At 39.5% G+C, this 72,089-nt stretch overlaps 5 protein-coding genes across 7 annotated transcripts; 1 reads left to right on the forward strand and 4 right to left on the reverse strand.

The window, feature by feature from the left end:
- Positions 1 to 14,769: 14,769 nt before the first annotated feature.
- On the reverse strand, positions 14,770 to 15,728 carry LOC121991148 (vegetative cell wall protein gp1-like). Its single transcript, XM_042545168.1, has 2 exons — positions 15,285 to 15,728; positions 14,770 to 14,907 (listed from the first exon to the last, which is right to left on the reverse strand). The coding sequence occupies exons 1-2, from the start codon at positions 15,726 to 15,728 to the stop codon at positions 14,770 to 14,772; spliced, it is 582 nt and encodes a 193-aa protein (XP_042401102.1).
- Positions 15,729 to 20,839: 5,111 nt separating this feature from the next.
- On the reverse strand, positions 20,840 to 21,256 carry LOC121990329 (late embryogenesis abundant protein 18-like). Its single transcript, XM_042544484.1, has one exon. The coding sequence runs from the start codon at positions 21,218 to 21,220 to the stop codon at positions 20,903 to 20,905; it is 318 nt and encodes a 105-aa protein (XP_042400418.1). The 5' UTR covers positions 21,221 to 21,256; the 3' UTR covers positions 20,840 to 20,902.
- Positions 21,257 to 32,520: 11,264 nt separating this feature from the next.
- On the reverse strand, positions 32,521 to 33,744 carry LOC121991149 (E3 ubiquitin-protein ligase PUB23-like). The gene has a single exon (XM_042545169.1). The coding sequence runs from the start codon at positions 33,742 to 33,744 to the stop codon at positions 32,521 to 32,523; it is 1,224 nt and encodes a 407-aa protein (XP_042401103.1).
- Positions 33,745 to 35,490: 1,746 nt separating this feature from the next.
- On the reverse strand, positions 35,491 to 43,275 carry LOC121992783 (K(+) efflux antiporter 5-like). Of its 3 annotated transcripts, XM_042547347.1 has the most exons (20): positions 42,808 to 43,271; positions 42,204 to 42,247; positions 41,970 to 42,037; positions 41,797 to 41,881; positions 41,642 to 41,703; positions 41,455 to 41,530; positions 41,283 to 41,357; positions 40,549 to 40,620; positions 40,385 to 40,468; positions 40,151 to 40,219; positions 39,976 to 40,053; positions 39,546 to 39,634; positions 39,317 to 39,413; positions 38,191 to 38,244; positions 37,989 to 38,084; positions 36,915 to 37,103; positions 36,748 to 36,825; positions 36,534 to 36,578; positions 36,348 to 36,443; positions 35,491 to 35,908 (listed from the first exon to the last, which is right to left on the reverse strand). In XM_042547347.1, exons 1-20 carry the CDS (start codon positions 43,040 to 43,042, stop codon positions 35,867 to 35,869), a joined length of 1,734 nt encoding a protein of 577 aa, XP_042403281.1. In that variant the 5' UTR covers positions 43,043 to 43,271; the 3' UTR covers positions 35,491 to 35,866. The 3 variants fall into 3 exon arrangements, with proteins under 3 accessions (XP_042403281.1, XP_042403280.1, XP_042403282.1); XM_042547346.1 differs by having other exon boundaries at positions 36,348 to 36,578; positions 42,808 to 43,275; XM_042547348.1 differs by having other exon boundaries at positions 36,348 to 36,578; positions 42,200 to 42,247; positions 42,808 to 42,902.
- Positions 43,276 to 60,897: 17,622 nt separating this feature from the next.
- On the forward strand, positions 60,898 to 62,804 carry LOC121992785. The gene has a single exon (XM_042547349.1). It carries the CDS (start codon positions 61,023 to 61,025, stop codon positions 62,673 to 62,675), a length of 1,653 nt encoding a protein of 550 aa, XP_042403283.1. The 5' UTR covers positions 60,898 to 61,022; the 3' UTR covers positions 62,676 to 62,804.
- The last annotated feature ends 9,285 nt before the right edge of the window (positions 62,805 to 72,089 follow it).

Raw genomic sequence — 72,089 nt, forward strand, 5'->3', positions numbered from 1 at the left:
TTAAAAATTAAATTAAAAATTTGAAATTAAATTAAAAATTAAAAATTCATTGAAAATTCAAAATTAAATTAAACATTCGAAATTCAATTAAAAAATTCGAAATTCAATTCGAAATTAATTCAAATTCAACTTAAATCAAATAAAAAATAGAAGGAGGATCCAGAATAGCTGGCACCCTCAACTAAACTACCTGACTGGGTAACCGAACTTAATATACCCGAAATGGGTAAACAAGAGTAGACTACCCGGCAGGGTAATTAAGGTTAGATTAAAAGGAGTTAGGTTTAACTTGACCCACGGTACTGGTGAAGTATTGGATGATAGTACGTTGGGGAAACTTAGTCATCGCATGTTTAGGAAGATATGGCTTCGACCTGGTGCATTTGGCTGAGTGGAACTGACCGAAGCTACCCTTTATGGATCCTAACTAGTTAGACCAAGGTTTTGTATTAAGTTCAATGGGTAGGACTATTTGGAAAACCTTGAAGGCATGGTTACTTTAATGATGTCCTTGTGACTCACCATAGCCCAAAAGTTTATCCAAAGAACATTTACTTGTTGAACCCAAAGATAAACCTGAATCTAACACAAAGTTAAACCAAACGCCTAAAATTGAACCACAAATCATCTCACAAAAATTGTAGGATTACATGATTGAAAATTTAGATCGGGTGAGATGACTAAGGAATTGAAAAGAGAATCAAATTTGAAATCGAAATTAAATTCGTAATTTCTTCAAATTAACTCAAAATTATTTGAAAAATCTTTTAAAAAATCATTTTAAAACTTAATTTCAAAATTATTTGTAAAATATTTTAAAAATTATTTAAAAATCTTTTAAAACTTTTTCAAAATTATTTAAAAATTATTTTCAAAATTATTTAAAAATCATTTCAAAATTTTTTAAAAATTATCTTAAAAATAATTTTAAAAATCTTTTAAAACTTAATTTCAAAATTATTTTCAAAATCAATTTCAAAATTATTTAAAAATCATTTCAAAATTTTTTAAAAATTATCTTAAAAATCATTTTTAAAATCTTTTAAAACTTAATTTCAAAATTATTTTCAAAATCAATTTCAAAATTATTTAAAAAATTATTTTCAAAATCAATTTCAAAATTATTTGAAAAATCTTTTAAAAATCATTTAAAAATCATTTTAAAAAATCTTTTAAAATTTAATTTCAAAATTATTTGAAAAATCTTTTAAAAATTATTTAAAAATCTTTTAAAACTTTTTCAAAATTATTTAAAAATTATTTTCAAAATCAATTTCAAAATTATTTAAAATCTTTTCAAAATTTTTTAAAAATTATCTTAAAAATCATTTTAAAAATCTTTTAAAACTTAATTTCAAAATTATTTTCAAAATCAATTTCAAAATTATTTAAAAAATTATTTTCAAAATTAATTTCAAAATTATTTAAAAAATTATTTTCAAAATCAATTTCAAAATTATTTAAAAATTATATTCAAAATTAATTTCAAAATTATTTGAAAAATATTTTTAAAATCATTTAAAAAAATCTTTTAAAACTTAATTTCAAAATTATTTGAAAAATCTTTTCAAAATTTATTTCAAAATTATTTTCAAAATCAATTTCAAAATTATTCAAAAATCTTTTCAAAATTTATTTCAAAATTTATTTCAAAATTATTTTCAAAATCAATTTCAAAATTATTCAAAAATTATTTTCAAAATCAATTTCAAAATTATTTTAAAATCCTTAAAACATGAATTTCAAAATTATTTAAAAATTATTTTCAAAATCAATTTCAAAATTATTTTAAAAATCTTTTCAAAATTAATTTTAAAAATCTTTTAAAACTTAATTTCAAAATTATTTGAAAAATATTTTAAATCATTTAAAACTTAATCTGAAAAAGTCTTTTGAAAATTATTTTTCAAATTACTTAACTTAAAATTATTAACTTTAAAATAAATTAACCTAAAGTTTGATCTTTGTTTCAACAAATACAAAGTCAAACTTAATCACTTCACTTTCTTTTCATCAAATAGAGTCCAATTCAAACAATTTATGTGTAGGAACATAAAGAATTGGATCAGTGGATGTTAGATAGTGGATGCTCCAGACACATGACTGAAGATAAACTAAAGTTCACAAAGCTCAAACTAAAGAATTTAGGGTATGTTGCATTCGGCAACAACGACAAACTTAAGGTAATCGGAAGAGGTAACATCAAACTTAGTTCCAATTTTATTATTCGAAAAGTTCTATTAGTTGAAAACTTCAATTTTAATCTTCTAAGTATAAGCCAATTATGTGATAGTGGATATTTAGTTACCTTTGACAGATCTAGTTGTTTAGTTAAAAATATTGAAAACTCTGAAATCACACTTAAAGGGCTTAGGAAAAATAATATGTACTCATTTGATCTACCCACTTCCTCATTAAAGTGTTTTCTAACACAAGAAGAGGAAACTGAGTTGTGGCATAGAAGATTGGGTCACACTCACTAGACTCATTTCAAAAATGAGTCAAAATGGTCTAGTTAAAGGTTTGTCCAAATTAAAATTTATTGAAAACTCAATCTGTAATGTTTGTCAACAAGGAAAACAAACCAAGTCAAACCACAAATTAACTAATCTAGAAAGAACTAACTCGTTACTTGAGCTCCTTCACCTTGACCTATTTGATTCACATGGAGCCAAGTCACTAAGCAAGAACCAATATTGCTTAGTAATAATTGATGACTACTCTAGGTTCACCTGGGTAAAATTTCTAAAAACAAAAGATGAAACTTTTGAAGAATTTAGTAATTTTTGTAAGTTAACAGAAAATGAAAAAGATACTAAAATTAAAAGAATAAGAAGTGATCATGGGGGGGGGGGGGAATTTGAAAATCATAGGTTTACCCAATTCTGTAAAATCAATGGATACCAACATGAATTTTCATGTCCTAGAACCCCCCAACAAAACGGTCTAGTGGAACATAAAAATAGAACCCTACAAGAAGTCGTTAGAACCTTGCTAAATGAACATAACCTAAGTCATCGATTTTGGGCCGAAGCCATAAATACAACAAATTATATTCAAAATAGAATTCTAATTAACAAATATCACAATAAAACTCCTTATGAAATGTATTATAATAAAATTCCCAACCTAAACTACTTAAAAGTGTTTGGATGTAAAGTTCATATTTTAAATACTAAAGATTACTTAGGAAAATTTACACCCAAATCAAACCAAGGAATCTTTTTAGGGTACTCCACAACCAGTAGGGCCTACAGAGTCTATAACCAAAATACCCTAAAAGTTGAATAAACAACTAATATAATATTTGATGAAGAAAATAATCTACCTAACTTAAATGAAAATGTTGACACTAATCCAAGAATTACTGAAGACGATGAAATTCATCCCAACACCAAGAAACCAATTTCTGACCCAAACATAAGACCAACTAGAACATGTACCTCTCACCCACCTGACCAAATCTTGGGTGATCCAAACCCTGGAGTTAGGACTAGATCCTCTTATAGAAACATTAGTCAGATTGCCCTTATTTCTAAAATTGAACCTAAGACTATAGAAGAGGCCCTACCTGATCCAGACTGGATCATTGCTATGCAAGAAGAATTAGCTCAGTTTGATAAAAACCAAGTCTGGCAACTTGTACCTAAACCCTTAGATAAGTCAATAATAGATACCAAATGGGTATTTATAAACAAGTTGGACGATCAGAGTGAAATAATTAGAAATAAGGCTAGACTAGTGGCCAAAGGATTTAGTCAAGTTGAGGGTTTAGACTATGACGAAACCTATGCACCAGTAGCTAGGCTCGAATCCATTAGGATGTTGTTAGCCTACGCAGCCCATAAAGGGTTTAAGTTATACCAAATGGATGTAAAGTCCGCGTTCCTAAATGGGTTCATTAAGGAAGAGGTCTATGTAAATCAACCCCCAGGATTTGAGGACCTTGACTACCCTAATCATGTATTTAAACTGAAAAAGGCCTTATATGGACTTAAACAAGCTCCTAGAGCATGGTATGAACGGTTAACCAATTACTTAACATCCAAAGGCTTTAACGAAGGTCACATAGATCCGACCCTATTTGTAAAAACTATAGAAAAAGACATCTTCATAGCACAAATCTATGTTGATGATATAATTTTTGGCTCAACTAACTCTAAATTTCTAAAAGAATTCGTTAAATTAATGGAAAATGAATTTGAAATGAGTATGGTTGGGGAACTAAATTTTTTCTTAGATTTACAAATTAAACAAACGAAAGATGGAATCTATATTTACCAAACTAAATATGCTAAAGAACTAATTAAAAAATTTGGCATGGAAAACTCAAAAATCATAAATACCCTAATGACCACTAATATCAACATTGATTCTGACCCAGAAGGAAAAACAGTAGCCCCAAAATACTATAGAAGTATAATAGGAAGCCTACTCTACCTAACTGCAAGTCGACCAGATATAATATTTGCAGTTGGTATGTGCGCAAGATACCAATCTTGTGCAAAAGAATCACATCTAACATATGTTAAATGAATACTTGGGTATATTAAGGGCACCCTAAATATAGGACTTTGATACCCTAGAACTAGCACCTTTGACTTTTTTGGCTATTCTAACTCAGACTATGCTGGGTGCAAGTTAGATAGAAAAAGTACAAGTGGTAGCTGCCAAATCCTAGGTCAGTGCCTAGTAAGTTGGTCAAGCAGAAAGTAACATTGTGTTGCTCTGTCCACCACTGAAGCTGAATACATAGCCCTAGTAAGTTGGTCAAGTAGAAAGCAACATTGTGTTGCTCTGTCCATCACTGAAGCTGAATACATAGCCCTAGGAGAGTGTGCATCTCAACTTTTGTGGATGATGCATACCTTAAAAGACTATCAATTAGAATACAAAAATCTTAATTGATAATATAAGTTCAATTAATCTAACTAAAAATCTAATTCACCACTCTAGGACTAAACACATAGAGGTAAAATACCACTTTTTAAGAGATCATGTAGCTAAAGGTGAACTTGCACTCAACTATGTTGAGTCCAAATCAAATCTAGCTGACATTTTCATAAAATCCTTACCTGAACTTGAGTTCAGTACACTTAGAAGACAAATAGGAATGTGTTGGGTAGAATAGATGTTGATTTTCAAACTTATTCCTTTTAAATTGTTTTAAAAATTCTAGGAAAAATAATAATTTTAAAATCCCATTTTCTGATATTTTCAAAATATGGAATTAGCTTAGGCTTTCCCCTAGAAATTCTGTTCCCCTAGATTTAAGCCAGAGCATCTCACAAACACCTAGGTATACCTTGCTTGTGTTTGAAAAACATAGAATGGTGAGAGATGCATAGGGTACAGCCTGGACTCCAGTATGCTTATATCTGTGCATCATTATGAGTCTGGGCGTTAAATACTTTATTAACAGAAATCAGTTTAAGTCATCCAGCCTTAGTCAAAGCTAACTGCACCAAAAGACTTAACTTGACTAACTAAGTGAAAGTTGCTGCCCTCTAGGCAATCATCAAGTAGCTAAAGGTTAGACAATTGGTGAAGGAAATGGAAATATTAAGATTAAGCATGCTTGTACTTTAGGGCTCTGATACCTTATCAAAACAAATTGGATAACTTGAAATCTAATTTAACTTGACTCATGCTTGGACTTAAGGACCAACTAAATTTGAATAAAAAAACCTAAATTAAATATTTAGTTACTCCCTCTTCGTCCTAAAATTTAACAAGTTCTTACTCCTATTTTTTCAAAATTAAATTTTTCTTAAGCTAAGTACCTGTTTTAAACTGAAACTACATTTTCAAAATTCAATGTTTACAAAAGGCTTAGCTAAGTGATTCATATAGCTACTTTCAAACTTCCTCAAACTTAGCCACCTTTATAAATTTTTGCTAAGTGTTACACAAGTTTTTTTTCGAAGCCTAAATCTTTTTTCTAAAAACTTATAAATTGCTTTCAAATGACTTATTTTTGATAAATGGCAAAGGGGGAGAGTAGGGAAGGGAAATTCAAAAGTAAAAAATCTACTTCAAAAAGCAAAGCCCTATATTAAGGGGGAGCTTCACAAAGTTTAGCTTAAGTTATGCTTGTATTTGAACTTATGTACTTAAGCTTGCTCACTTACACTTTTTAAGTATCTTATGCATTTGTTTTACTTAACTTTGAATTTCGATTGCAATAATCAAAAAGAGGGAGATTGTTGGTGCGGGAAGCATCCGACGATCGAACCAAAGTTTTGATAATGGAAAAAGATTCAAAGTTAAGGTGGTTGGTGATCTAAGGGTCTGAATGAGATTGCAGGAAAGTCCTAACTGCTGTTAGGCAGGTGAAAACCCTAGGAAGTGGTAACCCTAGGTGGAGAAAAGTCCTAGCTGCGGTTAGGCAAAGGGAAAACCCTAGGAGGTAGTAACCTTAGGTCATAGGGGGTGGTAACCCTATACGGAAAGTCTTGGTGGGTCGAGTGCTTCAGGAAAAAGCCCTAGGGGGGGTAACCCTAGGTGGAAAGTCCTGGTGTCGTGAACCAGGTGAAAGACTGGACCAGCCGGGAAGCGGAAGTCCAGCAGAAAGTCCGGAAGCATCGAGCACCGAGCACTGAGCAAAAGTCCAGTTGATCTGAAGGATCACACTGGCAACAGGTAAATCTCCTGAGTGGAGTAGGTGAGGATGCGTTCCCCGTAGAGGGAACAGTAGGCGTCGGGTCGACCTAGGGTTTCCGGTTGGAAATCCGAAGTCAGACCCGGACAGTTTGATGACTGTCAAACTTCATATTTATGATATTATATGTGCTAACTTTTGTTTTGCAGGATATGTTTGTGTTTTGGATCTAACATGTCTTGCAGGTACAAAAGAACAAGGTTAAGCCTCAGATAAACAGTGTCCGAGGCGCCTCCATGGAGTTTGGAGGCGCCTCGGGTGCAAAAGATGAGCTGGCTGCGAAGTAGGCTTGGAGGCGCCTCGGGTGCAAAAGATGAGCTGGCTGCGAAGCAGGCTTGGAGGCGCCTTGAAGGAAGCTCAAGGCGCCTTGGGCTGGTGGATGAAGGCGCCTTGGAGAGCAAAGAAGGCGCCTTGAACCTGATAAGGTTTGACCAGTTCAGCCCTTATCTCAGAGTGTGACTCGGCCAGCATGGAGGCGCCTTGGATGGCTTTCAAGGCGCCTTGAACACCCTTTATAAGAGGGTATCAACCAGCAGCTCTTAACAACTCATTCCAAGCAATCCTTCTGCGACTAGCTACTAACGACACAATCCTGAAGTGCTGCGACAACCCCCCGACGACCCGGAACTCCGAATCTTCAGTTATTCATATTGTCGTCGGTATAATTTAATCATTTCTTATTGATTATTGTACTTCACTTGTAATTCTATTTGAGCTATTAGTTGTTGCCCACGGTAAGCGATCAAGGATCGCGGGCCTTCGAGTAGGAGTCGAGTGCGGCTCCGAACGAAGTAAATACCCTCGTGTTTGTGTTGTTTTTCTCTTTTATTCCGCTGCATTACTCAAGTGTTTAATCGAACGATTTACGATTCCGAACCGAGTGAAAGCCACGAGCGCTATTCACCCCCCTCTAGCGCTTCTCGATCCAACATCCTCATCTTGATCGACGACTGAGCAACCATGGTAACCAACATACCCTGTTCTATCCATCCCTGTTCCTGAAGGCCCAACTCGAAAAAAACCCTAAATCAAGTCCGTGACTGAAGCTCGGTGGCAAGCCAAAGTCCCTCTGGACTTCCTGCCGAGTGCATCGACAACCACATTAACTCTCCCCAGGTGGTAGCTAATGGTACAATCGCAATCCTTCAGGAACTCTATCCATCTCCTCTGTCGGAGATTGAGTTCCTTTTGAGTGAATAGATATTTGAGACTCTTATGGTCAATGAGAATCTCAAAGGTAATATCATACAGGTGATGCCACCAAATCTTCAAAGCAAATATAATGGCAGCCAACTCCAGATCATGAACTAGGTAGTTCTTCTCATGCTCCTTCAACTGCCGAGAAGCATAGGAGACTACCCTACCGTGTTGCATCAGAACAGCGCCCAAACCCTGTAGGGATGCGTCGGTGTAGAGTACGAATCCATCATCTCCAGAAGGCAAAACCAGGGATGGCAATGGGTCCGGGTCGGGGCGGGTTTGGCCAATCCCAGAACCCGCCCCGCCTCCCTTTGGACCCGCCCCGCCCCGCCCCATGAACCCGGCGGGGCGGGTCCGGGTTAGACCCGCTAGACCCGCTAGACCCGCCATATTTAAAATATATTTATTTCAATATTTAAATATTATAAAATAAAATTTTAATTAAAATATTAATTATTAAATATAAGAAAAAATACAATTATATTAATCAACTATATATATATATATAGGTCTGGGGCGAGTTTGGCGCGGGTCCGGTTAAACCCAGGACCCGCCCCAGACCCGCCTTAGACCCGTTTAGGCGGGTTTATTATGGGATCGGGTTTGAACCCGCCCCATTGTCATCCCTAGGCAAAACTAAAACTGGTGCCACACTAATCTCCGCTTCAGCTCCTGAAAGCTGATCTTGCAATCTTATATCTAAGTGAACTTCATGCCTTTCTTAGTCAGACGTGTTAGCGGCATAGCAATCCGGGAGAAACCCTCGACAAACCGTCTGTAATATCTAGCCAGTCCCAGAAAGTTACGGATCTCTTGAACTTATTTCAGCTGTCACCAGCTCCCAGCTGGTGATAGCCTCGATCTTCTGAGGGTCTACGGAAATACCTCAGCTAGAAACCACGTGACCGAGAAAACTGACCCCTGTGAAACAGTGTCATTTGGATAGTCGAATAAAAGCTGTTGTTGTATGCGGACTCTACCAATGGCAAATGGTCCTCCCAACTGCCTCCGAAATCTAATACACAAGATCTCAACAAGTCCTCTAGAGTCTGAATTGTCAGCTCTGACTATCTATCAGTCTGCGGATAGAAAACTGTACTGAAACGGAGCTGAGTGCCCAAGGCCTGCTGCAGACTCTGCTAGAATCGGGATGTGAACCGTGGATCTCTATCCAAAATAATACTCAAAGGAACACCATGTAATCTGATGATATCCCAGCAATACAAATCTGCCAATCGATCCAGGGAATCAGTCCTTCAGATCGCTAAGAAGTGCGCGAATTTGGTTAATCGATCAACGACTACCCAAATCGCGTCATGGCCTCGTCGTTTCCTAGGCAATCCCACCACAAAATCCATAGTGATGTAATCTCATTTCCACTCTAGAATCAGAATCCTCTGAAGTAATCCGGTAGGTCTCCGGTGCTCAGCCTTCTGTTAGAATGTATACTAAAAGTCTAGCTTTTTTATAAACATTTATTTTAAAATAAGAATCACATTGGTCAAATGTTTACATTTATATGCTAAATGTAGTTGTTTATTTAATTTATATTGAAGATAACATGGTGTGTGGTGTCACACAGAAGATCATGTTATCAGTTCCTTATAAATTATAAATAGTTGCTCACAACCAAGATGGAACGGGACAAACCATTGGAATGGTTGTAGTATAATTTGGTATTAGTTTATCTTGACTATAAAATTATACTAGTACACTCTGAATGTATTGAGCATGTCCATTTGAGGTTGTTCTTTTTATACTAACTGTAAAAAAGAACAGGACCTCTGTTATTATGGATGTGCGTACTCTTAATCATGATATAATATCAAGCACGTGTACTTAATATTTATTTCTTTAATTTATCAAAGGGTGAGATTTAGTTCGTTAAATCAATAGGCCCGATAAGTTGGGAAATGATATTATTTATATGGTGTGTTATTGATTATAGAATGAAAATGTGTCCTAGTGATCTAGGTTGATGATGTCCCCTTGAGGAGCTCATAAGGATTTTCATGTAAACCCTACAGGTAAACTTAGTCCGACAAGACAATAAGGTTGAGTGGTACTACTCTTGGAGCTAAATATTAATTAAGTGAGTTGTCAGTAACTCATTTAATTAGTGAACATTCGATATCTTAAACACAGGGAGACTAACACACTCATGATAAGAAGGAGCACATATTGTAATATGGGATTGGTGCGGTAGTGCAATAATAACTCTTTAATGGTATGAGTTATTATTGATGAACTTGAGTTGGGTGTTCGGGGCGAACACGAGAAGCTCAAGCTCATCGGCAGACCAAAACCAATTCCTCCTCTCGGTCTCTGTTGTAGCCTCTTATTTATAAAGCCTTATATCTACCCAAAGCCCAGCTTCTTAACCAAGCTTAAGGGCCGACCACATCCTTGCTTGGAGCCCAAACAAGAGGCTGACCAAGCCAAGCTTGGAGCTCAAGCTAGGGTCGGCCAAGTCTTGCTTGGTGCCCAAGCAAGGGGCCGCCCATATAAGAAGAGAAAAGGAAATAAAAGGGAGTTTTTATTTTGTTAAAAACTTTCCTTTTATTATGCTTTCCACATGGTTTTAAAAGAGAGTTTTAAATTTTAAAATCTTTCCTTTTATAGCTTTCTACAAAGGATTAAAAGAGAGATTTGAAATCGTTCCTTATTTGTAGTTATCTATAATGTTTAAAAGAAAGATTTTAATTTTAAACTTTCCTTTTTGTAATCATGATATAAAAGGAGTTTTATTTTAAATCTTTTCTTTTATAGACATCCACAAAAGGATTTAAAAGAGAAGATTTTAATTTTATAAAACATGTCTTTTATAGCTAACCACAAAAGAGATTTTAAAAGAGAGATTTTAATTTTTGTTTAAAATCTTTCCTTGTTTGGACATGATGTGGCTGACCATGTAAAGGAATAAAAGGAAGTTTTAATTTTTTGTTTTAAAACTTTCCTTTTTTGAATTCACCAAGGATTATAAAAGAGAGGGAGAGGGTGCCTCATGAAAAACAACCTAAGCCTTGCATCCTCTCTATTGTGGCCGAAACTCCACTCCTCTATTCCCTTGGTGGCCGACCCTCTTCCTTCTTTCTTCTCCTTTTGTTTTCTTTATTGGAGGCCGACGGCATCAAGCTTGGTTTTCTCTTGGTGGCCGGTTGCTTGAAGGAGAAGAAAAAGAGAAGGAAGCTCTCTTGTCTAGCATCCCTTGGAGGTTAGTTGGTGGCCGAAACTTGGAAGCAAAGAAAGAGGCTTGGGTGGATTTCATCTAGGTAGATCGTCGGCCACACGACGTCCAAGAGGAGGAGAGGAATACAACAGAAGATCAAAAGGTCTATAAGCTACTAAGAAAGGTATAACTAGTTATTTGTTTTCGCATCATAACTAGTTCATCTTCTCTATATAGATCTTATAAAACCAAACACAAGAGGCTATCGATTTTAGGCTATCATTTTTGTTATCAATTTTGTGTTTCGATTTCATGTTTTGATATTGTGCTTTTATTGAGGTCTCTGTAGTTAAACCTAGTTTACTGCAAGAAGTTAAATATTCATTTTCTTTGAAAGGCTTTGTCTAGGAAGTGGTGGATGATCCCATACCCAAGAAGGCCTAGTGCCTCATCATGTTTAACTTGGAAGTCGATCTTTGAAATAGATATTTAATTAACTTCTATAATATGGTTTAATTTATAAAGAACACATCGGTTAAACTTGAAGTAAAAATGTTAAGTATCGTTTCCAATCCAAGTTTAACTTCTGAAGGACAATTTGGATTAATAATGTTAAGCATCGTTTATAATCCAAATTTAGCTTTAGTAGAGCACATGGGTAGCTAGGATAGTTCTATGCTTGTGTAAATTTTTATACAAGGGAACTAGAACGATATTCCGAGTAGCAACCAACACCTTCACTTGCTGACAGACTAGACATCTAGCTACAAATTCCGCGATGTCTTTCTTCATGTCATTCCACCAATAAGAACACCTCAAATCTTGATACATGCGGGTCCCGCTTGGGTGGATAGCAAATCGAGAGCGATGAACCTTCTGAAGTAGCTCCTGCAAGACCGGATGAGACTGAGGTATGCATAATCTGCCTCGAAAATATATAATACCTTCCTTATCTCGTGTGAACTCGGTCTGCTACTCAAAAGATATCTGGCTGTCAATGGACTATAAGTGCTGATCACCGGCTTGGACCTCTCGGATCCTCGTCCTGATCGACGACTGAGCAACCATGGTAACCAACATACCCTGCTCTGTCTGCCCCTACTCCTGAAGGCCCAACTCGGAAAAACCTTAAATCAAGTCCGTGACTGAAGCTCGATGGCAAGCCAAAGTCCCTCTGGACTTTCTACTGAGTGTATCGGCAACCACATTAGCTCTCCCCGGATGGTAGCTAATGGTACAATCATAATTCTTCAAGAAATCCATCCATCTCCTCTGTCAGAGATTGAGTTCCTTCTGAGTGAACAGATATTTGAGACTCTTATGGTCGGTGAGAATCTCAAAGGTAATACCGTACAAGTGATGCCACCAAATCTTCAAACCAAATATAATGGCGGCCAACTCCAGATCATGAACTGGGTAGTTCTTCTCATGCTCCTTCAACTGACAAGAAGCATAGGAGATTACTCTACCGTGCTGCATCAAAACAGCGCCCAAACCCTGTAGAGATGCGTCGGTGTAAAGTACGAAGTCGTCCTCTCTGGAGGGTAAAACCAGAGCTGGAGCCGACACTAATATCCGCTTTAGCTCCTAGAAGCTGGTCTCGCAGGCCTTGGACCACGTGAACTTCACGCCTTTCCTGGTCAGGCATGTTAGTGGCATAGCAATACGCAAGAAACCCTCGACGAACCGTCTGTAATATCCTGCCAATCCCAAGAAACTGTGGATCTCCTGTACTGATTTCGGTTGCTCCCAGCTGGTGACAACCTCAATCTTCTGAGGGTCTATTGAAATATCTCGACTAGAGACCACGTGACCCAGAAAACTGATTGAAGATAGCCAGAAGGCACACTTGCTGAACTTCGCATATAGCTGATGTTGTCGAAGAGTCGCCAAGACTGTGTGAAGGTGCTGCGCATGTTCCTCCTCGGAACGCGAATAGACCAATATGTCATCGATGAAAATGATAACAAACTGATCAAGATACTCCAGAAAGACGTTGTTCATCAAATCCATAAATACCGCTAAACCCAAATGGCATTACCAAAAACTCATAATGGTCGTATCTGGTATAGAATGTTGTCTTCTAAATATCAGATTCTTTGACTCTCAGCTGATGATATCCGGACTGTAGATCAATCTTAGAATACACTGATGTACCTCTGAGCTGATCAAATAAATCCTTGATCCGAGGTAAGGGGTACTTATTTCTGACAATCTCTACATTCAGCTGTCTATAATCTATACACAAGCTCAGAGTACCATCTTTTTTTCTTGACAAATAATATCGGAGAACCCCACGGTGAAGCACTAGGGCATATAAATTCCCTGTCTAAAAGCTCTTGGAGTTGAACCTTCAATTCGTTCAACTCTTTTGGTGTCATATGGTAAGGAGCTTTCGATGTCGGCGCGGTTCCCAGAATCATCTCAATAGCAAACTCCACTTGCCTTCTGGGAGGCAAACCTGGTCATCTAGAAATACATCTGGATACTCTCAGACTACTGGAACGTAAGAGAGTTGAGAACTACTACCGTCTTCAGTATTAATCAAAGATAATAGAAAACTCTGACAGCCATGTGACAGTAGCTTCTAAGCCTGAATCGCTGAAATGATCGATATGTCATCGCCCCTGATGCCAGTGAAATCCCACGAGGGTTGGTTCGGAGGTCGGAATGTGACCACCCTCGTCTGGCAATCAACCGTGACATTATATGCATACAGCCAATCCATGCCAAGGATAATATCGAACTCGACTATTTCCAGCACTAATAAATCAACCATGAGCATCATGCTGCCAAAATCTAACGACCAACCTCTGACCTCATGAGTGACGTCTAATGTCTCACCGGACGGTAGGGAGACGGTCAGTCGCTGCGGTCTGAGAGTAGGTAGTCTACCTATGCCCCTCATGAAAGCACGAGAAATAAAAGAATGCAAGCTACCAGTATCTATCAGCATATCAGTGGATAATGCGTAAAGTAAAACCATACCGCGGAAAACGGATCTGTCGGGCCGCTGTACATCCTCTCTGGTAACCGCGTGTATACATCCAGTCTCTGGTGGTGGTGGAGGTGGTAGTGCTGCTAAAGGCTGCTGCACCTGAGTCTGAGCCTGCCACTGTGATGGTGCCGGGTACTGAGCCAGAGACAAATATATGGGCTACGACTAATACTGGACCGGCGGCTGGGGCTGTGACTGGTACTGGACGAGTGGCTGTTGCGGCTGATACTGGACTAGGGACTGAGGCAGCAACTGATACTGAAGTCCCACAACAGAACTCTGTGGTACCATAAAGGCACTGGAGTGCTCCTATCCATGCATGCTATATGCAGCTGCTACCGGGGGAGCTGTCCTCTGTTGGCTATGTGAAGATTGGGCACTCCGCCCTCCTCGATAAGTCCCTGTCTGATTGGGCTATCCTCCATTACCAGACACTCCGGAAGCCATATGCTGAGCCTTCAGCGAACAATCTCGGCTCAGGTGCCCGGACAGTTTGCAATAATAACAAACCGACTGTCCCAGGGAGCAGGCTGTGGTGAGGTGGTCTCTGGACCCACATCTGGTGCAATGAGTGTCATTGGCGAGCTATTTCCGGTTCTGATGAGAAGATCGAGAACGTCCTGATGAAGATCGCCCTGACTTCTGAGGCTACCCCGAAGCCCCAGAAGTACTCTGACCTGGCCGACTGCGACCACTCTGCTGCTGTCCGGTAGCTTGTGGCTGCTGAATCTGTCCTGATGTCTAACCCATCTGCTTCTTTTTCCTGTCTAGAAACGCTCTTTGCTGAGCTGAGTCAATCATGAGGGCTTTGTCCAACGTCTTTAAATAGGATGAACTCCCAAAATCGGCAAGCTTTACTTGCAGATGTCCATCCAGTCCCTAGATAAATTGAAGCATGCGGGATTTGTCCTCAGCAACTAATCCTGGACAAAACCTGGCCAACTGATTAAACTCAGCATTGTACTCTGTCACCGTGCGGTTGTTCTGCCGCAGACTCAAAAAATCCTACCGATGAGTCATCTGATATGCTCGTGGGCAATACCGGCTCTCAAAAGCTCTCTGAAACTCGCCCAAGTAATATTCTGCTCGCCTATAATGGAACGTTGTGTATCCCACCAGATATCAGCCTCGTCTTGTAGATGGAAAACATCCAGCTCTGCTTTCTCCCATTCGGAGCAAGCCATGTAGAAGAAGGTCCACTCCAAAGTCTCTATCCAGGACTGGGCCACACTCGGATCGGTCTCTCCGCGAAACACTGTGAATCGACTTTTCATCAACTCTGCCAAAGCTGGGAGCCGAGCTCGTGCCGCAACTATATCAGTGAGGTGAGTAGGGATGGCTGCAGGAACTGGCGGAACCACTGGAGTTGGTACTACAGGTGATACCCCTGGATAGGCCGGGGGAGGCATCCCCAGTGCTGCTGCATAGGCTGGGGCAGGTGCCACTAGTGGCACTGCAGGGTCAACATAGGTGGGCGCGGCTGGAGGTACGGTGGGTGGTGGTACCGGAGGTGGAGCAACTGCTGCTGCTGGTGCGGGTGTCGGGTGTGCAGTAGGCATCGGTGGCGGTGGTGTCGGGTACGCCGTGGGCTCGACCGGAGTAGGTGTCGGGTATGCCGATGGTACCGCTAGTGGTACCGTAAATACTGTAGGGGTGGGTATAACGGGTGCAACCGAGGTAGGTACCTTTAAAGGAGTCATCGGGGTCGGGGAGCCCGATGCGATCGTATCACCGTAAAGAGTCTATCCCTGACCGACAGACTCAACTCCCGTAAATGTCTATGGTGACTCTACTGCCAAGGACTCCAACATCCTCTTACGTGGTCGTCCTGCACCACGTCTCAGCACGGGAGCAGATGCACCTCGCCTCATATCTGTTAAATTATGACGCAGATATTACTTCCAGTATCACACTATAAAATTAAACATCATACCTATATGTCGTCTGGAGATGTTCCGTCGCTGTCCAGTCCCCCTTTTTGACCTGGGAAATTCCGAAACGAGAAAAATCGACGAAAATCCATATAAATCTGAAACATGAACATAATGGAAATCCGTACAAATCCGGAAGTACCAGTTTGACTCGCAAACTTGGCTTTGATACCAAATATATTTGTCATGCCCCAAGTTATCTCTGCCAGAAGAAATTTCGGCAGCATCTCCTCTGTATGGGTGACAATATAAAACTTCCTACAATGCCCTCAGGGCCACATATATCTCGGCCAACACGGATGGAACAATAACAATATATATTAAGCAAGCACCCACGCAATTTAATAGTAAAAACCCAAACATAAGCAACGATAAGGAAAACATCTCAAATATCCTACTCAACTACACCAATAAAACTCAAATTTGATATCCTACTCAACTACACCCATAAAACTTAAATTACCAGTATACATCCAAACGAAAACCCCTCGATAATAAAGGATCATACAAGATCTGAGTGCCAAAAGGTACAAGTCTGAAAACGTAGACGATAACATAATAAAAAAAAACTAAAGAGAAGATCCAAAACAGAAATCCTTGCAACCTGAAGGGGGAAAGTAGTGACTGGAACTCCTCCGGACAGCCTCAACCTGAAATGGTAATAACGAGGGATGAGTCCAACACTCAGCGGATACTTAGTTGACATGCATAGTAAATAATAACCAGCATTAATAAATATGCGTATAGTCTCCAGAAGTAATGAAATAATGCAAAACTGAAGATAAGGGAGAAGCTGTACTCACCAGGACCTCCTATCAGGATAATAAGGTCGTTAGACCAAAAATACATGTCCCTGTATGCATGTCAATCATATGCATCCATCCAATATGCAGCAAACAAAGTGCAGCAAACACAAGCAATAAATGCATTATGCATATGATGCCAATGACATGTCCTGGTCACTCCTGACGCCAGTCAGCCATCTCACACACGATAGTGAGACCGAGTGGGTAGGGTTGTGACAACCGTGCACTCTGCCTTCACTGCTCCTGATGAGTGACCGAGTGGACAGGATGCTGTTAGAGTACACCTATCCTCCTACCCCAAATCATAAGTGGGGGAGCACAATGCTCTCATCTTCCTGAGACAATCTGGAGGAGGGATCCCTACCGGCTACCACGCTGCGTCATACTACCCATGAGTGGACCAACGGAGCCAAATAGAGCAACCTGCTACAACATACCCTGCCTGAATAAAAATCGCTAACACGAGTGGTTGTGTGTGCAGATCCATGTAACTGACGATATGCTCAACAATAATGGAGTCGACTATCGCACAACATACAATCATGCGAGATGGTGCATGACACTAAACATACAAATCATGACCATATCTACCTCCATTAAACATGTACCAAAAATAAATGAATCAAATAAACAAATCTAAGTACACAGGTCAGATATGGTAAATGACTAGTCCGGTATATCACATGGCATGGTATGTCACTACCTCTATAACATAAATAATAAACAGGGGCATGAATGCTAAACAAGTAACAAACAAAATATGCTCGGAAACAAATAGTGACATACTGATACAGATATAAACATAATTATTACTATTTGTTAAAATCTACTAAGCATATCAACATGACATTATCTAAAAGATAAGTCAAGGTACCCGCCTCCAATAAGAGGATTGTATCCGAAATAGATCCCTCGTCGAGACACCGTCTCGAATCAAAGTCTTGTAATATCAAACATATAATTTTAGCTAATTTCGATATGTATCCAGTAGCTAAATCAAATTCCTATTAAACTAAGAACCCTTATCCACATCACACTATTATCATCCTTTATAGAAATGCAATAACAACGAGACTCACCCAAATCCGGATGATCTGTCGGTGATCCACAGCCGGAGACAACTTGCTGCCAGTAGACCTGACTGGAGCAAGGTTGGAGCTGTGGATTTCTAAAACAATTTACCCTAAAGAACATCAATACATCCACAGCTAAGCATTAGATCCAATTACTAATGCATATCCACTAAACCAACTACTTACCCACACTCCATATTTGTTAACAACATAATTTAAGCCAATACTCACATAATCTTTAAGGCGATCGCTCATAATCTTTAAGGCGATCGCTAGTGTCCCAGAACCGGAGATGGTGCACAACAGGTGATAATAACTGATGCTTTGAATCGATGGAGAACAGTAGCACCGAAGCTGAGAAGACAAATCAAACTCACATCAATACCACATCTGAACATTCACTTTGTAGTCTCACAGCCCATGAAGTTGCTGGCAAAACTCTGGCGGAGTCACTGACCTGAGTGTGATCGCTGACAGCAAGAAATGGGCAATCCGTCCTACTCGAGAGATCGGCAACAGATCTGCGCCTTAACGATCGAAGTGGTCGGAGATGGGCAGATCGAATCTAGTTCACCAGTGAAGAAACTAGGGCTCGGCCTCGGGTGGCAGCGACGGCGATCATGGATTGGGAATTAGGGCACCAGCGTCGCAGGATCGGGAGAAAGGTCGATTGTACATCGTGTGGAAGAAGGGAGGCGACACTACTTCTTCGGGCTCACGAGGGCATCACCGGTCGAGAAGAACTGCTCCGGCGATGAAGAGAAAGGGAAGAGGAAGGAGACGAGAATCAGGGCAGAGGCTCTGACTTGCCTTGGTCGATTACATTTGTACACGGGGTAGAAGAGGAAACGGCGCGAGGGTGGGCGGTGACGTCGGGTGGAGGAGACGAAGGGGTGAAGAAGAGAAGAGAGGAGAAAAATTGGGCGAGTTCGGCAACGGGAGAAGGAAGAAAAGAGAAATAGGGCACGCGGGAGAAAAAGAAAATAAAGAAAAAGAAAAACAAATGAAAAATCAAATTTTTCCTCGTTTAAATGGGATAGCCTAAGCAAACTTTCCCGTGACCTAATATTTATCCCCGTAACCTAAGTCATACGTGGTCCGAAAAATTTCTAGAAAATTTCTAAAAAGTCCAGAAAATTTCCTTATGATTATTCGTCATTTTTCGGTATTTTACATAAGTACTCGGAACTCTTTCAAATGTCCCAATCAGAGATATAAATATAATCCTCAGTTAAATATAATACTTATAAACGTTAATTCAGTGATTTAAATCTATAAAAGATTTTTCCATCCGAAGGAGAATTATTACAAACTAAGTAAAATCTCTACCAAATAAAATCTCTATGTTTTTTTTCTTATTAATTTGCTTTCTATTTCCGTTTTTACAAGAATTGATGTTGATAAAATTATAAATTGAGAAAGATGTTTATTTTTTAAATTTAGACTATTCATCTCTCTTTAGTCATCACAAGCGACCAATAACTTTAGCCATCCGTAAGGGACCAATAACTTGATGAAGAGAGGTCAGATTATTTATCTCAGGATTAATGATAAGATTTAGATATCTAATAATGAAATACAATAGTACTAGAAGTAATGTATACTATGATAATAATAATAATTAGTCAGAGCTGCTACACCAACTAAAAAAAATATTCTCGGATAAAATATATCAACAGCTCAAATGATAATTTTTTATAAAAGAGGCTGATGGTTTATTAAATAGTGCTTTGATTTTTATCTATATATATATAAAAGGCTTATTTAAACTCTATATAAATATTTAAAAATAATTCACGTGTTTGACGCAACAGCGCTATCCCAATCACCACGTATCACTGCAATGAAAAATCATAGCAATAGCTATGGTGATTTTAAGAAAATAAATTAAAAAATAATTAGACTAAATTCATTTTTACCACTAAATCCTCCTTTTATTATTATTTCTTTTCTCATTAATTTTCTTTCACGGAGAATGAACATTGTAGAAGAAAGAAAATAATAATATACAACTTGTCATTACAAAATTAGAGATATATCTCTTCTTTCATACTTTAATTCAATTTTTTTACCAAAACAATTCTCAGCATATGAAATCTTTTATTTTTGCTTTTATTTAACGTTTTAAAATTTGTTTATTGCGTCTTTATTATATGTAGTCAATGGATGGAAGCGACCGCAACCGAAACTAATAGAATTTTTAAATTTTTATGTTGATTGCTTTTGCTTTTTTTTCTTTAAAGTAAGAAATTGACTAACTTTTGTACCTTTGTTTCTCTGTGGTCATTGTCGCGGGGCCGAAGAATAAATGTGAAAATAAAGAGAAAAAATAAATCAAAATTAAGAGAAAAATAAAATATCCCTTTGGTTATCTATATATAGTTAGATTTTAATTTTAGAACTCTTAAAAAAAAGATAAAAATTTATATTTGTAGGAAATACCTCATCATTTTTTTTAAATTTATATTTGTGGTATGCGTACATTAACTAAATCATTTTCATGTTAACCTATTTAATTATTAGTAGATTAAAAATTTTTACCCATATAAATTTTTATCTATTTTTAAAAGACAGATTTTCTTATCAAAATAGATTAAAAAATAAACCATTTATAATTACGATGGAATCCTTTTAAATTTAGTATCTCTCCTTAGTTATAATTTAAAGCTATACGATTTATTTTGACCTAAATTATAATTTAAAAATAATATTTTAAAAGAGATGATAGTCAATTATGATTAAATTATGATCAACTACTTCGTCTTCTGATTAATTTTTCATGACTATTGATTTGAACTCACCTCATCTGTCACATGCTTGCTCAGGATGCTATGATTTACTTTTCTTATGACGGCCTTAGATCGGATGCGACGAAAATACTGAGGACGAATAATTTCACTTTTTGCCACATGACTATCGATCTGGCCTCGTTTTTAAAGACAAATTAAAATTTTCACGGAATGCCATGCAAACGCAGTCATACTACGTTACGTACGTGCTCACATCGCCTTGTTTAGCTTTATTTATAACGTACATGCATATAAACGTATTTAAAACCTATGCGTTACAGATACTTCTCGCCGGCGGCGGAGGGGTAAGTGGGATCGGCACCGACGGGGCGATGGTGGTGCTCGCCGACGAGGGGCACATGAGTGGTGCCGCGGTCGGCGGCTGACTGGTCCCGGTGCTCAGCCTTCTTCTCGTGGTACTCCGCCTTGGCCGCCTTCTCCCGCGCCTCGCCGCGCTCTTCTGCCGCCGCTCGGCCCTCGGGCGTGCGGGCCGTGGCGGACTCCGCCTTGCCCTCGGCCTTGCCGGCGAACCCCTTCACCTTCTCCTTGGCCGCGCTGGCCGCATCCTGCACCTTCTCCTTCGCGGATTGCATCGATCGCCACTCGAACTCTACGCTCCAAAATTCTTAACCGAGCGATGGATTGCCGGAATCCGTTTCGGGATTTAATTTATAGAGGATCTGGTGGCTGAGGCAGGGATGGATAAGGGCACAGCAAGGGCACTACGTGGCGAGCATGCAGATCTAGTCGACGCCTGCTCTTTCCACGTTATAGCTATTTGTTAATATAAGATTCTTTTACGATTTTCTTTCCAATTTATCCAACATGTTCACTTATTTCTTGGATCTTTGGTAATGCTTGTATGGTGTTTTCTCTTATCTGTAATCTGTTCTCATGTCACGCCCATTTCTAACCTCTGATTACGTCCAGATCGACAAGACAACTGTCTACCATCTACATTGTCGGAAAAAGTTGTATGCCTCCGAGAACCTTTTTAGTAAAAAAGTGGATGCCGCTGGTCTAGATGATCATGATCCTCCTAATTCGTTCCCAACAAACACCTATTTAAACATCAACCATAGAACACAAGTTAACAACCATATGAGACATCTGATGGTGATAAATGAGTTACATCAGACAAATAAACCAAATTATACTGATCCAATTGGATTTTTAATTTGGTTTTAGAGCTTGGAGATTATTTTTCATAAGTTCAATCAAACCTGATGGATTGGATTTATAGCGTGAGGGTGCATCTGTTGGACCAACATATATAACTCATAGTTACTCAGTATATAAACTCTATGAAGATTCCTTGTACCATAATGTTTATTAATGTTCCGGTATGAGAATGAGGGATGGATCAACTTCTTGACTTTGTGATGAATCAGCAGCAACTTTTCTGTCAAGCAAGCCTTAGTGGATTGGGTTTTTAATGAATTCTCAACCAATGATTCAGCATACAACGAGGGTATAAGGCTCCAAAAGATCACTCAACTGGTGTGCCACTTGACCCAGAAAATTAGAACCTAAAAATGAAGAAGAAGGCTAAAGTTGACTCAAAGGCACTAAACATCCTCCAATGTGGGTTGATAAAGGAAGAACTCAATTGGGTCAGACTGTTTGAAAATTTGAAAGAACTCTGGGACAAGTTGGTTAAGTTACACAAAGGCACAAATGACACTAAGGTAATGAAGCGTGATTTATTATTAAACAATTTACTTAACATGAAAATGTAGGATAGAGAAATAGTAGCCCAACGACACGCAAGGATCGAAAATATCCTCAACGAGCTTCATCTGATCGGTCACCAGTTGAAAAACAAGGACCTATTAAAGTATATTCTTAACTCATTTTCTCGAAATCCACTGTAAGCATCTATAGTAGGTGCCTATAAAGTTTTGAGAAATGCACTGTAAGCACTGTAAACTTGTTTATGCATGAATCTCAAAGTGTTTCTAAAAAAGGACAGATAATAAAAATAATCTAACACTTTTTCCAAAATAAACCCACAATTTCTGAAATGTCAAAGAGGAAACTTCACATGTACAGCTTATATGTAGAATATTCTTTTTCCTCCGTGGCACAAGATGCCAAAAAGATAATATAAGGTCGTTGGGTTGATGGGCCCATGATATCTTTAGATGATAATCTGACCGAGACCTCAGAGTGTTCTGATCGGTTATCACTCAAAGGTATCGCCCGCTCAGATAACAGAACTGCAAGTGGAGACTCGGCCTTCACTCAACGTCTTCGTTGAGTCAGAAAGCTTAAACAAACTGAGTGCCCAGTTGGTCCGATCGAACATATGGTCCGATCGGCTAGACCACTCTGTTGAGATGATTCACTGTGCTATTTCTGAATCAGGGATAAGGTTGGCTCGACGAAATGCTGACTTGGCTCGAAGCTTCATGAATGTCATTTGGATGAGCGTCCGACCGAACCCTCAGTCCGATCGTCTTGATGGCCCAGTCGGCTATCTCTCGACCGAAGTCATCATCTACACTGGCTTTAAAGGTTAACCCTTCCTTGACTTTGACCACCCTGTCATCCGATCCTCTTGACTTTGATCCAACTCAGAGGCCACAGCTCAATTGCCACATCACAATGTAATAATTAATCGAATTGTTTCTAAGCAAGCAACTGGAGCAAAACTTCATTATAATCAATACCTACTTGCTGACTAAATTTTCTTGCAACAAAATGAGCTTTGTATTTTTGCACTTCCCCTTTTGTATTCTTCTTTATTTTGCAGATCCATTTCACACTAATAGTTTACTTTTCTTTGGAAAGAGTTGTGAATTCCCATGTATTATTCTTATGAATTGCATTTATTTATGCATCCATTGCTAGTCTCCATTATTCATTTTTCACTATTACTTCAAAGGCTAAGATACTTTTTCAACAAATTTAATATCTCAACTTATCACCACTTTGTCATTGCTTAGGTTGTATAACTTGTAGCCTTTAGAATGTAAATCATATCCAATAGAGACATATTTAGCACTTCGATCACCAAGCTCAGACCTCTCTTATTGCAGTACTTGAGCCTATGCAATGCTTCCAAAAACTCGCAAATGTTTGATGTTAGGCTTTCTTCCATTCCATGCTTCTTGAGGAGTTTGATCTTTGATGTTCAATGTTGGAGAGCGATTAGACAAGTAGATTGCATAATAAATAGCTTCGGTCCAAAACTCCTTTGGAATATTTTTGGCCTTTAGCATGCATCTTTCCATATTTTTGGCCTTTAGCATGCATCTTGTCATGTTAAGAATGGTTTTATTCTTCCTCTTAGCTACTCTATTTTGTTATAGTGATCTACAAACTATTAAAAGACGCTGAATTCCAGAAGTTTCACAAAAGTCATTGAACTCCTAAGAAGTAAATTCACCTTCTCGATCAGACCTCGAAGCTCTGATATTATATCTACTCACTTTTTCTACAAGAGTCTGTTAGGACCTGTGTGGCCGACAAGAGAGGAGGGGTGAATTGTCTATAAATTACAAATGGACCTTTCTCAATCTTTCAAACAAGATTAGTAGCATAATTAACTTAAAGTAGTTTAACAACTAATAAAATAAAAAGGCACAAAAAGTTACTTGGTTACAACCTAGGTGATTGTTAATCAAGGTAAAAGAAAACACTAAAAGATCTCCTTCAGTGAAGGCGAAGAAGTCTCTTACACTCTTTGAATGCTTAGAAAGTTAGTAGGAAATGAATACTTGAGTTGTTGTCTATTTCCTAGGTCCAGGGGTCTTTTTATAGTCCCTGAAAAATCTTATCCGAGGCTGAAAAGCACATCCGACAAGGTGGAAGGCATCTCCAGCGAGGCAAGTGAAGATAAGATTTTATCTTAGCTAACGGTTAGTTTTGCCAAGTCTATGGCGGCTTCAAAGGGTTGAAGGCGCCTTCCATGGGTGGTTGAAGATGTTGGTGCAACCTTAGGTCAAGGTTAACCTGGTTGACCAGACTCGAGTTGACTTGACTCGAGTTGTGTTTTGATATTTGACGAGTTATGTTTGACAATGTTTGTACCTTGATGTTTTACAAGGATATAAGCTTGGGAGATCGTGGGTGCAACCCGTGGTCAAGGTTGACCTGGTTGACCCGAGGTGAGTTGACCTGACTCGGAAAAGTCCAAGCAGGGAGCTTGGCACGGGAAATGTCCAAGCAGGGAGCTTGGCACGGGAAAAGTCCAAGTATGGAGACTTGGCACGGAGAAGTCCAAGTATGGAAGCTTGGCAAATGGGAAGTCGGAGAGGGCTCGGTAGCTCGTTCTCCGGACTGTGGTCAGAGAGGGCTCGGGAGCTCGTTCTCTAGACCGGATGGAAGTCAGAGAGGGCTCGGTAGCTCGTTCTCCGGACTGTAGTCAGAGAGGGCTCGGTAGCTTATTCTCTGGACCGGATGTGGAAAGTCCTGGTGAGTGAAGTCAGGCAGTGGAAAAGTCCTGGTGAGTGAAGTCAGGCAGTTGGAAAGTCCTGGTGAGTGAAGCCGGGCAGATTGGAAATCCTGGTGAGTGAAGCCAGGTGAAAACCCTAGTGAGTGAAGTTAGGTGAAAGTCCTGGTGAGTGAAGCCGGCAAGGAAAAATCCAGATGGATCAAGGGTGATCGGGCATCTGGTGTTGAGAAGGTCAAGTAGGTCAAGGGAGTGACCGGATACTTGACACGAAGAGAAAAGTCCAAGTGGGTCAAAGGGATTGACCGGACACTTGGTGGGGAGTCTTAGCAGGTCAAGGGAGTGACCGGATGCTAAGCATGATGTACCAACAGGTCAAGGTTGACCGGATGTTGGTTTGGAAGGTTTGGGACTTGGTTTGGGCAAAAACCAAGCTCTGGATCGATCTGGGGACCGATCCAGTGATACGGCTGATCGGTCTGGTGACCGATCAGTAATCAAACAGAATGCTTCTGTGGATTATCTGATCGGTCTGAAGACCGATCAGGAAGCAAACAGAAGAGAAGAAGGAGAAAGGCTGATCGGTCCAAGGGACCGATCAGACTCCTCCTGGACCGATCAGGACATAGCCTGATCGGTCCAGGCTTAGCCTGATCGGTCCCCAAGACCGATCAGGGACAGTGTGGACCGATCAGGTTGGAGCCTGATCGGTCCAGGACTAGCCGTTGTGAGTGACAACGGCTAGATCTTCTGTCTTCTGTTCTTCGCAGGTTATAAAAGGAGTTCAAGGGCTTGTGTCTACGGCTCTTTCTACTTCTTCCTCCTCAAGCTGCTGTTCTTCTGAAAGCTGTGCTTAAGCTTTGCTGAGCTCCGAAGCTTCGGGGGAGCTTCTTTGACTGAGTTGCTTGTTGGCATTTGTCCGTGAAGTTGGTGCTTCATCCGGGACTTCAGTCGACGAGAAGGCAAGCGAGTATTTGTACATTCATTGTGTATTTTGTTCTTGCTCTTCTTTGTATCTCCTATATTGCTTTTGCAAAACATTGTGGCGAGGTTTCTCCACCCAGAAGGAGTGTTACATTAGCCGGTTTTCCGGGGACTCATCCACCGACGGATTGATAGGCTTCGTCCACCTTACGGACACGCCGAGGAGTAGGAGTTTCATCTCCGAACCTCGTTACATCGACGAGTTTGAGGTTTGCTATTCTCCGCTTTCGTTTCTATTTAGTTATTTCCGCTGCACTAACCCTAATAGTAGGAAGAAACGAAGAATTTGGGGCGTCTATTCACACCCCCCCTCTCTAGCCGCGATCATCGATCCTAACAGAAGATACCTTCAACCCTATTGAAGACGTCTTCCCACAGAAAGGCGTGGAGGTGCCTCCAACCACATTGAGGGCGCCTCCAATAGTTTCGCAGCTCTCGTTGGCCCTTCCACTACGCCGATCGCCTGGGTGATTTTGTCCATCCGGAATTGGGCTCACCCAAACCCATCTTCCAACCATCTCCTCGAGCAAGCTTCCGCTCTGGCTTCTCATCCCTCGAAAATGCCACATGCTCTCTTCTCGTCCGTTAGCGTACTCTTCCGCAACACCTCCATCCTCAGACGCACCGAGCATGTCAACTCTCTCCCATGTCATCTTTCTCGCTAGCTATGTCTTTCGCTCGACTTCCTGTGCTCCTAAATTCTAGAACACTTAGACACGGGGTATCAAAACATAACAGGACCTAACCTGACTTGATTAATCACATCAAAACTACCACGGGGTACTTACAATCTCCTCCTTTTTGATATGAGCAACCCAAGTTAAGTTAAGGTAAATCAAATATAACTAACAGTAAGATAATAATTTTTACAAGTACAAAATGTGCAAAAAAATTAAATAAATTTAAATTTATCCTCCCCCTAGACTTAATCTTACTTCTCCCCTTTGATCACATTAAAAAAATAGGGTACTTTAAAATGACTTGAAAGTTAGTCCAAAACAAAGTCTAAGGGAAAATATTATAATAACAATTATCCAAGAAACCATGAAAGTTTAAATTTTGATAAAATCTGGACTTTAATAAGGTATAAACGAATTTTTAAAAAATAATTTGAAAAATATTTTTAAGTATTGAAAAATTCTGAAAGTTTTAATAGGAGTTGAACAGACATATATAAAGCAGATAAAAAGTTTTGCACAAAAGAGCTAACTTAAGCAAAACATAAATTCTAAAAATACTTTAATTTTAAAAACTACTTTTTTGAGTAATTAACAAATATTTTTAGATTGGGCAAAAAAAATTATACTAGTTAACTATTCCACGGTTAGTCTATTAAACATTCATTTCAATAATTAGCTTCCAGGCTGTTGCGAGACACTAGGCCTTCTTGGATATTGGAACAACAGCCACTTCTAGACAAAATCTTTTGAAGAAATTAAATATTTAATTTTCTTTCTGCGAATTATAATTTTTTTAAAAAAATAATTTATTCTAAGTAAGATTTGGGAAATCAATATAGGTTTCTTCCTACTGAATTGATTAAGTGTCTTTTAGGAACATATTTAGGTGATAACTTTTTAATTTGACCCTTATGGTATCTAAAATACCAATTGAGTCCTTGATAATATCTAGAATGTGAGCATACAGAATTTTTTAATTTTTCTATTTGTTACTTTAAATTAGCATTTTCAATTTTTAATTTATCAAGCTCCTCTATTAAGCAAGATTTTGCTAAGATTATTTTTATTTCTAAGTTTTCTTTTTTCAAATTTTCCTTTTTGGTTTTTAATTTGCACATTAATTTAGTCATAGATTTAATGCCAAAGTAATGTTGATCAGGAGGTGAGAGGCATACTTCACTTACCATGTCAGATCTGAAACTTGATTCTTCCCCTACTTCACTCGATGCTGGCTTCTGAGGAGCTTTGTTCTTTGTGACTAGTCATCAGTGCTAGTCCGGCGTATGCTTCTATTTCTGACTCAGATGACGAGCTTTTGTCCCAAGTGGCCTTGAGATTCTTGTGCTTGTTTTGCTTGGGGCCTTTGCCTTTTTCCTTTTTGAGCTTCGGGCAGTCCTCCTTTATGTGTCCTTCTTTTTTACACTGGTAGCATCAAATCTTCCTTCTATTTCTTTGATTTTTTCTGTTATGCAGTTCTTTAAATTTATTAGACTTAAAAAAAAATTTAAACTTTATTACCATGTACGCTTCTTGGTTTCCTTCCATATCTGAGTCTGACTTAGGTTTGTCCTTCTTGGTGGCTCTTAGTGCCATATTCTAGCTTGACTCTACTGGTGTACCTGCACATCAAGTCTCATATAATTCTAAAGTTGAAAATAATTCCTCTAGGGTACTTACCTCTAGGTCCTTCGAGATGTAGTAGGCATCTACGATCGAAGTCCATTCAGGGATTCTGGGAAAGGCGTTTAGTGTATAACATACCGAGTCCCGGTTGGTTACCATTTCACCGAGGTTGCCTGATCCGGTGATCAGCTTCTTGATCTTCTTGTGTAGTTTGGCTACCTTCTCACCTTTTTCTAGATGGATGTTCATTAGTTTGTTCCGAAGAATGTCCCATCATGCAAATTTTGCTTCGAATGTTCCTTCGTGGAGTTCCAGGAACTTCTCCCAAAAGCCTTTTACCGATGTGTAGCTTCTGATGTGATTTACTTCTTGAGGCGGTAATACACTCAAAAGGTTATATTCCGCTCTTCTATTGGCTATGAAATTGCTTTGCTCCTTTTTTGTCCAGAGGTACTCTTCTTTCTTTATGCCTTGTTGATCTTTTGGAACTGCAAAATCATACTTAATTATTAAAAGGATTTCAAAGTCAATTTTTAGGAATACCTCCCTTGGGTGTTTCCAGTGTGCGAACTCCCCCTCGAACTTTGGTGGGATGAGGCTTGGTCCGGCCATTGATTTTGCTTCAGTCAGCGGTTAGTCCTTCTGAAATAAACTTAGCTCTGATACCACTTGTTAGGACCTGTGCGACCGGCAAGAGGGGAGGGGTGAATTGCTTGTAAATTATAAATGGACCTTTTCTCGATCTTTCAAACAAGATTAGTAGCACAATTAACTTAAAGAAGTTTAACAACTAATAAAATAAAGAGGCACAGAAAGTTACTTGATTACAACTTAGGTGATTGTAATCCAAGGTAAAAGAAAGCACTAAAAGATCTCCTTCGGTGAAGGCGGAGAAGCCTCTTACACTCTTTGAACACTCAGAAAGTTACTAGAAAATGAATATTTGAGTTGTTGTTTATTTCCTAGGTCCAGGGGTCTTTTTATAGCCCCTGAAAAATCTCATCCGAGGCTGGAAGGAGCCTCCAATAAGGTGGAAGGCGCCTCCAGTGAGGCAAGCGAAGATAAGATTTTATCTTCGCTAACAGTTAATTTTGCCCAATCTAAGGCACCTTCAAAGGGTTGAAGGCGCCTTTCATGGGTGGTTGAAGGCGCCTTCCCACAGAAAGGCGCGGAGGTACCTCCAACCACATTGAGGCTACCTCCAGTAACTTCGCAGCTCCCCGTTGGCTCTTCCGCTGCGCCGATCGCATGGGTGATTTCGTCCATCTGGAATTGGGCTCACCTAGACCCATCTTCCGGCCTTCTCCTCGAGCAAGCTTCCGCTCTTGCTTCTCATCCCTCTGAAACACCGTGCACTCCCTTCTCTTCCACCAGTGTACTCTTCTCCAACACCTCATCCCTCGAACACACGGAGCCCGTCGACTCTCTCTCGTGCCGTCCTTCTCGCTAGCTGCGTCTTTCGCTCGACTTCCTGTGATCCTAAGTTCCTGCACACTTAGACACAAGGCATCAAAATATAACAGGACCTAACCTGACTTGGTTGATCACATCAAAATTATCACGGGGTACTTACAGAGTCATCAATAAAGAGTAAAAAATATTTACTTATACCAAGTAAAGGAGGATTGATCAGTCCACAAACATCTGTATGCCTAAGTCCAAGTAGCATTGTCACTCTGAATGTTGCTTCTTTTGGAAAACTCTTCCTGGCATTTTTCCTAGGACGGAAAGCTTCACATAAATGATTTGGATGGTTGATCAAAGGCGTACATTTCACCATATTCTTTTCTCCCATAGCCTTTAATGCTCCAAAATTCAAATGACCGAATCTCATGTGCCATTGTCATGCTTCATTTTACACATTAGCCTTCAAACACTTTGCTTCAATTGTCTTAATATTCAAAGCAAACATCCTATTCCTTGATATAGCAACCCTAGCAAGTAAATTAGCATTTTGATTTCTAAGCCAAAGATAGTTATTCTTCATTAGAATCTCATAACCTCTTTCAAGTAGTTGACCCAAGCTTATAATGTTACTCCTTAATTTTGGCACAAAGTAAACATATGATATTATTTTATAATTGTCATCTTTAGAAGAGATGAGAATTGTATCTTTCCCTTCAATATGAATTTTTGAGGAGTCTCTAAAAGAAATAACGTTTTTCACTTTCTCATCAAGCTCTACAAATTTATCTTTGTACCCATACATATGATTGTTTGCACCATTATCCAAATACCCTAAATTGTTATCACCTTTTTTTTTTTTTCTTTCTCGATTTGTATTAATAAAGTTGACTCTTCAATTTCTTGATTGTCAGCAACAAGATGAGCCTTTTCTTTAATATCATTAGTAGCTCTATGGTATTTCCAATCATAATGATCCATTTTATGGCAAGCGTAACATTCAACTTTAGACTTGTCATACCTTCTTCTATTTGAAGTTGGATAATAGCCTTGTCCTTTTCCTCTTGCTCTTCCATAGTATCTAGGTAATGATTGACTTCTTTCTGCTTGATTAAATTTGTCTCTTTTCCCCTCACTTTGTCAATTTTGGCCATGTCCATGTTCTCTTTCTCGTCCACGGCCTCTGCCTCAACCATGACCTCTAAAATAATCATGTCCTTTTTCATTATTTTTTAGTGTAGTCTTGGCTTTGAGAACTTGCTCCAATGACTTTTCTTGTCTTCTTTTCATCTTTTCTTCATGGGTTTGTAATGATCCCTCCAATTCTTCAATAATCATTGAATCTAAATCTTTTATTTCTTCAATGACAGATACAATATAGTCAAATTTAGGAATTAAAGAATGAAGCATCTTTTCCACAATGCGTACATCTTCTATCTTGTCTTCATATCTCTTCAATTGATTCACAATTTCCTTCACCCATGAACAATAATCCATGATGGATTTAGACTCTATAATCTGCAATGCTTCAAAATTACACCTTAATTATTGAAGTTTTACCTTCTTTGCTTTGTCAACACCTTGAGTCTTTGCCAATATCTTTCAAATTTATTTTGATGTAGTAGCATCGGTCACCTTCTCAAACATGGAATCATCGAAACATTGATAGATGAGGATGAGAGCTTGTTGATTCTTCTTCTTTGTCTTTAACAAAGAATCCTTCTCTGCTTGAGGAAAATTATTTTCATTTTGAGGCTTCTCATAGCCTTTCTCTACAATCTCCCATAGATTTTGAGAACCAAGCAATACTTTCATCATTAAACACCATGTCTCATAATTCTCCTTTGTGAGAGGAGGAAAATGAAAAGAAGAAACTCCATTGTTGGTCATCACTTGAGCACTTCAACCTATGATACCACTTTATTGGAGAGATGAAGATGAGGATCTTTCCAGATAGAAAGAGAATGAAGTAGAACTCAATAATAATTGTTCTTAATCTACTTGATTGATTATCAAATGTCAACTAAAGGGCATATTAATTTATACATACAAAAGGACATTTAAGGGGCATACACAACTCTTTAAAAGACACTTGAGTAACTCTACATGACTAGATACTAAGAATATGCTCTAGAAATATACTTTAAAATTAATGAATGAATAATATTCATTCATATAAATAAAAAATTAAGTTTATTATTTCAACAAAAGCCTCCGATGCTAAGTCAGAGGTAGAGTAATAATGAGTGGAGAGATGAATGTAGAAATATCATAGTTGTGAATTGGATTCCCGTTACCTTTGGCTAATCCCTTGTACCAAAATGTTTATTAAATTTGTTAAAATATCTAGTTTTGCATGGAAAGGTCCTTATGTTTCATTATGTGAAGACTGTTTTTAAGTTATGTTACAAATGTGATGAAAGGATAACTCTGAGTTACTCTCGTTATCATTGATTGTGTAAGATCATTCTTTGATTTCTTATGTCATTAATTACAATTATCATTGATCTTTCACTTCTTCTTCTTCTTTTTTTTTTTTTGCTAAGTGAATGTAGCAGCAATCACTTAGTTATTTTGTTTTTTTTCTTAGCCTCTCTCGATCACTTTCGATATATGATTTACTTGTATATCTGAGGATGTTATTCAGGGATCAGACATCAAAACTTTTTAGTTATATTTTCAGGAACAAAAGGGAAAATCTGTAGCTCTCCAATCCAAACAACAGAGAAGTTTTACAGTAAAATTCTCGATTCTTGATTCTAGATTCTTATTTCGTCGATAGGTTTGAAGGTTTTGTACACGACGATCAATGATTCAATCGCATCGAGTTTGTCAGCTCATTAGGGCAACAGGGGAACTGCCTCCAGAAATTGCCATGCAACTTGATCATGGCGATCACCTTTTCTTTGTTGGACGGCCGGCCATCGACGTGCAACACTGCCACCAGTTTTCTCACCGCCCCGACCGCCATCATCTCCTCCGCCGTCTTCTCCACCGCCGAGAATCTGCTCACCAGCCACAGCACCGTCACCCCCAGTCTGGTTGCCGTCTCCGACACGCGCAGCAACTTCTTCGCCACAGCCGCCACGCCCAGCCCGTGCTCCGCGAACGCCGCCCGACCCTCCGGCAGCTCGCACAGACGCTTCAGCAGCAGCAGCGCCCGCTCGCAGCTGCTCCGGCTGGCCTCCGGCAGCAGCTCCACCAGCACGCGCACCGCGCCGGCCTCGACGGCGCGCGAGCGGCTCCGCCGCGAGCACGCCGCAAGTTCCAGCAGCAAATCCAGAGCGCAGGAGCTCAGTTTGGTCGAAACGGAGATCTCGTCGGAGAGTAGCTCCAGCAGCGCCGTGAACAGATCGACTTCCTGGTCGACGGGGATCCACTGGTCCCTGTTCAATTTAGAAATTTTGACCAAGATGGACATAGCGTCGACGCGGGCGTCGGCGCTGCCGTTTTGAAGGACGGACAAGATGGGCCTCAAGTGCTCTGGCTTCACTAGAACGTCGAAGGTAGCTCGGTCCGACAGGGGAAGAAGAGCGAGAACGCCGAGAGCCTCCTCGCAGGCGCCGAAGCCGGCGAAGCCGGCAGTGTTCACGATCTCCGCGACGACGCACTCGAGCACCTTCGACGACACATTCTCATCGTCGAGAATACTTGCATCGCCGGAAAGAACAGAGCGGAGCTTTCTGAGCCGGGTGGCCTTGAAGGGGCCGGTGCGGATGCTGCAGAGCAGGGCGTCGACTTCGTCGACTTTCCGGCCATCAGATGGAGGAGGAGGAGGGGAGGAAGTGAAGGAGGAGATGAGGCGGCCGAGGGTGTGGTTGGGGGTGAGATTGAAGGACGTGAGGCGTTGCATGGTGGCGGGGCAGGTGGACTTGTTGTAGGCGAAGAGCCACTTCTCGATGTTCTTCCGCTCGTAGCTGACGCCGGTCGCCACTGTGACGGGGTCGCACATGAGCTCCATTGAGATGGGGCAGAGGAAATGGACAGGAACCCCTGTTTTCGCTGCCGCCGCCGCTTCTTCTTCTTCCATGGCGAGCTTATCTTTCTTTTCTGTGCGATTCGACGGGGTTTGTATACATATGGATGTTTTCACGGGGTAAGTTGCAATTTAACCCTCAGAAATTTATAGAATTCTTTTCGGCGGTGATATGTATTCTTGCAATAAGTCAATGGGCAAAGATTCAAAAACGTAAAGAGGAAGGGGTAAAACGAAAAATCATGATAGAGATAGTGGCTGAGGTAGATATACACATAACACCCCCACAATAACACTAAATATTTCTCTCAAATATTTATGGTCCCCACATCCACATCATCAATTAAATATTTCACTCCTCAAATATCTTAAATTTCACAATAAAATATCTCCTCAACCAAAATATTTATGGATCCACCTATCAAATATCTTACTCTCAAATATCTCAAATTATATAATAAAATATCTTAATAAAGTAATCATTACCTCTTATAGGGTCTACTTGCATGCCATCTATCATGAAATTACCGGACATAAAGTTATGTCTGGTGATTTTTATTCATCTCTCCAAATATCCCGATAATAAGGGATATTTGAAAAGGAGATATTTAAAAAAATATTTTCTTTAAATATTCCTTATTGAAGGTGTCCTAAAATAGGGCTTACAAGTCAAAGTCAATGGCCAAGTATACTTCATACTTGTCGATTTTTGTAATTGAATTATGGATGGAGCTTCAAGCAAGTTCCAATGTGAATTATATTAATCTAAAAAAGATTCAAATAAATGGCAATACATTGATTAGATTGTTGAGCTGCCTTCTCCTCAGCCATGTATAGTTTTGACTTTTATTTCCCAGGGAACTAAATCTCAATCTACTACAAGCTGTTTGATTTTGTCAATAATTGGTTGGAGGTGGTATGTCAAACCTTTATTAAATTGAGCATTTAGTATTAAATAGTGGGCATAATCATCCATTAAATAATCAAGGTGCGACTATTAAATGGGAATACATCCAACTTTGAAGGAGTTATTGAACTGCTCGCATTACCAATGAAAGTCTACTTTGTCTGTGTTATTTTAGATGATTATTTAATCTATACATCTGGGATACATGTATGAGCAGTAGAATTTTTGTTAGTATTTCAATTACATATTCAACGATAAAATGTCAAAGTCTACGGGAACTGGATTGGCTTAGAATATAAGAAAAAGTAAACAAGAAGCTCTCTTTTTCATGTTATGGACTTCACTTGGAATAATAACCAAGAAAATGAAGTTATAAATCCATTTGTTTTGACATTTAGCACCGAAGACTGACATATTAAGGATTGAATTTTTCAATGTATATCTTGGTTTGTTGTGTATAGCTACCACATCTTGAAGAAGTATGCTAGTATTACAAGGTGACTTTCTTGAAAACCCTAACCCCTAAACCACATCACTTCTTGACCTCTGGCTGGTTTTAAAAGAGTGTTTGCATATCGGCCTTGTTTGCCTCGAGTGGGAGTGTCCATTTTTGTATATATGAATTTATGTTTATGCTACTTGCATATATAAACACGTTCATAAAAGCAGTGCATTTTTATCTGCAAACCTGTGCACCTTCAAATATACAATTAACATACCTACATTTTTTTCTTCTTTTGAAAACAAAACTAAGGCATTCTTCATCGGATCGTGGGAGTTCATCCAAGTTTTATCACCTAGTTCATTGTTTCTACAGTTTTGAGAGGTGGAGCACCCTTTCCAAGCGGTAATATTTAGCCATCGGCTTTCTATAGAAGAACAAAAGAAGGAAATAATAGCAACAAAAAGAACGAACATAAAAGAACAGGTGAGATAACAATGTCACATCAGCCATGATCATAAAGATTGCCCCAAAATGAAGGGAATTTTCAAAAAAAAAAAAAATCCTTTCTAGCTAAATACGACCATTTCACCAGGCTCATCTTCATCATTCACTAAGATGTATATATACATACACACAAGAATATGTGAAGCCTAACTCTAAGTTATAAAGTGTACCGCCCAGATTTGTATAGGGATTCTAAGTAACAAAGTATACCGCCCAGATTTGTTTAGGTATTCTGCTGCATTAGTTGGCACTGCCAATTTCACCACTAAACCACCGACAATAGCTGCGCAACTGAGCAGAGGGATCTAAGAATTTGGATGCTACAACGACCTGTCATAAGCTTCATGTATGATAGTTTTATCCTGTAGATAGCATAAAAACAAAAAAGGATCAAACTTTGAAGATGAACCACATCGGCTGACTCAAACAATTAAACTAGGAACCAGAGGCTGAATCAGCGCAGTTCTATTTAGCGAAAGGCATCTGGTTCGATCAGAAAAAACTGGAGACCAGTCGGGCCTCCTGTAAGTTCCATCCCAGTATAATTTTCAAAACACTGGGGTTAACAATTGAGCTTCCCACTACGTGCATGCATGTAAGGGGGCAAACTCAAATTTTCCATGAAGCACAGGAGAATGGAGCTCAGGGCATTGTCAGGAAAGCAGAGCGTATGTTTGGGTCCAAACTATTTCGTTAAAGAAAAAGATGAAACAATCTAAAAACCTCTAATAAACCTAAATTCCGGATGCATATCAAAGTGCTCATGAGATCATAGAAACAGATGAGGAAAAAAACGGTTACCTCATTCTGGATACTAGCCTCCGATGAAAACCATCGCATGAGATTGCCAAGGTGGATTATAACAGGAATTAGCTTGAACATTAGGGGAGTTGTTACCTGCTCCGGGAGGAATAAGTTCAACTTTGGAACAATTAAAACAGAAAAAAGAAGGTAATAGTTGAATAAACAGAAATACAAAAACCTCACCAAGCTAAGTGCTGTTGTTCCTAAAAGTAATAGGTACATTTTCCCCTGCAAAGGATGAGAACAAAATCATAATCTAATATATATATATGTGTGTGCGCGCGCGCACGCGCAGGTGTGGAAAAAAAAACATAAAAGATGACAGATTGAAGAGGGGAAAATCTGAAATCCAACTCAACCTAATCCAAACATGAAAAAAAAATTTGCAGAAATTCACCTCAATTAGATGAAGATTTGAAGCTCGACTTAACAGAACAAATGCGAATTCCCCAATTTGAGCTAATGACAAACTCACCTTGGTTGCAAATAAATAGCAATATACCATTAGAACACAAAAGGCAAAGAATTCTAATAAATAATGAAAATTTCAGAAATGATACTTACAAGAAATGCTGTCCTGATGCCGTATCCAAAGGCTTTCACTACAACAGTTGCCACAACTGTCTTAACTATCACAACCAGAATAACTGATGCTAACAATATATCAACATGGTGCCAGAGGAACTGAACATGTATGAGCATGCCAATGCAAGCAAGGAAAAGTGCAGCAAATAGATTCCGGATTGGTTCCACCTAAAACACCCAAGAATAACAGTTAGACAGCTCAAAGCACAAGACAATTGGGGAAAAAAGAACAATTCTGGACCTAAGCTACCAACGACCAAATTATCATCATGTTTCATTTTTATTTATTGCTGTGCTTCATCAAATTGCACAACAAATTAAAACCTAATAGTGGTTTCTAATTAAAAAAATTAAATATGAGGGATTCAAAGAGAGATTGCCAAGTTTACTTGGTTATGAACCCTAATCAGCATATCAGCTTCTGTGTCATTTTGAAAGAAAATGTGCTTTCCATATATGTTAACACAATTCAGGTTTGTAGAGCAAGGCATGATATAAAGCCCAGTATTTTACATTTCTATTGGTTGGCTTTAGCCGGTAGAGGTAGATCTTAAAATTTTCCAAAATCAAGACATGGAGTAACTTTAATTCAGTAAGCATGGTTGGAAAAAAAAACAGAATCGTTGTGACTCATCAAGACATGATGATGGTTTACTAAAACATATAACAAATGACATGAAAGTCCATCCCGAATGTATATTCAATCCCTTCAAGCAAATTACATAGTGTTGAGACACAGATGCCTTCAACTGAATTTGAATTTTGCAACCAAATCAGTCAGGTTGGCTTGTATATTTGAGTTTTTAAAGCGCTATATTCAGATGGATCTACTAATTCTACAGAGTCGCAGCTTCAACAAACCTTTGCAACCAGGATGAAGGAAAGCCAACCCAATCTAAATACATAGATGGATCATATGTACAAAAAAGACAAGCTAATATGGTATATATTGCACTTAAAAAATTGCATGCACAGATTGAAGCATAAACCAATAAATATTACATGTAAAATTAATGCAAATTTAATGAGCCAAATATAAGGAAACCAGCATACCTGTTCTAGGGTATGATGAGCATAATCCGTCGTAGATATCATAACACCAGCAACAAATGACCCTAACTCAAGACTTAGACCTAAATAATCACTAACCTGATGAAATAACATTTATCATGAGATATAAAATGTAAGTGGAAACTTTTGAGCTATATTTCATTGCTAAGTTTCTTGAAAGTAAAAAAGGTCAGCATCCACTTACCCAAGCCAACAATAAGCAGAAAGCTACAGAGGCCAACTGGTAGAGCTCATTAGTCTGCAAATATAGTAAAGATTAAGTTTTGAGACGACAATAAAAACTCCATCTAGCAAGGAAATGACTCTTGTTTTACAAAGGAAAACAGAACTGTGTTAGTCAACCATCTGTTATTTATATCATCATTAAATAATAATCAAATATGAGATGATAATATAGGTCAGTATGCCAATCCCAGAAGGCTGTGAGGCTGTCAAACTGCTGCTAGGGTTTCTCCCTCCCAGTCTAAATAGTTAGATAAGTGATTCCTTTCAATTTATCATATAGTTGCATTTCTTAGCCACCATGTAGATAAAGGGAGCTAGTGTGAAGGAGTTGCATCTTTTTCTCTATAACTATCGTGCATGAAATGTAAGCAAATATATAACAAAGTGGATGTAAGGAAAATTTGTGAAAATTTATTAGAAAGCAAGATGCAATGATCACACACAATGGCTGTACTAGTTTTTTGTTAATCTCAATCAAAACAGACCTCCGAATCCTCAGCCACTCAGGTCTGACATAGTTCATTGCCTGTAATTTCCCATTGTTATGTGCCAGAGGACAAGCATATTGGCAAGGAGGGTGATATTATGAGCACTAGCATAGAAGGATAAAAGGAATTGCACAAGAAGTTGCTGAATTTCTAAGTTATCATATACTTACGAGTGGTAGTCGTGGCCTGCTGTGTAAGGAGTTGCAACCTCCTCTCTGTAACTATCTACCATGCATGAAATATAAACCTACCAGTGAAGGGTGGATGCAAGGAAAAGAAACAAGTTATGTTTGAAAGGAAACTCTCCTCCATTCTCTCCTTAAGCAATCCTCAACCCATGGTTCCAAATTTTGTTTCATGTCAAATAGACCAAATTTTCACAGAAAAAAATATCTAGCAAATTCAGGCAAACAATTTCCTGTTAAGCCATATCATCATACTCAGAATCTTGCCTACTTCGAAGGGAAAAACAGTTCTTCAGCAAAAGGAAAATCCATGTTCAATTGGTAAGCTCAAAGCAGCACCAAAAAAAGGTGAATTACAAATCTCCAATGTGTAAACATTAGCTACTTATACTACATAAATATGATAACTTACTTGAGATGACAACTGAATCATAAGCTTCAGGAAGCGAGGAACAAATGACCACGATAATAGAGAAGCAACAATAATGAACACTGCCAACACCGTTAACCTGCATACAACAATTTTTCAAAACAATTGCAATCGTTTATCATCTAAAATTTCAAAAAAAAAATATGAATCATTAACGTGAAACAGAACAGAAAAGTGTTATCCAAAATAATAGCTTAATGATAGAACTTACGACTTTGTCATTGACATAATTCCATGGAAAAGGCCACTATTTCCACCCAAAACAGGTAGTAGAGCAAATAAAAGGCCAACTGCACAATCCTGTAATAAACCACAGAATTTAAAAATGCGTCCTTCAAACATACTTAGCAGTGGACCTATTTGGCATGTTATTTTAATATCAGCTTAATCAACTCAGGACATGGCTTTTGTATTGGTTTCTGAGGAAACAAACTCAAACTCATGATTAATCATAGTCTTATTCATGAATATCAATATATATCTAGAGAGCCAAGCTTATTTAGATAGTATATTGGATGGTCAAGTAAAAACTTAGTAAATACTAAAGAAAATTGAAACTGTTACAGCATTAAGTCTAGGTCAATATTGAAACAAAACCCTTCCTAGCAATTATATAACGTGAGGAAGTTGATGAAGCAGACCTGAAGAATGAGGGTCCCAATTGTTACTTGTCCATGAAGGGAACTTGTGATATTTTTTTCCACCAAAAACTTTGATACCTGATAATATACAGAATGGAAAATACAGTTAGCATGTATAAAAGAATCGTAAGAATTTAATCATTCACCGTATTAAACTTAGACAAATAGTAATCACCACAGCTGTGGATGACATTGATAAGAATGAACCAACAAATATGCCCTCGGATGATTTTCCACCACAGAGCTACAGAAATGAAAATCAGGATACCTTCAGAGAATTTATTGCAAAATCCCAATAAAAAGGCAAAATAATATATTGAGAGAAAGAACAATCACAGCAACATTAGAATACACTCAGTGATCCCACATAGAACAAAAGGTAACCAAATAGATGATAATGTTTGCATACCATCGCAGTTAGGCCACATAAGAACATGAAAATAATTATTTGAAGTAGACCTCCTAGAATAGCAACAGGACCAACTGCCTTAAGCTGAAAATGATGGAATTTTGAGTACAACTATATATTAAATAAATGCATTTTCAATAACAATACTATGTTCGGTAATGTACCTTTGCAGAGGAAAACTCAAGACCCAGTGCAAAAAGGAGAAAGACAACGCCAAACTGAGCAAAAGTCTCAACCTGATCACAAATATCCAATTGACCATGCATTAAAAAAATGTGTCATGTTATAGAAGCAAGGTAAAAAACGTAAGAAAGTTGAACAGGTTATCATGGAGATATTCCTTGAGCCAAGGGTTGTGATACTATTATATTTGCTATTACCCACGCCAACAATCAAATCTGGACACAGATTGGCTTTCAAACAAGCATGTTGGATGATCTCTCAATGATACACAAGCTACCTGATCAAGAGAGAGAGAAAAAAGACAGCAAAGGAATCCTTATAATACATTGTTAATGTGGGTTTTCATCATCACTAGGAGTTAAAATCACCTCACTAGATTCTTTTGTGTTAGATTACTATAAGTTTAATTGGGAAAGCTTCGCAGTACCTCCACAAAATTACCTTGTCTTTTGTCATGTCAATTGCAGAATATTTATCAATTTCATGGAAGCTGAGTTCGCAACAAAGAGCAATGAGAAGCAAAGAAAACAAAAATACAAGGGATTTATGAAATTGACCCAATTATTGTTTGCAGAAAGTTCAAGAATACAGAGAGCAAATTTTCTACTAGACAATCACAAATTTGCAAAATGGAAGTGTCACAATGCATTTGATTGAATTAGATAAAGGAACAAAGGATAACAATTATTAGAGAGGGATAGATTTGTTAGGTTACCTGAACAATTTCACTAATAAATCTCAGACCACCTGGCCCAATGAGAGATCCAGCAAGAAGATAGCCAACAATGACCTAAAAATGAATTCATACCAACAAAAAGGGGAAAATCATGTTTTCCCCCAATCAAACCCATACAACATGAAAACATAACTAATATGATAGTACTCACTGGTTGTCCTAGGAAGGAAAACATAATGCCACCAATGGTGGCTGAAACTATCACAACCACTAGATCTGAAATTAATCTGTATGCAAGAACTTAGATTTAGCTATTCGATAAATGAAAGTTCACACAGGAGTGCACGTATGTACATCCACAAATAGGCGTGCAAGTAAATTGACTTTAATAAATTTACCTTAAATCTACTTGAAGTACTGGATATTTTGTTTTACGATTAGACATTACAAACACATTATCCTGCAACCAAGTAACGTATAAAGTCAATAATGGTACTTTCAAATATAAGGTAGTGGGGAGATGGTAGCCTACTGATCTCTGATTTTCACAAACCTTGCTATCTATCAGAGTTGTCATGTCATCAGAACCTTCATTTTCCAGATTAAAAACATCCCCAATTTGGAATTTAGTTGTTGAACTGCAAAAGCATTAAAAACACAGCCAGTAACTATCCATGTGCTTATTGATTATTGTCTGAAGATTACTGAAGTATCAATGTTTCATACTTTTGTTCATGACTATCATTCTTCTTTGACTTGTCATGAGTAATTATAGCAACAGTCTCCAAAACAGCCTGAAAAGCACAGTAGCAAAAGTTCCATTAGTTGCATCAAATCTTTACACCTGAACAAATGAAACCATAAAACAATCTACATTTGAAGATAAATAGAATATCATTAACAACAACTAAAGATCTTCAGCAAAAGAAGACAAGTGAGCAAGTGGAAAGTCACACCTACTTGATGATCTGCCACAGAGTTGTTGAAGTTACTTTGATCATGACCTGACAAATATTAATCAATTATCAGTACCACCTAATGACACACAACTAAACAAACCATACATAAAGAAGCAATAGATGCTTAATTTTCAAATGAGTTGAGAAACATAGAACAAAAATTTCTCACAAATTGTAATGTCTATGATGCTTGAAACATCGTGTGGCACCGTACACCAGTGGACATTTTATTCTTTGTTGTGGTCAGAGAAAGTAAGTGATTAGAAAAGAGAAAGACTTCTTCGGAAAAATGGTTAAATTTGTGAGGAAATCAATTTTCACAAGAACATGACAAACACAAGGATACTAAACTATAGTAAAGACCATCGAAAAATTTGCCCATATATTTGAGAGGGGCGTCGAGATGAATTTTCTTTATTTACAACCTATTCATTTATCGTTCTTAGATTACGCAAAACTGGATGGAAAAATAAACTTTCCGGAAGAGATGAAGAGGAATCAACTTCCTAACAGCACAAGCTTTAGGAGGCATTTGTTGGGATAAATGCAATTATTCTCTATGTAATCACACTTCTGGAACGAAAAGAAGAACCTCGACTGCTCACCTTCAGGTGTGTCGTTTTCAGAGAACTCCTTCTCGAGGACGCGATCGAACATATCCGCGATGCTCCCATCGCCTGTGTTATTCCGAACCTTGCTCCTCACAAGGTCACCGTAGAACTTCTCCCTCGTCTCCTTGTCGGGCCGCGCCAGCGCAGGCGAGGGCGCGAGGGCGACGACAAGGAGGAGCAACAGCAGCACCCAGAGCGCTCCTCTGGCCAAATCGGCCTCGGCGGCCATCGGATGGAGGATTTGGGCGATCGGGCGGTGGCACAAAGGATCCCTAGACGGAGAGCGGAACGCAAAGAAACAGCGAGCCCTTCGTTGTTCGTCAGTCGGTATCGGACCTATCGGTAGGCAAACCGTTGGGATCGGAGAGGGTACGAATCGGGTCCGCCGTCGCGGGGCCTGGAACGAGCGACGCAAACCTAATGAACTCGTTAAGGGAAAATGAGATGAGCGGATTTGATTCGACGACAAATGAAAAGGAGAGGCCACCTAAGAAAATTGTGATGCGATGAAAAATGAAACGCTCACAACAAGCAATCATTTATTTAACTCAATCGTCCATTAAAAAAATTAAGACAATCATTTACTTAAATTAATCATCCATTAAAAAAATTTATGACACCATATGACATGATTGAATTTGATCCATATATATCTCGATTAGTCCAAATTTAATCAAATAAAATTTTTTAAAATCAAATCTCGAATTAATTGATTTTTTATAGAAAAAAATTAGAATTTTAAAAAAATCTAACTCAATTTTTAAATTCGATCCTAAGGTACTCTTCTTTATATAAAGAAGGTAGCAACATCAATTGAGAAAAGGTTTGCACAATACACTCAACTTCGTTACTCTTTTTTCCACTTGTTTTCTCCCAAAATTAATTTGAGCATGGAGTGCCACGTCAAAGTATATCGTGATCCTCTTCTAATCTTCTATTGGTCGATTTTAGTAAAGTCAAACTCTACCCACTAGAAACCGACTCACCAACACTTCTCCGCTAGAAGTCGATTCGCTGTGACTCTATCTGTCAAAATCAACTAGCCAGGACTCTACTTCCCAGGAGCTGACTCATCAGGACTCGGTTCGCCAGAAACCAGTGAAACTCAACTCGATAGAAGGAGATTTGTCGGAGTCCGACTCATCAAAGTTCTACAATTGGTTGAAGTCCACTAAGCAAAGCTTGATCTAGCGCAAGCCAACTAGGCAAAAACTGACTTGATAGAAGACGACTCAACAAGACTCGATCTCCTCAGACCGGATCAATTAGAAATATATTTCAGCAGTTGATGTTTTGTTTTTTTTTTTGAAACAAACAATACCGAGGAATAAGGATTTCAAAGGACACATCATTTTCGCAAGAATCAGCAAGAAGATAGGTCATCCGACTCAACTCAAAACAACATCAGCCATGGCTAGGAACGAGGGATGAGGAAGGACACTCCAACGACACGGTAAGCACTTGTGGTGCAAGAAAAATAAGGAGAGAAGCCTCCTTCCTCGATAAATTAGTAACCAAATTTCTTCAATGTTTGCAAAGTATTGTATTCAAAAGCCAGTTTCAGTTTACTTTTGAACTCGACAAACAATCGATGAACATTAGGTAAAAGATGATTATGATTATTGCTAACATATTCATCAATCTGCTCCAAAATCATCGTGAGAAAAGTAAATCAAGATGATGAAGAGGTAACATAGATGAGAGGGTGACTTAGTATTGTACCGGAGGTATAGGAATTTATAATTCATTAGCCCTGAGATTCGACCTCTCATTTATTTAACAAATTTATCATCCATTTACCATCTCAACTAAGCTGGTAGAGGTAACAATTGATGGACAAATTTACCTATGGCCTGTGTACCCGTATGTACCTCTCTTCATATCCGTAGGGCTGATACTAGGGCCCCGCTAAGGTAGCGGATATTTTAATGATAACCCTCACATATTCCACGTGGTTAAAAATTATGTTGAATTGTCAATCAAAGTCAAAATCGATCAAACGTGACTCAAAAAGTATCAAAAAGTATAAGACTCAGCCAAAAAATGACTCAAGGAACTTGTTCACTCATCCCAAAGATTCAAGTTTGACCATGGATAAGTTAGTTATTTTGACTCTATCTCAGTTGCTGACATCCTCCCTGCCCATCCTTGATTGTCGATATCATCCCTGGCTCGGTCTCGGTCGCCGATATCATCCTTGGCTCAACTTTAGTCGTCGACGTCATCCTTGACTTAACCTCAATCACTGATATTGTCCCCAGCTCGGCCTTAGTAGTCGACATCATCTTTGGCTCGTCCCTCTCACCCTCAGTAGCCAATATCATCCCGGGCTTGGCCTCAGTCGCTGACAACATCCTGGCTCAACCTTAGTTATTGACATCATCTCTAGCTTAGCCCCAGACCAAGGCTATAAACTAGCCGAGCCGAGCCGAGCTTTAGGGTATTCAAGTTTGTTTGATAAGGTAACCGAACCGAGCCAAGCTGAGTTTAAAATGAACCAAACTTTTGAAATAATTGTTCAAGTTTGACTTGAGCTTGTTTTGAGCTTGGTTTGAGCTTGGCTTGAGCTTAGTTTAAGCTTGGTTTGTTTAGATGTTATCGAACTCTTAATTCAAGTTTGTTTGATTATTTGAAACTTTTAGTGTCTGATTAGTTATTGAGCTTGATAATTTAACTTATTTGTTTATTTTATTTTATTTTATTATTTATTTAGCATATTGAAAAGAGTTTTATTAATGAATATGGTTTGTAACATTGTTTACGAACGTTGTTCAAAAGCATTGTGTTGGGAATGTGAATGGAATAAAGAGGTGGAGATGAAGAGACTCTATTGTGCATGGGTTTAGTCCCACGTTAGAAGTCTCTTGGCTTTATTATTAGTTTAAGTTACGGCACATGCATTGATGTTGTAAACATATCCATGGGGAGAGACTCACTCACGCGTGAGTGTGCAGGGGTGGGTCCAAATACAGGGCCCGGATTATATTGAACCAAAATTGACTTGTGCGCAAGCACGACCTACGTCGCGACAAAATTTGCCCAAAAGAATAAACCAACATATTGTCACTTGAATTTCTTTTTGCTACATGCTCAAGAGTGTAACGGAAACATTAATATGAAATTAATGGTGATTCCGTAACGTCTCGACATTAATGGTGGCATTAAACTTATTAATGGTGATTTCGTAACGTCTCAGTATTAATGGCAACATTAAACCCATTAATAATGATTTCGTAACATCTCGACATTAATGAAGACATTAAACTCATTAATGATAACATTAAACCCAGTATTAAATGATCATAATTTGATCATTTATTGTAGGCAAGGTGAGAGCTCCTATATAAGGAGGTTGGATCTCGAGCAAAGAAAAGAAGCGAAAGCGAAAGCGAAAGCAAAAGCGAAAGCGAAAGCAAGAGAATTCCTCCACCTTCATTCCCCAATTCTTCTCTCAGTCGTGCATCTACTCGGTTGAACTATTGGTTGGTCCTTGGAAGATCGTACCGGTTCCACTGTACAAAAATTTTGTACAAGTGTCGAACCTTTCCTAAACAACCTATTGTGTTCTTTAGAAATTAAATTAGGAATCGCAAACGAAACTTAACATTATTGATTCCAAATTTAACTTATCTATTCTTAATAGTTTAGATTTGGATCACAAGTGGAACTTAACACTATTGATCCAAATCCACCTATGTTATAAAGTTGATTAAATATTTATTTCTAAAATCGGCTCCCAGGTCAAACATGGAGAGGCACTATTCCTTCTTGGGTATGGGATCATCCACCACTACCTCGACAAAGCTTTTAATAGAAATTCAATATTTAATTTCCTAAAATAACACTAGGTTTAACCGAAAAGAACAATCGAATCACAAATCCGAAAAACAAAACAAAAGAAACACAACTTCGAAACAAATCCGAAACTCTAGAATCATATGCCTCTTGTGTTTGGAATTCATACAAAGAAAAGAAACTAGTATGATGCGGAAAATAATTACTAGTTATATCTTCCTTTGTATGCAACGACCTCTTGATCTTCTACTGTATTCCTCTTCTTCGGACGGTGTGTGGGTAACGATCTACCGAGATGAGAACCACTCAAAGTCTTCTTCTCCTTGCAAGGTTCGGCCACCACAAGTACTCCAAGAATAGATGAGGTTCGGCCACCACCACCAAGCTCCAAAGGGATGCTTCCTTTCTCTCCTTCTTCTCCAAGCTAGAATCCGGCCACCTTCAAGCTCTAAGAGATGATAAGGTTCGGCCAATGAAGAAGAAAGAAAAGGAAGAGGAAAAAGCGATAGGGTCGGCCACCACAAGGAGGAAAAGAGAGGAAGAAATAGAATAGAGTCGTCTCTATTTTGAAGGCATCTCTACCCCCTCTTTTATAATCTTTAGTCTTGACAAATAAAGAAATTTAAATAAAAAAACTTCCTTAATTCCTTTGCCATAAAAAAGAAAATTTATTTAATAAAAAAAAACAATTTCCTTTTCATTATTAACATGGCCGACCACCTATTAGCTCCTATCAAGGAAAGTTTAATTCATACAAGAATTAAAACTTCCTAATTTGTTTTCAAAAATTTATTAACAAATTTCTCTAATAAATTTTCCCTTCATGGTGGGCTATAAAAAAAAAATTTATAAATTAAAATCTTTCTTTTAAACATGTGGATGTTTTCCAAAAAGAAAAGTTTTCTCTAAAATTAAAATCTCCTTTCAATCTACAAATAAGGAAAGATATAAAATCTTTTCTTAATCTTTTGTAGAAGCTTATAAAAAGAAATATTTAATTTTAAAACTCTCTTTTAAAATCATGAACATGGTTACAAAAAAGGAAAGTTTTATCAAAATTAAAATCTTTCTATCAATCTACAAATAAGGAAAGATATCAAATATTTTCTTAACCCTTTGTAGAAAGTTGTAAAAGGAAATATTTAAATTTTAAACTCTCTTTTAAAAACATGAACATGGTTACAAAAAAGGAAAGTTTTATCAAAATTAAAATCTTCCTATCAATCTACAAATAAGGAAATATATCAAATCTTTTCTTAATCCTTTATAGAAAGCTATAAAAGGAAAGATTTAAATTTTAAACTCTCTTTTAAAACCACGGAATCCACATAAGAAAAAAATTTTAAAAATAAAATCCTTTTAATTAATTATGGCCGGCCACACCAAGCTTGGACTCAAGCTAGGGCCGACCACCTCACACCTTGGTTTGGCCGACCCTAGCTTGGGCTCCAAACTAGGCTTGGCCAGCCACCTTAAGGTGGGTAAAAAGGTGGGTATACATCTCTATATACAAGGGGCTACGATAGGGACCGAGAGGAGGAATTAGTTTTGGTCTCCCAATGAAATTAAGCTTCCCATGTTCGCCCCGAACACTCAACTTAATTTCATTAATAATAATTCATACCACTAAAGAATTATTATTGAACTACCGCATCAATCCCAAATTACGTTTTGGGCTCCTTCTTATTATGAGTGTGTTAGTTTCCCTGTGTTTAAGATGTCGAATGCCCACTAATTAAATGAGTTACTGACAACTCACTTAATTAATATCTTAGTCCAAGAGTAGTACCACTCAACCTCATCGTCATGTCGGACTGAGTCCACCTGCAGGGTTTAACATAACAATCCTTATGAACTTCTCTTGGGGGCATTCTCAACCTAGATTACTAGGACACAGTTTCCTTTTATAATCAACAACACACACTATAACTAATATCATTTCCCAACTTATCGGGCCTTTTGATTTATCGAGTTAAATCTCACCCTTTGATAAGTTAAAGAAATGAATATTAAATATATGTGCTTGTTATTATATTAGGATTAAGAGCACACACTTCCATAATAACTAAGGATTTGTTCTTTTATTAAGTCAGTAGAAAAAGAACTCTCCTTAAATGGTCCTACTCAATACACTCATAGTGTATTAGTGTAATTTATTAGTCAAGATAAACTAATATCAAATTACACTATGACTATTCTAATAGTTTGTTCCTTTCTATTTTAGTCGTGAGTGACTGTTTATAATTTATAAAGAATCGATAACATGATCTTCTGTGTGTGACACCACACACCATGTTATCTACAATATAAATTAATTGAACAAGTACACTTTATATAAATGTAGCCATTTGACCAATGTGATTCTTATTTCTAAATAAACGTTTATACAAAAAACTAGACTTTTAGTATACACTCCAACATAAACTACTCGTGATAATACTCAAGTGCATTCTCAGTTCGCCACGAACAACCAGTGCTTGGTTGCGTCCGTGGTTTTGCCATTGTATCCTGAGAAACAGACGACCCGAGGAAACCTTGAAGCACAGCCAGAGGTGGGGCGAATCTGTTTCAAGAAAACTACGACCATCGCAGGCCTCGGTCCCTTCGCCCGTTCGGCCGCTTCGCCCCCTCAGACTTTACTGCTCGAACTCGGTACTCTGTCTGCACTCAACAATTAACAAAAACCAGCCCCTGTTGATAGCCTGAGATTATCAGCTCAGGTCATCTCGACAAATAAGTTATAATTGATTTTGTGTAATTTCAATTCAGTTAATTCTCCAATATCACCGGCAACAGATTGTCCAACAATCTTGAAATAGATTTGATTATGTTGAGATGGACATAGAAAAGAACATTGAGGTGCAACATACTCAACACGTGCAGGCCCCCTTTACCTCGATAGGAACTGTGTCAATCAGTCGTTGGGAAAAACCAGAGAAGTTCAGTGGACTGAACTTCAAGAGGTGGCAGTAGAAGATGCTCTTCTATCTTACCACGCTCAATCTGGCTCGGTTCTTGACCGAGGACCCTCCCAAGCGTGCTAAGGATGCTGATGTATAAACCATCAGTGCAGTGGAGCCATAGACTCATTCTGAGTTTCTTTACCTAAACTACATTCTCAGTTACCTTACCGACTCGTTGTACGCTGTGTATAGCATGAAGAGAACGACTAAAGAGCTGTGGGAGTCCCCGGAGAAGAAGTAAAAGACGGAAGATGTAGGGAGCCAAGAAGTTCATCGTGGGTCGATTCCTGGATTACAAGATGGTTGACTCCAAGACGGTGATCAGCCAAGTCTAGGAGCTTCAGGTGATCTTGCACGAGATTGTTAGAGTGTATAGTAAAAGCCCAGCTTTTGTAAACATTTATTTTTGAAATAAAAAAATCACATTGGTCAAATGTCTACATTCATTTGTTAAGTGTAGTTGTTCAATTAATTTATATTGTAGATAACATGGTGTGTGGTGTAACACACAGAAGATCATGTTATCAGTTCTTTATAAATTATAAACAGTTGCTCACGACTAAGATGGAAAGGAACAAACCATTGGAATAGTCGTAGTGTAATTAGGTATTAGTTTATCTTGACTAATAAATTACACTAATACACTCTAAGTGTATTAAGTAGGACCATTTTAGGTAAGTTTTTTATACTAACTTAATAAAAGAACTATACCTTAGTTATTATTGAAGTGTGTGCTCTTAATCCTAATATAATAACAAGCATATATATTTAGTATTTATTTCTTTAACTTATCAAATGGTGAGATTTAGCTCGATAAATCAATAGGTCCGATAAGTTGGGAAATGATACTACTTATAGTGTATGTTGTTGATTATAGAAGGAAACTGTGTCCTAGTAATTTAGTTTGAGAATGCCCCCAAGAGGAGCTCATAAGGATTGTCATGTTAAACCCTGCAGGTGGACTTAGTCCGACATGACAATGAGGTTGAGTGGTACTACTCTTGGACTAGACATTAATTATAGTGAGTTGTCAGTAACTCAATTAAATTAATGGACATTCGATATCTTAAACACAGGGAGACTAATACACTCATGATAAGAAGAAGCCCATAATGTAATTTGGGATTGATGCGGTAGTGCAATAATAACTCTCTAGTGGAATGAGTTATTATTGATGAACTTAAGTTGTGTGTTCGGGACGAACACGGGATACTCAAGCTCGTCGGAAGGTCAAAACCAATTTCTCCTCTAGGTCTCTGTCGTAGCCTCATTAAAGCATCAAGTCCATCCATATAAATTCCATCTTGGTGTCCAAGAGGGGGGCGACCCAAGGCTTGGTGACCAAGCCAAGGGCCGACCACTTACTTCTCAAAGGGGGCCGACCCTTTGCTTGGTGCTCAAGCAAGAAGGGGTCGGCCAATATAATTCAAACTAGGAGGGGTGTTTTGAATTTTTAAAATCTTCTCTTTGTAGATATCTACAAGTTTTAAAAGAGAGTTTTTAAAATATAAAACTTTCCTTATTTGAATTAGGCCACATGATTTAAAAAAAAAGTTTAAAAGTTTTAAAACTTTCCTTTTTTAACCATCCTCATGGTTTTTAGAAAAAGGAAGAGAAGTTTTAAATTTGAAACTTTCTATTTTTGTAATCATGTTAAAAAAGGAAATTTTAGAAGAGAAGTTTTAAATTTTAAAACTTGGTTTTAATTTTTAGAACTTTCCTTTATTAACATCCACATTAGGAAATTAAAAGAGAGCTTGTAAAATTTTATAAGAGTTTTTCTTCTTTGCTTATAAATTTTTACAAAGATTGTTTTCCTTATTTTAAGGGTCGGCCACCCTTGCTTGGTGCCCAAGCAAGGGGCCGGCCAATCAACCAATCAATCAATGATTCAATCATTGATTGAATCAATCAAGGGAAACAAAAGGAAAAATAAAAGGGGAAAAGGAAAAACAAGAAAAAGATTTTAATTTTTATAAAAAACTTTTCCTTATTTTCCTTGGGCAAGTAATATAAAAGAAGGGGAGGGGAGGAGAAGCCTCATGATCAATCAATTCTTATTCTCTTGTTGGAGCTCTCTCTTGTGGCCGACCCTCTCTCCCTCTCTTTTCCCCTTGTTCTCTTATTTCTTTGTGGTGGTGGTGGTCTTGATTTTAAGAGAAGGAGGAAGAAGCTTTTGGGTGGTGTTCATATTGGAGGATAGTCGCCCACACAACGTCCAAGAGGAGGCAAGGAATACGGCAGAAGATCTCGAAGTTATTAGCATACAAAGAAGAGGTATAACTAGTAATTATTTTCTGCATCATGCTAGTTCTTCTTTATACGAATTCCTAACACAAGAGGCATATGATTCTAGAGTTTCGGATTTGTTTCGAAGTTGTGTTTCTTTTGTTTTGTTTTTCAGATTTGTGATTCGATTGTTCATTTCGGTTAAACCTAATGTTATTTTAGGAAATTAAATATTGAATTTCTATTAAAGGATTTGTTGAGGTAGTGGTAGATGATCTCATACCCAAGAAGGTCTAGTGTCTCGCCATGTTTGACCTGGGAGCCGATTTTAGAAATAAATATTTAATCAACTTTATAACATAGGTGGATTTGGATCAATAGTGTTAAGTTCCGCTTGCGATCCAAATCTAAACCATTAAGAACAGATAAGTTAAATTTGGAATCAATAATATTAAGTTCCGTTTGTGATTCCTAATTTAATTTCTAAAGAACACAATATGTTGTTTAGGAAAGGTTCGACACTTGTATAAAATTTTTGTACAGTGGAACCGGTACGATCTTCCTAGGACCAACCAACAGAGATCCACTCAGAAGGGATGGTTCTGAGTGAAACCTTCCAGGTGGCTGCTATCATTGAGAAGCTGCCTTCCGGCTGGAAGGACTTCAAGAACTACCTGAAGCACAAGCAGAAGAAGATGAATGTGGAAGAACTCATTGTTAGACTTCACATCGAAGAAGACAACAAGAGTTTAGAGAGGAAACTGTTCTCTCAGGCTACTATGAAAGCCAACGTGGTCGAGCATGGTTAAAGCTCGAAATGGAAGAACCCAAGTCTTCCAAGATGGGATCCAGAGGGGGCATCAGTAAGAAGAAGTTCTCTGGGAAGTGCTTCAACTGTGACCGAGTGGGTCATAAATCTTTGGAGTGCAGAAAGCCGAAGAAGAAGAAGGAGGCCAACTTGAATGAGGGACCAGAAATGGATGACCTCTGCGTAGTGGTCTTAGAACTGAACTTGGTTGGTTCAAACTCGCGGCAATGGTGGATCGATACTGGAGTCACTAGACATGTGTGCTGCAACAAGGAGTTGATCCACAACTTTGAAGAAGTCACTGGAGACAAACTGTTCATGGGAAACTCAGCAACCTCGAACATCATGGGCCAAAAAAAGGTGGTGCTGAAGATGACCTTGGGCAAGGACTTTACTCTGAACAATGTGTTATATGTTTTGGAGATTCAGAAGAATCTAGTGTCTGGATCACTATTAAGTAAGCATGACTTTCGCATTATTTTTGAGTCGGACAGAGTTGTATTATCTAAGAATGGAATGTTTGTAGGAAGGGGCTATGTATCTGATGGGCTATTCAAGCTCAATGTAATGACCATTAGGCCCAAGATAAATAAAAATGAAAACTATTCCACTTATATGTTTGAGTTTTCATGTTTATTACATGGTAAACTAGGACATGTTAACTACAATGTGTTACGTAGATTAATAAATATACAAAGCATACCTACATTTCACCTTGACCCAAAACACAAGTGTGAGATTTGTGTTGAAGCAAAAATGACAAGGTCATCCTTTCAACATATTGAAAGAAGTAACGAACCACTCGGCTAATCCACACCGACGTGTGCAATCTCAAAGGTACACCAACACATGATGGGAATAAGTACTTTATCACTTTTGTAGATGATAACATAAAATACTGTTATGTGTATCTTCTCAAAAGTAAGGATGAAGTCTGTGTGGATCGAGTCTGCGTACTTGACCAGCCTTCCGTCAAGATGCAGTCTGTGTGGATCGAGTCTGCGTTCGGTCAACCGATCCCATTGTTTGGTCGACTGATCAGCCAACGGTCTCTACTCAATCTAACCCGATCAAATCGCTCAACCAAGTCTCTAATTATCTTCGCTTCGGTCGACCGATCAGAAGGTTCAGTCGACCGATCACTTCACCAACGGCTAGCTGCTTGTCGTGGCTTCTGACGTGTCACCAACAGCTGGCTTTCTGATGGTAGGGGTTCGGTCGACCGAACACTTGCCAAGTCAACGTCCCGGTTGACTTGCTCTGGTCCTGCTCACTTGTGTGATTGCGGCCAACCGGAATAGGGCTCATCTGAACCCAATTCCCGGCCTTCTCCTCGAGCAGTATTCCGTCCCGGCTTTACGTCCCTCTAACAACACACACGTTCTTCTCGTCCACCGGTGTACTCTTCCGCAGCTCTCTCGTCCTTCGGACGCACCGAGCCCTTCGGCTCCTTTCTCGTGTCGTCCTTCTCGTTAGCTACGTCTTCGGCTCGACTTCCTGCGCTCCTAAACTCCTGCATACTTAGACACAAGGATCAGACAAACAGGACCTAACTTAAACTTGGTTGATCACATCAAAACAACCACGGGGTCCAACAATCTCCCCCTTTTTGATGTGCATCAACCCAAGTTTAAGTTAGGGTAAAAATAAACAAATAGTAATTTTAAGAAAATTACTAAACTAACATTTTAAGCAAAAAAATTACAAAAAAATATAAATAAAATTTTTTAATTTTCCTAACTCTTCCTAAACTTGTTACTTAACTCTCCTCCTTTGACAAATAGAGGTCGTGGCGAGGCACTAGGCCTTCTTGGTTATTGGAGCAACAACCACTTCCTTAGACAAAGCTTCATAAAGAAATTTTAAACATTTAATTTCTTTTCTAACAGCTTTAATTCAATAACAATTTTAATTCAACACAGATTTTGGAACCCAATAGAGGTTCCTTCCAATTGGATTAATAAAAAATCTGGGGGTACATAAGTTTTAGGAATTTTCCTAAGTTGGCATTGATGCTTTCTAATATACCAGTTTAATTTACTAAAACTTCTTAATTTAGATTTTTGAAAAATATTTGAACATGCAGCAGATTTTAACTTTTCAATTTGCATTTTCAAATGATCATTTTCTGATTTTAAATTATCTAGCAATTTACTTAAATCAGCGTTCTCATTTTCTAATTTAAGTAAATCTTTAGAAAGAGATTTAATAAACTTAAAGGACTACTTGGGAGTTAGATTACGTACCTCACTTACCTGTATATCTGTAGCTCCCCCTTCATCGCAGCTTTCTTCTTTTGAGGTTCCTCCCCCTTCATTTATGCTCATTTCTGAACTTAACTCTTCTTTCAGCAGATGGTTAGCCATTAGCGCTAACCCCGAGAATTCTTCGACGTCTGATTCGGAGGATGAGTCTGACCATGTGGCCTTCAGGTTCTTCTGTTTGGAGGAAGATTATTGATTTTCCTTTCCTTTTTCCTTTTTCTTCAATTTTAGGCAGTCATCTTTTATGTGCCCTTCTTCATTGCAGTTGTAACAATGAATCATCCTTTTATTTCGCTGAAGCCTCTTTGTCTGCGATTTAAATTTATTAGTATTAAAAAATTTATTGAAACGTCTTACCAATAGAGCCGCTTCGAATTCGTCGATCGAGGCTTCAGAGTCAGAACTGTTTATTCTTGCCTTTAATGCAATGTTCTGACTAGTCTTCTCTACTCCATTGGGCTCTGTAACTCGAGATTCGTGAAGTTCAAAAGTAGAAAATAAATTTTCAAAAGTACTTATCTCGAAGTCCTTAGAGATGTAGTATGCATCTACTAAGGATGTCCATTCTAGAGTTCTGGGGAAGGCGTTGAGTGCGTATCAGATCGAGTCCTGGTTCATTACTTCTTCTCCAAGGTTGCTTAGTTGAGTTATTAGCTCCTTAATCCTTGCTTGGAGTTGCGCTACCTTCTCGCCATTGTTCATCCGGAGGTTCGTAAGCTGAGTCCGGAGGATGTCGCGTCTTGCAAGCTTCGCTTCGGAGGTACCTCTAGGAATTTTTCCTAGAGGTCTTTCGTGGAGTCGTAGCTTCCGATCTGACTTACCTCCTGAGGCGGCAGAATGCTGAGCAAGTGGAACTCAGCCTTTCCGTTGGCGAAGAAGTCTGCTTGTTCCTTCTTCGTCCAGTTGTACTCTTCTTTGTCTTTTGGCGCTTCATATCCATATTTCATTATTAAGAGTATATCAAATTCAGTTTTAAAAAATACCTCCATTTTTCGCTTCCATGTAGCGAAGTCTCCGTCGAACTTTGGGAAATGAATGTTCACGCCAGCCATTGTCCTTATATTTGTGCTTCAGACGGCGGTTAGTCCTTCTGAGACTGTTGGGCTCTGATACCACTTGTTGGTGCAGCGGGGCCGGCAAGAGGGGGGTGAATTGCCTGCAATCAAAGAGTATACCCTCCTCAAAGAACTTTGACTTAAAATAAAAGCAACAAGAGTATTTAAATTAAGTAACAGAAACAAAAAAAAAGAGACGACTCAGCTATTTGACTTGGTTACAACCGAGACGGTTGTTAATCCAAGGCGGTTGGAAAGCGCACTAGAAACGTCTCCTTCTCTGAAGGCAGAGAAGTCTTTTACACTTTGAGAGCACAGAAGTTGCTAAGAATGAAAGTACAGAGTTAATTTTCGTTGATCCTGAATAGTTGTTCGAGACCCCTTTATATAGGGGTTCCAAGACTTATCCAGTTCACCTGATCTTCGGGATTAGGATTTGACTCGAGAGGGATCGGTCAACTGATCCCAAGGTTCGGTCGACCGAACCTGCGTACTTGACCAGCCTTCCGTCCAGATGCAGTCTGTGTGGATCGAGCCTGCGTTCGGTCGACCGATCCCATTGTTCGGTCAACCGATCAGCCAATGGTCTCTACTCGATCTAACCCAATCAAATCGCTCAACCAAGTCTCTGATTATCTTCGGTTCGGTCAACCGATCAGAAGGTTCAGAAGGTTCGGTCAACCGATCACTTCACCAACGGCTGGCTGCTTGTCGTGGCTTCTGACGTGTCACCAATAGCCGACTTTCTGATGGTAGGGGTTCGGTCGACCGAACACTTGCCAAGTCAACGTCCCGGTTGACTTGCTCTGGTTCTGCTCACTTGGGTGATTGCGGCCAACCGGAATAGGGCTCATCGGAACCCAATTTCCGGCCTTCTCCTCGAGCAGTCTTCCATCCCGGCTCTACGTCCTTCGAACGCCGCACACGTTCTTCTCACCCACCGGTGTACTCTTCCGCAGCTCTCTCGTCCTTCGGACGCGCCGAGCCCGTCGGCTCCCTTCCCGTGCCGTCCTTCTCGCTAGTTGCGTCTTCCGCTCGACTTCCTGCGCTCCTAAGCTCCTGCACACTTAGACACAGGGATCAGACAAACAGGACCTAACCTAAACTTGGTTGATCACATCAAAATAACCACGGGATCCAACATGATGTACCTGATGAGTTGTGCACGACCAGACTTAGCCTACACAATAAGTAAACTGAGTAGATATACGAGTAATCCCAGTGTTGAGCATTGGAAAGGGATAACAAGAATACTGAGGTACTTAAGGTATACTCGTGAATATGGTATGCACTATACGAGATATCCTGCTATGATCGAAGGATACAACGATGCAAGTTGGATATCTGACATAAAAGACTCTAAGTCTCTGGGAGGTGCAGTCATTTTCTGAAAATCTTTTAAGTAAATCGTAATAACCAGATCTACGATGAAATCTGAGTTTGTAGTTCTTGACAAATATGGTGAAGAGGCTGAATTGCTACGACAATTCTTAGAAGATATTCCTTGATGGCTGAAAGTTGTGTCGACAATTTGCATACATTGCGACAGTCAATCAGCAATTGGTCGGGCATAGAGTCATCTGTATGATGATAAGTCTAGACATATATGTCGCATATATAATACCATTAGGCAACTACTCTCAACAGGAATTATCACTGTTGACTATGTGAGGTCAAAGGATAACCTAGCGGATCCACTAATTAAAGAGTTAAATCGAGAGTTAGTTGCAAGCTCATCACGAAGAATAGACTTGATGCCATTGTCAGTGATCAGTGCAGAGGACACCCAACCTATGCTGATTGGAGATCCCAAGAACTAGGTTCAAAGGGATAATTAATCTGCACTGACTAGACACACTGTGGGGAATCACCAATGAATCAGTGAAGGATGGAGGTTAAGCACACGGATTTTAATGATCAAGAAGAGTAGATAACTACTCTTGAGGGATCACCTATGTGAGAAAGAAGTGGGGCCACTTCAAAGAGAATTAGAGGCAAAATTCTTAGGGTGCGTTTGGTTTGCATCGTTTTCATTTTCATTTTCTGGAAAACACGCGTTTTCTAGAAAACAGAAAATGACTTTTTGTCATTCTCTGTTTTTCTAGAAAACGATAGCCAATTTTTTAGAAAACGCGCGCGAAAAACGCAAACCAAACATCATTTTCCAGAAAACGCGCGTTTTCCAGAAAATGAAAATGGAAAACGCGCGTACCAAACGCCCCCTTAGAGTTTCTCACAGAACTAGACGTGTTTATCCCAAGAACGAACACACTCATGAGAACTAAGTTGTATCAGGGGAGGGTCTTGGGTGAGATATGTCAAGCTTACACGGACGGTAGAACAGTTCAAGGACATCACATCTACTATCAACTAGTAAGCAAACAGATCTTCACAATGGAAGGTTTAAAGGGTAAAACCTACCTATCCTATATTTGACTCAACTATTGAATGCTATCATATATCCTGTTTTCCATTCATGTGGGGATTGTTGGAAATGTGAATGAAATAAAGAGGTGGAGATGAAGAGACTTTATTGTGCATGAGTTTAGTCCCACATTAGAAGTCTCTTGGCTTTATTGTTGGTTTAAGTTATGACACATGCATTGATGTTGTAAATATATGCATGGGGAGAGACTCTCTCACACATGAGTATGCAGGAATGGGTGTAAATTCAGGGTCCGGATTGTGCTGAACCAAGGTTGACTCGTGTACGAGCACTATCTGCGCATGCCGAATGCTAGATCGGTCGAGGCAAAATTTACCTAAAAGAATAAACCAACGTATTGTCACTTGAATCTCTTTTTGTTACATGCTCAAGAGTGTAACGGAAGCATTAATGTAAAATTAATGGTGATTCAGTAATGTCTTGACATTAATGGCGGCATTACTCATTAATGGTGATTTCGTAACGTCTCAATATTAATAGCGACATTAAACTCATTAATAACAACATTGAACCCACCATTAAATGATCATAATTTGATCATTTATTGCAGGCAAGGTGAGAGCTCCTATATAAGAAGGTTGGATCTTGAGCAAAGAAAAGAAGTGGAAGAGAAGTCAAAACGAAAGCAAGAGAATTCCTCCACTTTCGTTCCCCGATTCTTCTTTCAGTCGTGCATCCGCTTGACTGAACTACTCGTGATAGCACTCAAGTGCGTTCTCAGTTCGCCATGAACAACCAGTGCTTGGTTGCTTTCGTGGTTTTGTCGTTGTATCCTGGGAAACAGACGACCTAAGGAAACCTCGAAGCACAGCCGGAGGTGGGACGAATCTGTTTCAAGGAAATTGTGACCATCGCAGGCCTCAGTCCCTTTGCCCGTTCGGCTGATTCGCCCGTCGGTCGCTTTGCCCGTCGATCGCTTCACCCGTCGACCGCTTCGCCCGCTCAGACTTTGTTGCTCGAACTCGGTGCTCTGTCTGCACTCAGCAATTAGCATAAACCAACCCCCGCTGACAGCCTGAGATTATCAGCTCATGTCATCTCGATAGATAAGTTAGAATTGATTTTGTGTAATTTCAATTCAGTTAATTCTCCAATATTTTCGGTAACAGATTGTCCAATACATTGTTCAAGAATATTGTTCACGAACGTTAATGAGCTGAACACATATGTGTTTAAGTTTGTTTATTTAGTTTAATGAGTTGTTCAAGCTTGTTTGTTTAGTTAATCTTATATATACTGAATGCACATAAACAAACTCTTAGCAAACCAAACACCAAGCTTGTTCACAAACGTTTGGTTCATTTACAGCCTTAGCCCCAGTCACCGACACTGTCCCTAAATCAATCTCGATTGTTGACATCGTGGCTCGATATCAGTCTTCGACGTCGTCCCCAGATTAAATCCACAACTTACGTAAATGCGGGGGGAGGGGCATGGATAAGGAAATGACTTAACCACCTTATTAATAAGATTGTTTCTCCTGAAAGATGTGGAGAATGATAACGAGCATCCAAAAACACGTGGTAAATGAAAGCGCACATCCCAGAAAATATACACTTTTATAACCCTTTAAAAGTCGCCCGCTCTCACACACAAAAATCCTCTACATTAACGACCCCCCTAGTGTCAGCCCCACAGATATAAAGGGAGATACATGTAGGTACACAGGCGTCAAATGTATGGTGGGGTAAATCCTAAATCGTCAGTTTTTAAGAATCAACCTCTGACTATTACGCCAGAGATATCATATACACATCATCTATGCTATGCCCTAGGGGCTACACACATAAAAATTCTACTTCTCCTTAGTATGAATTCATTCATTGACCATAACTTAATTATCATATTTCACTACAACAAACATAAATGTATTGAAGATTTTTTTTTAAAAAAAAATTAAGTGATCATTATCCACTTATATCATATTAAAAAATAAAACAATAAAAAAATAAAAAAATAAGTTAAAGTCATTTTAATTAAATTATAATAATTTTAATTGAAATTATTAAAATAATTTTGATATAACTTATTAGAATAATATTTAATGATAAGTATTTTGAAGATGAAAAATAAAATAAATATTTTTCAAATAATTATTTTATTATTATTATTATTATTATTATTTAAAAATAGATGAGAGTGGTCCGACACTGCTCCAGGCTCTAGCACGTAGGATTAAAAACGGGACTTTATAAAGCTAGCCCTTGTCCTTACCGGCCTTTATTCGGGAGTAGCTCGCTCAACCCTCTTTCCCTCGTGCAGTGCGGCAGCTCGTCTTTGCATGCAAATGACGCTTACCCTTCCCCTGCCTACCCTCCTCGATTTTACTCATTTATCCAATTACTTTACTTAATTAACCCAATATACTTTAATGTTTTGCATGGACGAATTAAAAAACGCATTTATGATAAAAAATAATTAGAATATATATATATATATATATATATAGAATATTGATATATATTTAATTACAAAGGTGTGCATTTTTAGTGCCCATATCAAAGCTACCAATAAATTTATTTGGTGTCACGTTCTTATCAGCAACCATCCTCTTGTTTTGCTCATCCCATCCTTGCCGTCGAAGGTTTCTCTTCGCTACTTGAAATACCATTCCGGCATTTCCACGAACATACGACAAACACTCGATCCATGGCCGATGAGACCGATCCCTCGCCGGAGGCCGACGACTCCGTCGCCCATCTCCTATCCCAAGCTCGAAAGCTTGTGCCTGCTGCCCTTGCTGAGGCCCGTGCCGCCGCCGGCTTCCCGGCGCGATGGAGCTCCATTGCCGACAAGATCGAGCGTGTCTCTCCCTCCCTCGATGACCTCTCCAGCCTCCCCTGCTTCTCCCGGAACGCGCTCTGCAGGGAGTTGCTCCAATCGGTGACTCGCGCCCTCTGCGCCTCCATCGACCTCGCTGGTTGCGCCTCCGCCTCCGGGAAGCTCCAGATGCAGAGTGACCTCGACGCTCTGTCCGGCGAGCTCGATCTCGTGCTCGCCGACTGCGCGTTGCTGGTGAAAACCGGTGTCCTCGAGGACTCGGCCACCGCCGCTCCTTCGCAGTTGTTGGATAAAATGCGCGAGCTGCTTGCGCGCTTGCAGATCGGGCACGCGGAAGCCAAACACCGGGCCGTGGATTCCCTCCTTGAAGCGATGAGGGAGGACGAGAGGAGCGTGGTGGCCGCGCTCGGGCGAAGCAACGTCTCTGCGCTCATACGCTTGCTTGGAGCTACCTCCGTCAAGATCAAGGAGAAGGCGGCCACAGCGATCTGTTTGCTGGCCGAGTCCGGGTGCTGCGAGAAGCTACTGGTTGCAGAAGGCGTGCTTCCTCCCGTAATCAGACTATCAGAGTCCGGGAGCTTGATTTGTCGAGAGAAAGCCCTAATTTCGCTGGAGAGACTATCCATCTCTGCCGAAACCGCACGTTCCATAGTTGGCCATGGAGGTGTTCGATCTCTGGTCGAGATATGCCACTCTGGCGACTCCATTTGCCAATCGGCCGCAGCGGGCACGCTAAAGAATCTCTCCGCCGTGCCGGAGGTCCGGCTGACGCTGGTGGAAGAAGGCACCATATCTGCCATGATCGACCTCCTGGACCGCGGAATTGTTCTCGGCTCCAGAGAGCACGCCGCAGAGTGTTTGCTGAATCTCACTACAAGCAACGATGCCTTTAGGCGGCTCGTCGTTGAGGAAGGCGGAGCTCGCAGTCTATTAGCCTACCTGGAAAAGCCACTACCGCAGGAACCCGCCGTCGGTGCATTGCGGAATTTGATCAGCGCGGCCACCGTCGGCAGCCTCGTTTCCCTGGGCCTCCTCCCTCGGCTGGTTCATATCCTCAGGGACGGCTCTCTCGGCGCGCAGCAAGCAGCCGCGTCCATCATTTGCAGAATTACCAATTCCAACGACACGAAGAAGTCCATCGGCGAGCTCGGCTGCCTTCCTCTGCTCGTCACAATGCTCGAGTCTAAAACAAGCACGGCGAGAGAGGTCGCAGCGCAGGCCATCGCCGGACTCATCAGCCTTCCTCAGAACAAGAGGGAGCTCAAGAAAGATGGCAAGACAATGATCAACCTAGTTCGCTTGCTGGATCCTAACCCTCAGAACACAGCAAAAAAATATGCAGTCGCTTGCCTTCACTCCTTGTCTTCGAGCAAGAGGTGCAAAAAGCTGATGCTCTCTTACGGTGCCGTCGGGTACCTCAAGAACCTTGCTGAAGTAGAAGACATGGCTGGTGCCAAGAAACTGCTGAAAAGATTGGAGAAGAAGAAACTGAAGAACTTGTTCATCAGAAAAGCAGGATGAAATCTTCTATCCTTCGTATATTTGCTTCTCTCCAACTGTTAATATGTTCCACTGACTAGGAATCAGAAAGATGAGAGATTGTCCAGGAAACTTGTTCGAAGTTGTACTATACGCTGTTGATGCCCTGTTTATGTTCTCCCATATCTATCTCATCCAATCAAGGTTTGCAGATGTCGATGCAAGAAACGATTCTTCCAGGTTGCTTTATTGAGTACATTGGCAATGCCAAAGGCACGGGTGGTGTGGTGATCATGCCTGTTACCTGCTTTATTGATAAAACAAGACTCTGCTTTAATCTTTAGATAATAGAAGAATAATGTTGGTGGTGTTGGTCATGGAGCAAATACATTTCACCAGCAGCAGCAATAAATGCTTTAAGCTAGGTTTTGATGGAAGATGATGAGATTAAGACCTTAATCACTTAGATTCAGTTATGACAGTGCAGTAGTCTCAAGTGAATTTGCCGAGTTTGGTAAGTACAATGTTAGGTTTCATTAATGATTTCTGCCTCAAGCGCTCATTAGGTGCTTAATAATTATACTTCATAGAAAGTGTCGGCTGTGATTGTGATCATTAGTAAATCAGGGAAGGTGGTAAACTTTCAGAATTAAGTTTGAATATTTGAATTATATATTAAAAAAATAGTGTCGGCTGTGATGGTGATTAATTATGAATTATAATTTTTAAATTTGAACAAATGATAGATAATTAATTCTATCTTTTTATGATTTATAAATTAAGGCAAATTCATAATTTTAGATACAACTACAAAAATATATATACCAACAAAAACACTTTATTTTTTTATTTTTAAATTTATAGGGTAAAAATCAAATGCCCTCCAAATTATGTAAATCAACAAACGGCAACCCTTTTCATTTTTTATTTTTTAAAAAAACACCAATTCGAAATTTTATTTTCATATTAGCCCTTGTTGTAAAGTTAGTAAGTAGCTATTTTAAAATAATTTTAATTAATTTAAATTAATTTTGATAAAGTTTAAATATTTTTGATAAGTTGGTAAAAAATATTTTGATATATTAATATTTAGAGTTTAGGATTTAGAGTTCAAAATTTTAAGGTTTAGGGTTTAGCTATAATTGTGCTATAACTATAGAAGCTTCTTGGTAACTACTGCGTGAAAATCAATTATTCACTTTAATCAAAATTATTATACAAAAATCATTATTATATCAAAATTCATTTTAACAATCTCGTCAAAATTATTTAAACTTCATTAAAATTATTTTAAATTAATTAAAATCACTTTAAAACAGTTATAGTTAAATCCTAAACCCTAAAAGCACTTGAACTACTAGGTAACTTCTACATGTTATAGCAACTGTCTACTATTGTAGCAAAAGGTGATTACGCTCATCCCAAGTGTCTCTCACAACCCTTCCCCATATAATGTGAAAGGAGATTGATACGATGATGAAAAGGGGCCCACCAAAGACGAGTCAAAGCAGGGAAGAGCAGTTGACATAGAGATCAAAGTCAAAGAGACATGGTTCACAGATTAGGTAAGTCAGCCAAGCTGGGCAGCAAGGCCGGATGAACGACATGCCTGGTCCGAGCAGACGAGCAATGTTAGACGGACGACATGTCCGAACAACCATTCTTTGAAAGTCTGCGATGGAGTGATAGAGACAACAGTAAAATCCCCGGATCATCATCTCGGCCGACCAGACATCACGACCAATCGGATGAAAGCTAGCCCTCCGACAATGGGAAAGTCGAGTGAAGGAAGATTACTTTGTTCGGTACGACCTAGCTAGGATGTCTCGACCGAGAGGCCTCCGGTCGGCATACAATAGAACCCACCTACATATCTCATCGTACCCTTTTGGAGGTTTGTGTCACTGACAATAGCGTATGTCCAACAAGCAAATCGTACTTAAGAAGCTTCCAGCCTGTCACATCAGATATTTGTATACTTGCTTAAGGAAAGGTGTCAAGGACATTTTTTGTTTTATCTTTTCATAGGATGCTTTGGAAAACGTGCATATTCTTTGAGATATGTACACAGATACTACAGTGACACTATAAAAAGGGTTTCCATCCATAGGCGGAGGCATGCGATATCTTGTGATTCTACACACTCTACTATTCATTACTGCTATTTTTCTCCACTGAGTGAAGGACTGACTTGAGCGTCGGAGGGATAACATCGGGAACCATTTCCTAGCCCGGCACTAATGCTCTTGGTTTTGTAGGACAGCGAGGAGTCTACCTCCAATCAACAACAGAGCCACATTGCCAGCTTGCCATCTTCTTCGCTTTCAGATAGGATCATATTTAGCGACATTTGTGGGAAAGTTACCTGTAGCCGAAACGTGAAGATAGAAGACACTGGACAACTCACCACTATGATGTTAACTCAGGAAGATTTGAAGATGCTGATAAGTGCTTGAGTTGCAAAGATGGTGCAGTAACAACAAGAGACAGTAGTCGACTACCGAGTGTCGAACTACTCGACCGTTTCGGCGACAAGCTGACGAGCTGACTTGAGAGCCCGAACAGAAGACCCCGTCAATTGCAAGTCAAACAACAGGTCAGCTGGTGTCTTCTGGGAAGCATCAAACACGTCGATCCCATATCATCGGGTGTTATTCCGCACACCCTCGGAAGAGCAAGGCCTAGTGCAAAGTGTTGGATTGCAAGGTTACAACAAAGTCTCACATTAAAAACACATGAGAAAGATCATGGGTTTATAAGAGAAAGATATTTCCATTGGTATGAGACTTTTTAGAAGAGCTCAAAAATAAAATCATGAGGGCTTAGGCCTAAAGTATACAATATCATATCATTATAGAGATATCTAAATTTCTTTTGGTCCTAATAATTAGTATCAGAGTCCAAACTGTCAGAAGGTCTAATCGTCGACTATGCATAAGAGTTATGATCTAATTGAGCCATGCGAGTAGAATATTGACCTCGAACAAATGAAGTGGGGGCTCCCATGTTTGAATCAAGAGGACCATATCACACCAGGTAGGAAGTCTTAGTTGCTGCTTAGCAAGGAAGTCCTAGTAGGTCAGGTGGACCGAGGGGCAGGAAGACCTAGAGGGTCGAGGATCGGACGTGGGAAGCTTGTAGTCCTTCATTTGAGGGGTGGGTGGGGGGATTGTTGGGTTGCAAATAAAGTCTCATATTAGAAACACATGGGAAACATCATTGGTTTATAAGGAAAAGATATCTCTATTAGTATGAGGCTTTTGGGTAGAGTCTAAAAATAAAATCATGAAGGCTTAAGCCCAAAGTAGACAATATCATATCATTGTGGAGATATCTAAATTCCTTTTGATCCTAACACAAAGGACACAAGGTTCCTCTTCAGAGAATGCGCCTGCCCGTGAAAGGGGAAAAGGCAAAGCACCCTGACTCAATGACTCTCCCAAGCGGATCAACATGCTGTTTTCCCAAGAAATTCTCGATGATCAGTTGTCGCATCATTATAGGCCTCTAACGATCGAGAAGTACACGGAGGTAACTGACACCGAAAACCATCTGATTAAGTTTGACAATATAACTACGCTCCACCAATACACCGACAGAGTTAAGTGCCAGGTATTCCTCACCACGCTCTCTGCATCGGCACAAAGATGGTTCAAGTGCTTGTTGATCAGATATATCTGTAGCTTTAAAGACTTCCGAATGGCTTTCCTACAATATTTCGCAAGCAGACATAGCTATCAGAAGACAAATGTCAACCTGTTCATAGTCAAACAATGGCCCAAGGAAGCATTGTGGGCTTATATCAAGAGATTCAACCAAGTGACCATGGATGTCCCATCGACCACCCCTGAAATCTTGATAAGTTCCTTTTTCCAAAGACTTATATATAACAACTTCTTTTGCTCACTCATCCGGAAGCCCCCAAGAGACTTCGATCATCTGCTCGGGCAGTCTACTAAGTACATCAATATCGAGGAGGCCCAATCAACTTGAAAGAAGGAAGTAATTCCTAAGCTGGCAGCAGTCCCAGAGCGCCGAGTGGTCCACACCCATCAACGGCCAAAAGGGTCCTGAGAGGGCACCACTTAACCACATCGGGAGCCCCGAGCCCATGCAGTCTAGTATGTGGAGGCAGAGCGACCGAAGTCCATTGAGTCCTGATCGTGAACCCCGCTCTTCTGTTTATACCATTGCTCGACCACGCACAACACGAGAGATTGCTATCATCTCAAACCAAAGCCACGTCGACCGACTCCTCCAAGATTTCACCGTCGATCCCCGCCTCCTAATCATCACCATCACCGTCGATTGGGAGGACAACATGAGGAGGGTAGGCCAGTGATTGAATAACACCAACCGCACCCCCAATGAAGAGATTATCAAAGCCCTACCCAGGCATCCCTTGAGCGATCATGCCCGTTAGCCCGAGAAGAAGAGAATTGCAGTAATGTCGCTCGGGAGGACATCGACATGATCACAGGAGGCCTGACCGACGGTGATTCTAATCGGGATCAGAATTCACATGTTTGGCGATTGAAAATCCATGCTGTCAGATGCAGCAAAGAAAGAGCAAAGGAGTCAGAAATCAGCTTCATTCCTCAGGATTTAGAGGGAGTAGAAGTCCTTTATGATGATGTCTTGATCATCCGAGTGGTAATTGCTAACTATAATATTCACCATACTTTTATAGATACAGGCAGCTCGATGAACATTATATTCAAGAAGACGTTTGATCAACTATAAATCAATCGGAGCGAGCTGCAACCCACGACAATGCCCTTATATGGATCCACTGTAAGGAAGTGTTATTGATAGGCCAGGCTCGGCTAGCCATATCACTCGGAGAGGAGCCGCTCAAGAGGACGAGAACAATGAACTTCATTATGGTGGACGCTCTGTCCGCTTATAATGTCATATTGGGCCGACCGGGGCTAAACGAGTTACGAGCGGTCACCTCCATGTTCTACCAAAAGATCAAGTTTCCTGTGGATAACTTGGTTGACGAAGTTAAGGGCAACCAGCTGGCAGCTTGTCGGTGCTATGTTTTGGGACCAAAAGGAATTTAGATATCTCCACAATGGTATGATATTGTCTACTTTGGGCCTAATCCCTCATAGTTTTATTTTTAGGTTCTATCCAAAAGGCCTCATACCAATGAAAATAATTCCCTTATAAACCCATAATTTTTTCCATGTATTTTTAATGTGGGACTTTATTTGCAACCTTACAACCCAACAATTCCCCCCTCAAACGAAGGACCACATACTCCTTAACATCCGATTCTCTGCTCACTAGGTCTTCTTGCCCCTCGGTCCACCGACCTACTAGGACTTCTTTGCCAAGCCACAACTAGGACTTCCTGTCTGGTGTCTAGTCCTCTTGATCCAAACACAAGAGCCCTCACTTCTTTCGTTCGAGGTCAATAGTCCACTCACATGGTTCGATTGGATCATGACTCTTGTGCACAGTCGACGGTTAGTCCTTCTGGCAGTCTAGGCTCTAATAGCAATTGTTGGAATCAAAAGGAATTTAGATATCTCTATAATGACATGATATTGTCTACTTTGGGTCTAAACCCTCATGGTTTTATTTTTAGGCTCTACCCAAAATATCTCATACCAATGGAGATATCTTTCCCTTATAAACGCATGATCTTTCCCATGTATTTTTAATATAGGACTTTATTTGCAACCTTGCAACCCAACTCTATGTAGAAATGGTAAAGACTGAGTCACGAGCTGCTCGGAAGACCCAACGGTTGGAGGTAAATGTAATTCTAGAAGAGCCTCCCACATTGATCTATGAAGATCAAGAGAAAGTTCAAGTGCATCCCAGTCGACCGGAGGCCACTACCTTCATCACGGCTAATCTGAGCATGGAAAAGAAGGTGTAGTTGGTTACGTATTTAAGGAAAAATCATGATGTGTTCGCATGAGCAACTTATGAGCTCCCGGGTATCTCGCCAACCATTGCTCATCATGAATTGCATGTCCAACCGAACATTAGGCCAGTGAAGCAAAAGAAAAGAGATTTCAGCTTGGAGCTTAATCAGATCATTCAAGTGGAGGTGGAGAAGCTATTGGAGATCGGGAACATCTGCGAAGTACAATTCCTGAGTTGGCTCTCTAATATGATGTTGATCACCAAGCTGGGTAACAAATGACGAGTCTGTATCGATTTCCAAGATCTGAATAAAGTCTGCCCAAAGGACTACTACCTGTTACCTCGCATAGATCAGATGATGGACTCTACGGTGGGTTGCGAACTGATCTACATGTTGGATGCGTATCAGGGCTACCATCAGGTTTCACTCGCCAAGGAAGATCAAGAAAAGATTTGCTTCATTGCGGTAGATAGAATCTTATACTACAACATCATGTCATTCGAGTTTAAGAACACCAGGGCCACCTATCAAAGCTTGATGAATAAGGTATTTTGGAGGCAGATCGGTAGAATTATGGAGGTATACATCGATGATATATTGATAAAATCCCTCTGAACTGCTGACCTTTGTATAGATATTGAGGAGACCTGTCGGACCTTAAGGAAGTATGGAGTCAAGCTTAACCCCGACAACTTCTTATTCAGAGCAAAGAGTGGATGATTCCTTAGTTACATCATAATCGAGTGGGGGATCAAAGCAAATCCAAGCAAAGTGAAGGCGCTCCAAGACATGCCCTCTCTACACAACTTGAAAGAAGCTCAGCGACTGACTGGATGGATCACAACCTTGTCAAGATTCATCTCCAAATCATTTGATCGAAGCCACCCATTCTTCAAAGTCCTACGCTAAGCTACTAAGTTTCAATGGGACGATGAGTGCGACAAAGCGCTAAAGGATCTCATGAATTATTTATCTTCCTTACTTGTACTAGCAAAGTCCATCGTCGACATGCCGTTTTGGATATACCTATCATCCATTGAGCGAGCGATCGGATCGACATTGGTGAGACAAAATGATGCTGAACTAGAGTCGGTGTACTTTTTGAGCCACTTATTGAAAGATGTCGAATGTCACTACCCCTGTCTTGAGAAATTGGTACAAGTTGGTTCTTGCTGCTCGGAGGTTACGCTTGTATTTTCTGTCGCATCCCATAATTGTGTTAACTAACATCACACTAGGGAGAGTCCTCCTCAACCCAGAGGTGTACGAGCCACTAATCAAGTGGACTATGGAGCTAAGCGAATTCGATATACAATGTCAGCCCTGAGCCGTGATCAAAGCGCAAGCCTTAGTCAATTTTATGACTAAAGTACAGAACGTCGAGCCAGAGGCAAATTGGAGAATATATATGTGAATGAGTCTTTCATTCGGTAAGGTAGTGGAGTAGGAATACTCTTAATATCGCCACGAGAAGACAGAATGTAGCTGTCCGTTTGGCTGGACTATGGAGCTACAAATAATGATGCATAATATGAGACTCTCATCGCCGGTTTGCAAGTAGCCCGACATGTGGGAGCCACAAGGGTTCTTATCCACTCAGATTCTCAACTGGCAACTCAGTAGCTTTCAGGTACTTTCAAGATAAATAATGCCAGACTAAAATTATATATCGAGGTGTTCGAAAATTTAAAAGCAGGATTCCAAGAAGTGATCATACAAAAGATTCCCTTAGTGGACAATCAGTATGCGGATGATCTGGCCAAGTTAGCAAGCTCCTTAGGCCTTATGGTGCTGGATAAGCTGATTGAACATGTGATGTTGATAGCTCACATTGAGAGAACCGCTGGAATGGGAGCCTTAAGCAATTAGAGGACACCTTGATTGAGTTCCTTCGATCGGGCAGCATGTCAGATGACTGGGAGCAGGCTCAGTTAATAAAAAAGATAGTCGAGTGGTTCACATTAATAGGATACCACCTATATAAAAGAGTTTTCTCAAAGTCATTGCTCAAGTTCATCGGATCAGAAGATATTCAATACATTCTGCAAGAAGTTTACCATGGCTCTTGTGGAAGTTATCTGGGCGGTCGGATATTGGCTCAGAAAATCCTATTGGCAGGCTATTTTTGGCCTACCTTGCAAGCCAATGTCACTTAGATGGTGGCAACCTACTTATTCTGTCAGAAATATCAGAACATATCGCACAGGCCTACAGAAGAGTTGAAGCATCCATTGTTTCTTATCTGTTCAACTAAAGGGACATGGACATTGTTGAACCTTTCCCACTGGCGACCGGTCAGAGGAAGTTTCTTCTTGATGCTGTAGACTACTTCTTCAAATGGGTAGAGGCAGAGCCGCTTGTCAAGATAATCAAGCAAATGGTTATCAAGTTTTTGTGGCAAAATATTGTGTGTTGGTTCGGCGTCCCTCACAAACTCGTATCTGATAATGGAAAACAATTTCAAGGACAGAGGCTTAGAGAGTGGTGTGTCGGCTATGGTATTTTGCAGGCCTTCACTTTGGTGGCCTATCCCCAGAGCAACGGCCAAGCGGAAATCACTAACAGAGAAATCCTTAGAGGACTCATAACTTGACTTGACCATCTTCAGGGAAGCTAGGTCGACGAACTTCCAAGTGTACTGTGGGTGTACCGCACCACTTCTCGAGGAGCCACTGACATAACTCCATTCCACTTGGTGTATAGAGAAGAAGCTGTGGTGCTAGTCGAGATAGGCATCGAGTCTGATCGACGACAGCTGTATGACGAAGATAATCCCGAGTGGTGTCTTATGGAATTAGATTTGATAGATAAAATCAAAGATAAAGTAGTCGTTCGACTAATGACGTATCAGCAAATGATGAAGCATAACTACAATCAGTGAGTGATGAGAGTTAAGATGGTCAGCGACGTTATCAAGCTGGAGGCCCTATGGAGTGGACCGTATAAAGTGATCCAGAAGCTTAACTCGGGATTCTATAATTTACAAGATTGAAATGGGAGGAATCTAGAATGTCCTTAGAGCGCGAATCATCCACAGCCCTATCAGGTTGGGTAGTAAGTTTGTAATTGAATCCATGTAAATTATAAAAATATTTGTTTCATGAATGCAGGAAGATTTGAATGAAAAGTTATTAATTGTTCCAGACTTTTGAGCCGTTCGTCCAAGTTATAAGCGAGCAAAGCCCTCACATTTAAGTGTCAAAGACTCTCGCGCCATTCGATCGAGTTATAAGTGAGATAAGCTCTCATGCCTCCAAATTTTTGAGCCATTCAACCAAGTTATAAGTGAGTAAAGTCCTCGCGCTAAGTGTCAAAGACTCTTGCACCATTCGGCTGAGTTATAAGTGCACTAAGCTCTCACACCTCTAAACTCTTGAGTCATTCGACCAAATTATAAGCGAGTAAAGCTCTCACGTCTAAGTGTCAAAGACTCTCACGCCGTTTGACCCAGTTATAAGTAAGGTAAACTCTCACGCCTCTAGACTCTTGAGCCATTCGACCAAGTTATAAGCAAGCAAAGTCCTTGCGTCTAAGTGTCAAAGACTCTCGCACCATTCGACCGAGTTATAAGT

Source organism: Zingiber officinale, chromosome 6B, assembly GCF_018446385.1.
Source record: "Zingiber officinale cultivar Zhangliang chromosome 6B, Zo_v1.1, whole genome shotgun sequence".
Lineage (NCBI taxonomy): Eukaryota > Viridiplantae > Streptophyta > Magnoliopsida > Zingiberales > Zingiberaceae > Zingiber > Zingiber officinale.

Excerpts from the sequence above, each read along its gene's own strand:
- LOC121990329 (XM_042544484.1), bottom strand. The coding sequence starts at position 21,220 with ATGCAATCCGCGAAGGAGAAGGTGCAGGATGCGGCCAGCGCGGCCAAG.
- LOC121991148 (XM_042545168.1), bottom strand. The coding sequence starts at position 15,728 with ATGACTCCTTTAAAGGTACCTACCTCGGTTGCACCCGTTATACCCACC. Across the intron at positions 14,908-15,284 it reads TGATGAAAAGTCGATTCACA|GGACTGGATGGACATCTGCA; the intron begins GTGTTTCGCGGA and ends CAATTTATCTAG.
- LOC121992785 (XM_042547349.1), top strand. The coding sequence starts at position 61,023 with ATGGCCGATGAGACCGATCCCTCGCCGGAGGCCGACGACTCCGTCGCC.
- LOC121992783 (XM_042547346.1), bottom strand. The coding sequence starts at position 43,042 with ATGGCCGCCGAGGCCGATTTGGCCAGAGGAGCGCTCTGGGTGCTGCTG. Across the intron at positions 41,358-41,454 it reads TTTCCTTCCTAGGACAACCA|GTCATTGTTGGCTATCTTCT; the intron begins GTGAGTACTATC and ends ATTCATTTTTAG. Across the intron at positions 40,054-40,150 it reads CAATGTCATCCACAGCTGTG|GTATCAAAGTTTTTGGTGGA; the intron begins GTGATTACTATT and ends GTATATTATCAG.
- LOC121991149 (XM_042545169.1), bottom strand. The coding sequence starts at position 33,744 with ATGGAAGAAGAAGAAGCGGCGGCGGCAGCGAAAACAGGGGTTCCTGTC.